The sequence below is a fragment of the Martes martes genome (genome assembly GCF_963455335.1).
Source record: "Martes martes genome assembly, chromosome: 1".
NCBI classification, from domain to species: Eukaryota; Metazoa; Chordata; class Mammalia; order Carnivora; family Mustelidae; genus Martes; species Martes martes.
In genome coordinates, this window is record NC_137888.1 from 185,116,903 (window position 1) to 185,188,991 (window position 72,089).

Consider the following 72,089-nt stretch of genomic DNA (forward strand, 5'->3'; position numbering starts at 1 on the left):
AAGGAATAATACCCCTCTCTCCTAGCCTCTCTCTCTCCCTCTCTCTTTTATGAAATGAGCGAGGTCCTTAATTTTAAACATCCATCTTTGTCTAAATTAGTGATTCTCAAGTGGGGGTAGTTTCATACCCGCCTCAGGGGGTATCTGGCAGGGTCTGGAGACAATTTGGGTTATGACAACTTGTGGGGGGTGTTACTGGCATCTACGGGGCAGGGGGCCAGGACTGTTGCTAAACATCGTACAACCATAGGTTAGCCTCCCATAACAAAGAATTCTCTGGTCCAAACTGTTCATAGGGCTGATGTTAAGAAACTCTGGTCTAAATTATTAGAAAATTTCCTTCCTCAATTAGAACTTCCAGTGGTGATTTGGATCATTCCTCTGATTATAATATACATACTTCCAATAATTCTAATTCCAACAGAAAAAAAAAATTCGAAATATCAGAAACCTTGATGATTCTTAGGGACCTTCCTTCTACCTTATTATCTACCACAGTGAAAACCCTTAATAAACTAGCAATTTTCTCTGGAGATTCCAACTGTCATAATAAACTTAACTAACCAATACCTAAAATGTCCGACATTAATTACTTTGGAAATTTGCTTGCCGGTAACACAGTGTATGTTGAGTTTTATCTGATTAGCATGGCTGATGTTTTCCGTGAAACTTCCAGCTTAGAGAAGGTATTGCCAAGCATTTGAAGAGGCAGTGGGGTCAAATGGGAAGAGCCTTGTGTGGTTTCCCTGAGCTTGGTCCTAGGTCTAGCTCTGTCACCAGTGAGCGTGGCCATTCACGTCACTTCTCTTAAGCTTGACTGCCTTACCAGCAAAATCAGTAGGAATGGGATTAAATTCATGGTAAGGTCTCTTCTGGTTCACTCTAAACACTGATTGAGAGCCTCCGCCTCCGTGAGAAATAGTGCCTTTCAGTTGACCTTTGAAGACCATTCAGTAAAGTTCAGCTCAGCCTGAAGCTCGAGGAAGTGCCTGCTATTTCGAAAAAAAATAAGGCAAGGAAGGAGGAGTCTATGGCAAGTTGCCACCGTTTAAGTGAATTTATCTAAATGGAAATTTAGCATTTGCCCCTACCAAGAAAAATCTGGATCCAAATAGAATGTGAAAAATAGTAAAAACTACATTCCCACAGAAGAAAACAATGAATCAAAACTAACATCTGTTGATCTTCTTCTTCTTCTTTTTTTTTTTTTTTTTCCCAGTCAGGCCAACACTGACTAGTTCACTCCCCTTATTCTCCCCCTTCCAAAAACAAGTAAAATAACACATTTTTTTTTCTAAAAAACAACATAAAAACAATTTGCATTGAGTTCATTGTAACAGAATGTAAACCAAAACACATCTTTGAAGTTCCCAGCACAGATGGCGGGTCCGGCTCTCCCATGGTAGATGCAGAGCAAAAAAAGTGACTGAGCCACAGGAAGTTGAGGAGACCACAAATATCTAGCAGCACAGACACGGCCCAGAACTGCCCCTGTCCAACAGGAGATGCATTAAGCCTATACATCTCTCTGAAGCAGTCTGTTGCTGGGCTTGTGAGGGAAGTCCTTCTTTCAACTTGAACTTGTCAGTAGAGTCTTACGTAATAGCAACAGGACATGCTCCCTTGAACCCCGTGTTTCAGTGGGAGAGATGGATTTGTGCTGCTTTGTTAATGTCTACCACCTGGTTCCTATGGTGACTCAGAGCAGGCCTTTTTAAGAGAGCTTCCAGAAGCCTGGAGTCATGTTGAGGAAACTTTTTTGACCCCAACACATAGTTAGAAATAACTGTTACGCCGTTACCTGGTATATAAGTGTATGCTCTTCTCAAACGTGTGCACACACAAACATACACAGAGTTCCCCCAGAGGACCATATTTGCTTGGATCTTGCTTGTTTTGGGACCTATATACCAGTTCCTTCTGCCCAGATCACTTTTCTTACCCCATTCTCTCATTGCCTTATCTGTCTAGATGATGTTTACTCATCACATACATTCCTTCCATATCACTGAAGGCCACAATCTGTCTCTAAGTGCTGTGGTTCAATATTAGAGAAGTCCCAGGGGAAAACTGTCCACTCATTTGTAGTAAGACTGAATGAGCAAGCAAAATCATCAGGTTTTTTAAGTATCATTTTGATAAGAAAAAATAGGAACACCATTATTACTTCAATTAGCGCTATTTGCTCTTTTTTTTTAAGTATCTCAAATCATGGGAGAATTAATTTTTAAAGTTTCTTGGTGGTATAAAAGAAATTTTTTTTTTTAAGATTTGTTTATTTACTTTAGAAAGAGACAGAGAGAACATGTGTGAGCAGGGGAGAGGCAGAGGGAGAAAGAATCCCCAGCCACTCCCACATGGGACTTCATCTAAATGACTCTGAGGTCATGACCTGAGCGAAAACCAAGAGTTGGACACTTAACCTACTAAGCTATGCAGGCACCCCATGTTTAAAGAATTTTGAGAGTCTTATTGACTTAGCACAATCCGTTAAATGTTATACATCGGGATACTGAGCTCCAGACAAGGATAAGTGACCTTCTAAAGCCCATCCAGTTTATAAGGGCACAACTAGGATGAATGATCATGCCCTAAAACACAGAATTCCCCTCCACAAGCACAAATAATTTATCTCATCAATATGTTATGAAGGTAATGAGTCACCCACAATCTCTATTAACAGTTGAATGTAACAATTCTACAAACATAAATAAAGATTGTTGGTATTCAAAACTGTGCAAGACTCATAAGAAACTACAAAGATGAATTCTATACAGTCCTTGCCTTTAATATCTTAATTTAATTGTACCCACATTCTTCCTTTTTGTTCCATAGAGCACCGTCTCTGTTGGATGTCAGCCGGGGTTCAACAGTGTTCTATGGTCAAATAGGTTTGGAAAATGCTGGATTAAAAGGTTTGACAGGCAGTTTACCACAGTACTGCCCAGAGCCCTGAACAGGTTGATGTGCTTTATGAGGGAATAAAACTCAAAGCATTTCTCAGATTTATTTGACCAGAGAACATCCATTTATTTTTTCCTTTCTTAAAAAGCAGTTGACAGACTAATGTTCCATAGGCCACACTTAAGAGAAATAATGCTGTTTGCTGTGGGAAATATTAACAGAGATGAACGTTTAGGAAAATTGGCTTGATAATGGTGGGAAAGGTTTCCTTAGAAGGAGGTGAGCGGCAGACATGAAGGGCAGATAGAAGGTCAGGGTAGGCATGTTGGCGAGGGGTCATGATGACCTAAAGATGAGTTCTGGAAGTGGGAATAAAAACTCACAAATCATTGTGCCCTGTAAAAGAAAAAAAAAAAAAATTGGGGCGCCTGGGTGGCTCAGTGGGTTAAAGCCTCTGCTTTCAGCTCAGGTCATGATCCCAGGATCCTGGGATCGAGCCCCACATTGGGCTCTCTGCTCCGTGGAGAGCCTGCTTCCTCCTCTCTCTCCCTGCCTGGCTCTCTTGCCTACTTGTAATCTGTCTGTCAAATAAATAAATTAAAAAAAAAAAAAAGAAAAAAAATTGGAAACAATAGCGAAATACTGGACACAGACTGGGTTTTAGATGGTTTTGAGAAATTATTTTATATGTTAATTTTATATCATAATAGCATTGTGGTTTTAGAAAAATCTCCATTGTGATTTTAGAAAAATCTTCATCTGTTAGATACTTACTGAAATATTTATGGGTAAAATGTTTTACTTTAAAAGAATACAGTTCTTAAAAAAGGAGTAGGTGAAGCAAGATGTTGATAAGGCTAATGAGTTAGATTATTTCCTTGACTTTTGTGTATGCTCGCATATTTCCATAATAACAAGTTAAAAATAAAATCAAGGGGAGATTGGGAAGGAATATTCTTCACTATCTTAGGTTGGGCTCCCTAGGAAACTGGCTCCAAGGTAGAGATTTGCATGCAATGCTCACAAGGTGAAACCCCATGGGGGAATGCAGAAATAGAACTGGGCCCCAGAAGATGCTGAAATCACAGCAAGGCATCAGTCGCTCCAGGCTGGGATGGCCCTCAGGTCACCTGATGTCAGAGAGCCAGCCCTTCATGTCCCTCTCCCTTCCCTCCCATCCACATACACATATTGACCAGTCATTGGATTGTGAGCCATCCCTAGAGAATCCCTTAGGACAGGACACTATTTGGCTAACACTTCCCAGAGAGGGACTCCAGGGTCAAGAATCTGAGCTTACAGCAACTGAGGTAATAAGAACCTCATTCCTGGATGAGGAATCTGGACGGCATACATGCCACCCAACACACTCTCCATTTCTTCATCTTTAAACATTCATAACAATGACATTTTTCTTCCATGTCGCACGCCGTTGATGATTATGCGTGTGTGTGTGTTGTTTTGTTGGCTGTTATAAAAGAGTGGCATATTTGCATAAAAGGGGCATGTGTTGACAAGAAATAGATCCATTGCTTTAAATTCATCTTGCAAGTGGTTTTCATTGAAAGAGCAGGAAACTAATGTCCTTTTAAAACTTTATTAAAATCATCTGGATATACTCAACCTAATAAAACCAGAGTACACGGCTGCTGAACTTCCTGTAGCTTTAGATATAGAGCAAAGAGAGGCTTATGTGATATCCTACATTTGAAATTGTGTAGAAAGATATGTTAGTGGCCTAAGTAAATATGTATTTTATAAAGCAGATTCACAAATAGCCTTCCTGCTCTGTTTCTGTTGGTGTGACTTTCTGTATGTCTTTGGCATTCTGTCTCATTTGGTGTCTTCATTCTCTGTGCATCTGTATACATTGGTGCTATTTTACTGGGGCTGCTGTCTTCTCTGTTTAGTCAAAGACATTTCCCTTCTCCACTCAAGAAAGGTCAATTCTGAAGTGAAACTTTACGAAGAGCTGAATCTCCCCCCGCTTAAGAGGCATTTCAGTTCTCTCACCTAAAGAGGCAAGTTGTGCCTTCATCATAATTGGATTCTGCTTAATCTAGCCATTTTAATGATTAATTATAAACGGAAGCTCGAAGAGGGATGGGGCGGCCATATTTAATGAGGTCACTCAGGTAGCCGAGGCTCTTGTTTGGGCATTGTGATCTTGTACTGACTTTTTGCAAAAAAGGGTCAAATAATCTGCACCTTGTTGTTGAGTTACTTTAGAGAAAATGCCACTACTGGTAATTAGGGATGTAAATGCATGTAAGTTCGCACAAACCCATGCCTCTACCAAAATCCAGCATGCAATTTCAATTACATTTGATTCCGGGGCTCTGAAATGCAAAGGAAAACACAGAACACCGTTGGATAAAACTCCTGTGCAATAGGGAACTAGGAGGAAGTCTTGAATAGCATTACTCCAGCCAACATACACAAGCTTAACATTACTTTTTGAACCTATGGCCATGTGCATTAAAGATGAATATTTTGCCTATGAAAAATTAATGTCCCAGAGCTCTGATTACCATTGTTTCTTTGTGAAATGGAGTATGCAAAATGTCCTTTAAAAATGCATCCTTTTGGTGAATAGATTGCTTTTCCTCTTTTGGCTTGTGCTACTAGTTGGAAAGGCCCCTGAAGGAGTGTTAAGCAAATGAGCAAATAGTTATAAAAGTGCCAACTAGATTCACGGGAGCATGGAGATGGATGGAATCAGTGAGTGAGACCAATTTTCATCCTGTGTGAAACAAACAAAATGTTCTTTCTCCTTTTTTTTTTTTTTTTTTTGCTTGATCCTTTAAAAAGGTATATGCTTATCACTCTTGGTTAACAGATACATTTTTAAACAAAGAAGACTCTTTTTGAAGGCCAGTATAAAAAGAACCCAGCTAAAGAACATGGAGCTGGCCTGGGGGCTCTGTAAGTTATCAGGTAAATGTCGTGTCTGGAGTACAGACCGAGATAACCAAGCCTCAGGGGGGCCTTGGATCAATCTAATTCTGATGAATGACCAGTTTGGTAAATATTATTTACATTACTACACAAGTCGGCTCTGTTCCATTCACATTTGAACAGCCCACAGAGTCTGCTGTGGTGTGGCCTCTCGAGTAATCCCCACGGACTAGCTTTCCCCACTGTTAACTCACAATTAGAAGGATAATTAGTAACGAGGGCGCTTTGCTTTTTGAACTAAAAATGAAAACATGAGTGAATCGCTCAATAATCTAGAAGTGCAGCCATTCATGAGCCACAGACCTTAAAACTCTATTCTCCAGTGATCCACAAAGATGGTAGAATTACATTTAAAAATTTGCTTCTCTTTTTGTTTTAAAGAATGCCATTGTTAAACAGGACAGGATTTCGAAAGAAAAAAATGTCAAGCATAATTTTATCCCTCTTATACACGTTTTTCTTTATCTGTGTTTTCTTCCTCTCTTTATTTACGTGTATTCATTTATTCACTCATTCATTCTGTAAGTTTTATTAGGCACTAATATGTGTCAGTCAGTGGTTTAGGCCAGAGATCAGCAAACATTTTCCATGATGGGCCACATAGTAAAAGATTGAGATTTGGGGGGCCAGTTACAACTGCTCAGGTAAGCCATTGCAGGGCAAAGGCAGCCCCAGGCAATAAGGAAACATGTTTGGTGGTGTTCCAGTAAAACTTTATTTATAAAACAGGCAGTGTGCCAGATTTGGCCAGTTGGCCACAGTTGCCCAAACCCTGCCACAAGGCCATGGAATTATTGAGACCAAAAAAATAGACAAAATCTCACTGAACATACATTGCAGTTGTAGGAGGCAGATAATAACAAACAAAAAGTTTCAGAGAGTAACAAGTACAATAACAAGCAACAAGTACAATGAATTAGAATCACAGTATACCTGTGATTTGGTGCTCTACTTTACTGAATATTAATTTGTGACTGTTTTCTACATAGCTATACTATCTTCATATTTATTGGCCTCACCCTATATTGCCTAGTTGCTTATCCCGTATTTTTCTTAATCTTTCCTCTATATGTATATTTAGCTAAACCTAATTTGTAAGCATCCAAATGAAGGGAACAAATAAATGCAGGCGTTCATCTTACAAGAAACTTTTTCTAATTCTTTGTTTCTGCTTTAGCCATATAAGTCCAGTAATTCTAAATTAGGAGAAAAGCAGACATGAGGAAGGTAAATGTAAGTGTTTTCCCTATGCAAAAAAAAAAAAAAAAAAAAAAAGAATTTGTCCATGTCAGATATCCTACAGTTTCAGGGTGGTCCTGAGAATCAGGCTCCAGAAGCCTGGATAGTTTTGAAGAAAGGGAGCAAACAAGTGGGAACTCACACTTCCTGTTGAGGTCCTGTATTTTGCCACTGGGCATTAGCCTTTCACAGTTTACCATATCAGAAACAATAATATGGGGCGCCTGGGTGGCTCAGTGGGTGAAAGCCTCTGCCTTCAGCTCGGGTGATGATCCCGGGGTCCTGGGATCGAGCCCCGCATCAGGCTCTTTGCTCAGTAGGGAGCCTGCTTCCTCCTCTCTCTCTGCTTCCCTCTCTGCCTGCTTGTGATCTCTATCTGCCAAATAAATGAATAAAATCTTAAAAAAAACAAAACTCTCAGAGGAAGATGCTCTTATTCAAACCCATCATGCATTGAGTGCTGACTGGATGTAAAGCACAGTTCGTGGAACTCTATGTTATGGGAAGGGTCTGTGATGCATCTGATAAAGCCCCTTCTCTCCAGGTGGCAACAGGGACCTACAGGGATGGGACAGATTCAAACCCAGCAGTGTCTAGTGATGGGATATATGGGAGGTAAACCTTATACCCTTCTGCTTAGGGTTCGACATGCATGGGATCACTTCTCTTTCAGAAGTATTTTCTCCTCATTTGCTCTCCTCCTTGGGAGGAAGGTAACCTCTTTGGTAGGAGTGACTGGAAAAACTTAGGGGTGCCAGGCTTTCTGTATTCTGTATTCTTTTTTCAGGTACTGACAGTGACAAACATTTATTACTAGAGTTTCTCTGTGCCGGACAGCAATCTTCATCTGTTCAATCCTCGTGACAGTCCTGGGAGGTGCTACTATTACCATCCCCTTCTGACAGATGAGGAGACTGTTAGAGGAACATGGAGAGATGGGGTTTGGTAATGCTTGGTAATGAATGGCATGGGCAGCTGCACTCACACATCTAACGCCACCATCCATGATCTCAACTCCTCTGCTCTACGCCTAACCTGAGACCTGAGAGTGTTCTGTTCTATTCTGCCATGATGGAAGCATCCCTGGGACAGGGACAGGATCCATGCTTTGCTCATACCCTCTCTGTCGCTGATGGAGCAAAACAAGCAATTTCTATGTGCAGCTACAGGCTTTCTTTGGGTGAGCCATACCGGTTGCGAGATTTGGCAGGGATGGATGGAAAAGCCAATCCATCTTCTTGAAATGAGCAATATCGGTAATAAAACAAGTATTTTCATCTCTCTTGGCTTCACTCCTGTATCTATTTTCTTTAATTTTGGTTCTCAATTTAGAGGGAAAAGGATGTGATTCGTTCTTCCCCTAAAGCTCTAACATATGCATGACTAGCAGCGGTAGTAAAGAGACTCTAACAATAATCCCGGCACAGCAGCACGGTGCTAAACGCTTCCGTTATGTATTGTCTCTCTGAATTCTCACCACAAGCCCAAATGAGTCAGTACTACATTTCCCGGAAGGGATCAAATTTTAGGCTGTCAGATAGGCTTCTGGTAAATAAAAGGGGAATGACTGTTTTATTGGCTACATGGCATACTAACAGGCAAGCCCAACACTTGACTGCAATGGTCTTTGATGTCAACATCAAATAATTTTGCTTCTCACAGCGTCACTCATAAGAGCTGATATTTCACTCAGAAGTCAAAATACTTCGGTGGTACTGGTTAGCAAAAGCAGGATGAAATTAGGTGAAGGTACTTCATTTGAAAATCTCTTTGATCTGTCGACTTCTTCTCATCTTCTCTGGCATTACCCTAGACAAGCCACCATCATTTCTCACTTGTGTTACTGAAACAGCCCCCATACTGTCAACCATATGTATGCTTGTCCGTGTCAAATGTCTTCTCTATAATAAGGAAGCACGATTTTGTTAAAGGTCACTCTTCCACACAGAACACCTGTCTTCCAATATTTCTTAAGATGAAGATCAAAATTCTCAACACACCCATCAAAGCTCTGTAAGGTCTGTTTGCTGTCTGCAGCTCTAGCCGCATCTCCTCCCCCTCCCCTTTCTGTGCCCCATCTGTACTGGTCTAGTTCCATTCCTGGGCTATCTCGTACTCTCTCCTGATCTGCTCATTGTTCCCTCTCCCCGAAATATCCTTCCCTATCTCAGTTTTCACGTCCACAAACATACTTGCCTTTCAGGTTTCAGCTGAAATGTTGCTTCCTCAGAATTTCTTACCCCCCAGCCTAGGTCTCCCTGTTCCTATCCTATTCCTATAGTCCATAGGACTTATCTCAACTTGTATTTATTGGGTGTTTTTCAGTACTTGTTTTTGTCTGACTTTATCTAAATAAGGATCCATGAGGGCAAGGTCCAACTCTGCCTGCTCACCACTTTGCTCTCAGTGCCCAGCACGGTGCCTGACACATACTCACCCTGTACATATTGCTGAATTGGGGCCACAGAATAGTTGTGCAGGCTGTGTACTGCCCAGCTCCAGGGGCAGCATCCACATAGACAATGATGTCAGTGGTGCTGCCCGGTGATGGGCAATACAGCAGCCCTGTATTGAAAGACAGAATGAGTGAATAAATGAATGAGTAAATAAAACCATTGATACAGAACTGTCTTTGTGGATAAAATGATATTTGATGTCCAGTATTTCCTAAAAACTATAATACTCCATGTAGTTATATATGTCCTGCATATTTGTCACCCAGAAGTGGTTATTCGGACATTTTATCTGTTCTGACTGAGATCCTTTTTGCTCTTATTTGAATTCCACAAACACTCTTTCATAATCCTGAACTTGGTCCACAACCCTCCAGGTGCCAGTATAAAGTCCCTCTTTGGCTTTTTAATTGTACAGGGATCTCATTTTTAACTTGCAGGTGAAAATGAGCTGAAGCTGTATTCCATTTGTGAGTCAAAGTATGTTTTTAATACAGTATTCTTATTCATTGGGGCCCTTGAGTAATATCTGCAATGTATTATAATATGCTGGTAAAATAGATACAACCCTTGCGGGAAGAAAAAAGTGACACCCCAATGAAGATTATAGATCACAGTATTGAAAGCTGGATTAGCTGGCACAGGGGACTTTAGACAACAAAGTGTCTACTGGAGATAATAAATCCTGGCCGTGATACCAATCTCAAAGTCTTGCCACACATCTCCAATCTATGTATGACCCCAGGCTTCCCTGCAGCAGAAACTGAGGCATGATTATTACTCATGCCATTTACTAATAAACTTGTAAAGGGTAGTGGCACAGAAAAGTAAAATGGGAATGCTTCTGTGTGCACTTGGGTTGGGTGAACTGTGGTTTCCTAGGACCAAGAATTGCTTGGTGAATTGTATCATTCCCCAATACTTTTACTGTTTTACCTTGTATCTGAAATTTCTGCATTCTACAGGGAGACTGTAAGCTCCCCAAGGACAAGACCCATGTCTTAAATTTGTTTTTGTACCTAACTTACATGACCTTAACAGTACCTTGAACGTAGAGAGTTTGCTGGTCTTGATACTCACCAGATGACTGAGCGAAATTACTCAACAAAATAGCTTAACCAACCCAGAGTTAAAATTCCACACTGCCCCCCAAACCTTACCATATTGATTTTTCGGACTAAGAGCACAGTATTGACTTGGGCAAGTTTCTCATCTGGAGTTAGCCCATGAGATAGTAGATGCCCTGATGCACCACTCATAGACTCCTTCGGGAGTGAAGGACTTTGCTGCTGGCAGTACAGATAGGCAGCAACCCTTGGCTGTCTGCCCTCTTTGGGAAAAGACCACTAAGGGAAGCTGCCTCTGCCAATAACAGGTTAACACGAGTTTATAAAGGCCAGGCCCTTTCTCTCCAACTCAGGATGATGTTGTGGGACCTCCCCATCTCCAGAGCTTCCAATGGGGTCCACGGAGGCCTTTGCTGAGAACACAGTACAGTCCACTTGTCTCTGCGTCCCATCTAGCTTTTGTCCCACCCCTATCCACAGGTGTTGATCCCAAGAGCACTTCCTAATAAACGTCCTAAATGCTCATAATTGACCCTGAGTTAGCTTCCTCCAGAGCCCAACCTATAACCCCTGCCTCTATGTTTCAGTGGAATTAAACACAAAGCAATCAATTCAAGGACTTCTCTCCCCCCGTTTGAACAACCTAGTAACAAATGATGCTATTATCAGAGAGAGTTACAAGGTCTGGGGAGCAGCTGCAGCAAGAGTTGGATTCACACTCTTCGTGTAACACACAGACTCTCATAGCCGGGGGGAACCGGCAGTGTTTCCCGGCATTCCACGGGAACGCTGCTGCCCCAGCCACACGAGGAATTCAGGGAAGTGCGGTAGCAACACAAGGGCACACTTAATAATGAGCAGTACCAAGAGTCCTTGCCTCTTTACTTGACCTTGAATTGAATGCTTGAATTGACCTTGAATTGACCTTTTCTTGAATGCTTGGTGGTTGTTTGTTGACATCGCATTCCTCAGACTCTGCACTAACATGACATCCCTTTCGGAAATCTTCTACAGAACGGGGCACCTGGTTGGCAGGGGACTCTTGATATCCAAGTCCTGAGTTCAAGCCCCACACTGGGTTATGGAGATTACTTAAACTAAAATTAAAAATAAATTCAAAAAATCTTCTACAGGATTGGAAAGTTATCATGTTTCCTTACAAATGTGATAAAATATGATTAGTGATGACACTATAGTATAGTTACGTTTAATCATCTATTCTAAGGAGTCAGCAAACTCTGGGCTGGGGGAGAAATCCAGCTCACAGGGCACAGAGTCCAGCCACATTCATTTAATACAGGCACACAATCGTCTCTGGTGGCTTTCATGCCACCACGACAGAATCAAATAGTTGTGACGGAGATGCCATGGCCCCCAAAGTCTGACATATTTCCTATCTGGCCCTTTTCAGAAAGAGGTTGCTGACCTCTGTTTCAGTATAGTAACAAATGCTGTATGTGTATACCCACATATGGGCACTCACAGAAAAGAAAAACTATGTCTGGTCATTGCAATTAGAGGGGAGTTTTTTTATATTCTTCTTTTTGTGTTTCCCGTGTATTTTTCGCAAGAAACATTTCCTAGTAAGAAAGCCAATGAGGGCTATTTACCATTTGTGCTTTTTCTATTCTAAACCATTTAGAATTTTTTTAAATGTTATTTATTTATTTGACAGAGAGAGATCACAAGTAGGCAGAGAGGCAGGTGGCGGGGGTGGAGGGGGTGGAAGCAGGCTCCCCGCCGAGCAGAGAGCCTGAAGCGGGGCTCGATCCCAGGACCCTGAGATCATGATCTGAGCCGAAGGCAGAGGCTCAACCCACTGAGCCACCCAGGTGCCCCATAAACCATTTAGAATTTTGTCACTAGCTAGCTGCCTATGAAAAATACATTGATCAGAAGTTAGAAACCACCTCTGAGTGTGTGCGCACTGAAAGATTTGTTTCATAAGACTTCTCATGTCTGAGGAAAATATGTAAAAAATGCAGTGTAAAGAAGATTGTCCAGCTACTGGACTCAGCATCTAGTTGGCCATAAGAAGTTTAAGAATTAAAACAACAACAACAACAACAACAACAACCACCCTGCATTGTTTTGTGACAACTGGCTCCATTTGGTAAGCTTATACACATTATTGTAAGAAATAGGGCTTATTCAGCCTCTCATTTGTAATGCTTTTTAAATTCTCCTTGGTGCAGGAAAACAGCCTCCATTTTCCAAAAACGGGCCATTTCTGGGCTGTAAAAATAACACCGTGGCCCTTATAATAATACAGTTAGTCATTCTGAGCAATTTTCTTAATAAATAGCAAGTTCCCTGATCGTTGCTTTTTTTTTTTTTTAAGATTTATTTATTTATTTATTTATTTATTTGACGGAGATCACAAGTAGGGGAAGAGCAGGCAGAGAGAGAGGGGGAAGCAGACTCCCTGCTGAGCAGAGAGCCCGAAGCGGGGCTCGATCCCAGGACCCTGAGATCATGACCTAAGCTGAAGGCAGTGGCTTAACCCACTGAGCCACCCAGGTGCCCCACCTACTCAGTGCTTTTTACCAGCATTTCTTTTTTCAACAAAATGCGGAGAAAAACCTCTCTCAGCCTATTTATGAGATGACAAAACTGATCCTCCAGTAAGCTGAAGAGGTGGCTGAAGAGTCACCAGCGAAAACATGGCTTATTCCGAAGTCAAGCCACCTCTCTTTGACTCTAGAATGTAGAGTCGTCGCTCACCGTGCTGGGCTATCTCCTGACCGTTTGCGTGTTCCAAAACGTGGTATATCCCCAGCACCCATCCCAGGAGACACACGTAATGAGCACTCAGTAAATATCTACAGAATGACCAAAAGAGCATTCTCTTTGGTCTATTACGTAAGAACTAGTCCAAGGAAGTGGGTGTTGTGGCTTTAAGATGTCTCGGAAGGTCATGATTTTCACCTATCAGGTTATCTGGAGACAGTATTTTCAGTTGACATAAAGCATTAGCACACTATTTCTATGGAATACCAAAACACTTCTGATTTTAAATAACAGTTTAAGGAAAGTTTTTGTGTAAACATGTTAGAAGTCCAAATTGATTACCGTATTCAAATAAATATTACATTTTTTATAGCGGTCATATTTACTTACCCTGATATTACATATTAGTATCACACAGAGTATATGATTTATAGTTCCATTTTCTTCTACTCTCTTAAGCATTTTGAAAATGCTCTTTCTTTGCCCATTCGAAACCTGGTTTTGTTTTGTTTTGTTTTTTAACTTTTTGAATTAAAGCAAGTATTACTAGATTTCTGACTTGGATCCGTGTAGAGGCTGGAAAACATATCTATTCATAATTGATTTTTTCCTGTTAGTGAATCAAAAAAGAACGGATCTTTAACATTACTTAGCCACACCAAATGAAAAGTCAATTATTGCCAAATCTTTCTATTTTATAGATGGAATTGTGTATTTTGAATCCTTCCATTATGCCTTAATTTAAGAGAAAATAAAATTTGGATTTGGAAATGAAATCTAAAAGTTAAGGTTTCCCCACAAATTATGGCAATTTGTATTGTCATTTAATATACATTGAGGGGCGCCTGGGTGGCTCAGTGGGTTAAGTCTCTGCCTTCGGTTTAGGTCATGATCCCAGGGTCCTTGGGATCAAGTTGGGCTCTCTGCTCAGCAGGGACCCTGCTTTCTCCTCTCTCTCTCTGTCTGCCTCTCTGCCTACTTGTGATCTCTGTCAAATAAATAAATAAAATCTTAAATAATAATAATAATAATAATAGGGGTGCCTGGGTGGCTCAGTGGGTTAAGCCTCTGCCTTCGGCTCAGGTCATGATCCCAGGGTCCTGGGATCTAGCCCCGCATCAGGCTCTCTGCTCCACAGGAAGCCTGGTCCCCCCTCTCTCTCTGTGCCTGCCTCTCTGCCTACTTGTGATCTCTGTCAAATAAATAGATAAAATCTTTTAAAATAAAAAAATAATAATAAAATAAAATAAAAATAAATAAATAAATAAATAAAATACATTGAGAGAGGGGGCACCTGGCTGGCTCAGTTGGTAGAGCAAACATGCCATTCTTGATCTTGGGATCATGAGTTCAAGCCCCACACTGGGTGTACAGCTTACTTAAAATTAAAAAAAAAAAAGAAAGAAAGAAAGAAATGTATGTGATTGTTCCTACCACAGTCATGCAAAAAATAAAAATACATTAGGGGCGCCTGGATAGCTTAGTCAGTTAAGTGTCTTGTCACTTCGTTTCAGCTCAGGTGGTGTGTGATCTCAGGTCAGGATACCGAGCCCCCACTGGGCTCCATGCTTAGTGTGGAGTTGGCTTGGGATTCTCTCTCTCTCTCTCTCTCCCTCTGCCCCACCTCCCCCTGCTCTCTTTCTTCTGAGGAAAAAAAATATATATATACAGTCATGGAGAAATAAAAATAGAATATATTTTCAAACCCTCGTCTATGCCAGGTTTGACAGAATGCCAACCGAAAGAGTACTTTATCATGATTACCATCTGACAGAAGAGAAACCTCTGAGGCTCAGAGAGGTCAGGAAATTTGCCCAGTGGTCCTACAGCCATAAAAGAGCAAAGCTGGGGTGTGAACTCAGTTTTAGACTCTAGGGCAAAAGTTCTCAAGCTCAGACACTTTGGACCGGCGAATCCTTTGCTGGGGGTGCTGGCCTGGGCCTTGGAGGACTTAGCATTGGCCTTGGACTCTGCTCATTAGATGCCATAAGCACAACCCCCAACCACCGCCAAGTTGTAACCACCAGAAATATCTCCAGATTTTGTCACATTTGTCCTGGGACTGGGGTGCAAAATCACCTCTTGTTTACAACCACTGCCCTAGAGCTCCTGTCTTAACTGTGATGCTTTTCTGCCTGCCTTTCAATGTCGGTCAAGTTCACCTTTGTGGACTGGGCCCCCAGCAAGCTTGTCACAGTTTATGCACATCTGGGCCTTGGCCAGCTTAGTTTCTCCCTCATTTTACCTAGGAAGGAAATGCCTGCCACCCATAGTCTGGGGTGGTTTGGGATATGTACCCCAAGCTAAAATTAATAAAAAAGAATAATGAATTGCCCTGCTCTCATTACCAGAAATCTGAGCCACAACTGGATCCATGTGCCCTGGGATAAGATTGTTAAAAAGAAAGGGTAGTGGGGAGGCTTATTCAAGCTCAGAGTACTCACGATTTCACTTAGAATTAATTTGAGGAAGAAATAGAATAAGAATTGCAAAGTCATCAAAGATGATGGCTTTTCCTTTATGACCCTTGGCACCAGAACAAAGAGCCTATTTTTGTGGGTTTTTTTGGATATCCAGAATAAAGAGAATAAAAAATGTTTAGGTAATGTTTGGATGGTTTCGAGACCGTACATACATTAGTGATAGGTCAATTAATATCTGAACAGTTCAAAGAGGCAATTATTTTAATTTATAAATCACTTCAGAGGTAAGAAACTGCCATCCCTTAATGTGGTTTTTACAAATAAGAGTGCTCATTGTTATGTGTGTTTGTGTGTGTGTGTGCGTTTCTACCCATGTCATTCTATCTGGCCTGAATTTTCCGACCAGATCGCATACCTCGGTGATTATGTATTTGTCTCTAGAGCACTGCCAAATACATAAAGCATTGTATCTGCAATTTGACCCTTGGCTGAGACCACCCTATTTTTCGAGTTTTCACTATGCTGAAAGGTACCACCATGTGCAGTGTTGTTTCCAGAAACGGCCTTCTTACATTACACTCTAAATGGCAGCGTCTGGGAGCTAAGACTCCCCAGAGGGTTATAATGTCTCTTGGTAATCATTCCAACAGGGAAGAAGGCCCGGGGATTTCTGGGCACAGGGGGCTTATCAGACACTTTGACAGTTGGTGCAAAGTCTTCAAGTGGCAATTTTGAGATTCCTTTTAAAACGATGTAATAAGCATCCCTATATTTTATTTTATTTATTTTTTTTAAAGATTTTATTTATTTATTTGACAGAGAGAGATCACAAGTAGGCAGAGAGGCAGGCAGAGAGAGAAGGGGAAGCAGGCTCCCTGCTGAGCAGAAAGCCCGATGCGGGGCTTGATCCCAGGACCCTGGGATCATGACCTGAGCCAAAGGCAGAGGCTTTAACCCACTGAGCCACCCAGGTGCCCCTCAAAGATTTTATTTTTAAGTAATCTTTACACCCAGTGTAGGGTTTGAGCCCACAACCCCAAGATTAGGAGTCACGTGCTCCTCTGACTGAGCCGGCCAGGCACCCCTGTTCTACTTATTTTAAATTACTGAGTAACAACAAAGTGCCACGCATAGTGCTCAATGCTAGGGCTCTTAGAGGACACAAGACAAAAATAATCTGATGGTGAAGCTGGAAATTGTAATGTAGTCTGAGGAGTGCTATCATGGGAAAAGTATAAGCGGAGAAGCCCAGACTGAGGTTATGTTGGTTGGGGAAGCTTCCAGAAGGAAGTGATCTCCGCTTCAAAGCTGAAAGAAGAATACATATTGGTTTGGTAAAGTGGAGGTTCCAGGCAGAGGGATAGAAAATGGGAAGAGGCCCAGAGGCAAGAGAGAGCATGGTGATTTCAAGAACGTGAAGGAAACAGGGCTGGGGTCTAGAGAGGAAAAGTGAGGGACAAACTAGATATGAGCTCGGGCAGGGTTGTAAAATATTCTCCAAGTCCTGTTACAGAGTTTGACTGTATCTTAAGGGCACTTGCATGTGATGGACATGCTTTGAGCTGAGACTGATATGATCAGATTGATAGAAAACAACAGGAGGGGAGAGAAACAGCTGGGGAAGGGATGAGGGATTGGAGCTAGGAAGGCGGTACATGGCTTGCGTCCATGGGTCCAAGAGCTGGAAAGAAGGAGCTTATAGATGATATTTAATGGAAATAAGAGATTTTAGTTAAGACTAATAAAGATCTGAGTAATAATAAACTCACTGATAGCCCTCCCCATTATATATACCTCTTCCCTTTTAACTCCAAGTTCTTCTATTGCAAGCCAACAAAAAGACAATTATATAATCTATATGCCCTTGGTTTCATTAATTAAAAATCACTGAGCAGCTACTACATGCCTGGCGTGATTCTAGATAGTCAAGAACCTCCTGCAGACCAGAGACCATTCCTCTTTCCGCGAATTTCATTTTAGGGATGCAGACAGACAGTAACAGGAAATCAAAGCAGAGGTATTCACACAGCCTCCATGCTGTGAAGATGAGAAATTATGGGGTCACTTCAAATGCTGTGCCCTGGTGACATTTCAGCTGAAACCAGAACAAAGGGGAGCCAGCCCTGAGAAATCAATGGAGTAAGGCACCCAGTCCCGGAAACAGCACAGGCCTTGGGGTGGGAATGATCAAGATCGTCTGGGGACCCGGAGACACGTAGAGGCACATCATGGAAGGCATTGTGAGCTATGCGAAGACAACTGGATACTGTTCCGCTGAGTTCTTATAGTCAATGCTTCCTATGACTGGACATAATTAAATGCACTCCACTGACTAGGGTAAATAATCCTTCTTTGAACACATCCTAGTAGTTAATGATGAAACGTTTGGTTGTATGTCTACTCTCTACCTTGAGATGATATACTTTCTGGTGCCGTGCACTTTGTGGGGGAGAACAGACCAGATGGCCTGAGTAACAGCCCTTCATTAGGGCGATGACTGTTTATGCCTGAAGACCAGGCTGCCGGGCTCTGACCAGTGGTTCAGGCCTTTTCTTGAAGGAAGGGCGAAACCATGCTCCAAGGTAATCCCAGCATCTCTCCATAGAGGCATCGCACGTACCTGATCCCAATGGGACTTTTGCTCTGTGCTGGCCTGCCGCTCCATGAATAACTAATTCCCTTCTTTAATCACAAGAAGTGTTTGGGAAACTAAAGTAAGGAGGAGAGAATCATCACTGTGAATGTGTGTGTTTGAAGGGCTGTCTCGTGCATTTGCAGATTTCCCTCCTGCCTCAGCCCAGAACGACAGCCAGAGTGCGCGGTTTATAAGCAGACACAGGTGGGATCCCCCCTGGGATTCACTCCCAGCTGGATGTATGGCCTCAGTTCCCGAGTCTTATAAGACTGTGATGACAGAAACCTCAGGAAACTCTCATACTCTCCATAGAGTAGATTTTCTCACATTTACATGGCAACTTTGCTTCTTTGGGTTCTACTTTTTTAGCAAAATAGCACGCTTTCAAGCCTGCAAATAAAGGACTGATGTTTCTTCTGCCCACCACTGTCTTCTGGAAATGCAAACAGAATATTATTAACGTGGCTTCATTTTATCATCACCAAAGACTGGCAGCCAATCAAGGTGCTGCTTATAAAGAAAACCTGGAGATTCTCTTTCTGATGAAAGACTCACCTAAAGGCTATTGTTTGTTGTTGAAGCCTTATCAGAGCCTTGTAAAGTCTTAAAACTACAAAACAAGATGAGGGTCGGAGCAGGAGAAGCTTGAGAGGAAGAATTCTTAGGGACGTTCAGTTATGTTGGGCTCACCTATAACTAGTTACATCATAGTGTTATGAAAACATTATCACGGTATTACAAAACATTTGTGAACGTGCCATTAAATTTTTTTTTTTTGTATTCTAATGGCATTATTTCATCACATTAAAATGAAGAATGTTTGCGATTGTGGCAAATATGTTAATAGCTTTCGCTGCATTCATTTTGAAACTTTTCAAATAGTTATTTGGCGAGGGGAGGAGAATACATTTCAGCTTGATACTTCCCATTTCTTCCTTCTAAAGTTATATTTCATGGCAGCTTATCTCAGTAAACAGAGGCAGGGGGAGGCGGGCTTGCTTTGTGATTCACCACGAACACTTCACTTGGATGGGAAGACTGCTGCAGAGATGGTATCTTAGGCTGTGGAATTAGAAAGACTAGAGTTCAAGTCCAACTCCATCTCTCACAGCCATGTGACCTCCCTGCAGGTTACATTTTATGTCAGCCCCAGTTTACGTGTCTGTAAAATGGGGATAACACAGTAGTGTTGACCTCGTACGTTGTAATTAGATTTAAATACTATATGCCTCAAAACAACACTTAAAATGGCACCTGGTACATAGTGAGAGTTCAAAAACACCATTACCATTAACATCAATGAACTCTGCTTCTTTAAGCAGGTTGCTTTACCACCCAGACTTTCAATTTCTTACTTTCAAAATAGAAGATCTGGACTAGAACCAATATTTCTCAAACTTAATCATTCTTACACAGTCCTCAAAATTTGTGTATTTGTGGTGGGGAAATATCCCTGCAATGTAGCCTTGAAAAGAATAAAGCCATATATGCAGGTACTAAGCGTATCTGTATAAATCTGTAAATTTAAAATAAATCTGTAATTTAATATAGATGCATTGGCTTTAATTTAATTTTTTTTAAAGATTTTATTTATTTACCTGACAGACAGAGATCACAAGTAGGCAGAGAGGCAGGCAGAGAGAGAGGAGGAAGCAGGCTCCCTGCTGAGCAGAGAGCCCGATGTGGGGCTGGATCCCAGGACCCCGGAATCATGACCTAAGCCAAAGGCAGAGGCTTAACCCACTGAGCCACCCAGGTGCCCCATGGCTTTAATTTTATTAATAAGATATCATAATCGTTAATACCCATCTTTTCAGTGTGTTACTATAGAAGATCCTGACACTGGAGGTTTGACCCATTCATAGGTATCTCTGGGCACCATACCTATACCAAATGGATTGCCACTACCTTGCATAACTCGGGCTTATCTAGAGCTATAATAGCTTTTCATTTTAAATATACATTAATATAGACATGCATGAAACCAGGAGGTACAGAGTAGTCACTGAGAGAAGACCCTGAAGCTGGTGAGCCCAGGTTCCAATCCCAGCTCTGCCACTTGCTTGCTTTGTAATGATGGGCAAGTCATTTAACATAGCTCTGCCTCAGTTTTCCTCATCTGTAAAATCAAGATAATAAGAATATACTTAAGAGTGTTATTGTGAGTTAATATATGTACAGTGCTTAGATCAATGCCTGGTGTACCAGCATCTCATCAGTGAGTTATGCCTGCCGACATATGTAAATGCATCACACTTCACCAAACACTGTCCTGGATCGTCTCTATGTTGCATTTTGGCTCTGAAGTCTTTAGGGGGTTGGGAAGGAGATCTAGGTCCTGAGACTCCATTACTGGAGTAGACACTCAATGTCTCTGGCTCAGATTTTCCCCCTATAAAATTATTATAGTACCACCTCTCTCCAGGTATTTCCTGAGGATGTTAAGGTCTAGAATGGGTAGGGAGTCTATATTTGAATAACATTAATTCCCTCAAAACTTGACAGTAGAAGGTCCCATTATTAATTGGCAGCTTATGACTCTTTAGCCTGCACAGAGGATCAATGTGAGAACCAAATGTTGACCGATGACTCCACTGCTTAAGCAAAACCACGGGGGAAAAGAAAACCATTTCTCTAGCTACGGCTTTCCTGCCAACAACATTGAAGAAAATGAGACATAACATGAATTCCATATGTCCAAATATATTACTATTCCATTTGGTCATAAAAAAATAAGTCTCTCTGGCTTACCGTATCTGAAACCCAAATTGTTTATATCTCAGGCTGAAATCCTTCTTCTAAGTCCTCACACACCTGCATCACATTGACATCCAAAATAAGCAGGACTCACTGAAAGTGTGAGATTTCTGTCCAAAAAGATGCTCCATGAGGAAGAGGGAATCTGTAAGCCCAGAGATTGAACATAAAGTGTGTGGATGGTGGTGGTGTGGGCGATAGACTGTAGTCGGCGTATGTATTGGGAGAAATCCAAAGGGACAAATCAAGTGTTTCAATTCTCAAGTAGAATTATTATGTTTCACTGTTATGTCTTCGATAAGAAAGATTTTGTAAACCACAATGAACTGGTAATTACACAGTCAGATACACTACGGCTCATTTGAATAGACCACAGAGTCTCCTTGCCTTTCAGCTTGAACGTGGTCAGGTTTCACTTTGGGTAATAGACAAGTTCTTGTGTTGGAGCTGTACTCTTGGGGACAGATCTAAACCAAGGCAGCAAAGAGGGGTGATACGGAGTGAAGCCAAGTGCTAGGGAAATTGTTTTATCCAATACTGGTTTTGTTCGTTGTGAAAAGAGATGACCCAAAGTCAAGAGAACATGTACGGTTTCATTTCACTTCATCTATTACCCAGCTAACTTGGAAGGAACAATAATTCCCTCATCAGAGACTAACAAATTCTCTGGAGTCCACGCATAGGAGTCCATTTCCAAGAGGGACTAAACTTGTGGCTGTGATTGTACTCAGCCCCATTCCTGATAAGATTTGATAATTTCTTTAGATAGAAAAATCATGATGTATATTCTATGCTACCAAATTTAAACTCATCCAACAAATTTGGCATCATATTGGGTTATAGCTAGTATATGGGGTATGTAATACCCTCCTCCAGGACCTTTTTTTGGTAAACCTAATCCATTTGATAGACCTAGCTCAGATGGTTAACTAGGATGAGATTATCTCTGCCTCTCTGCATCATCTTTTCACCAATGTCCGTTCAAGGCAGGTGAGGCCAGGCCATGATGGATTCTCTACAGGCATCAGGTTCCTGACTAATTCTGGTTCTTCCGGGCTGCCCACACTACTGTCTAATAAAATTCCTATTTAGCTTAAATTAGGCAAAGCCTATTTCTGTCTCTTGCACCAAACAAGCCCATCTAATATATTACCAAAATGTCACATATATACACATATATGTAATATATATTGCTACCTAAATGATATTTTCATTATTTATTCAGAATTTACCACACTCAGCACTCTTCTACTATTAACATGTAGTAACACATTTATGCTTACAAGTTTATAAAGATACTCTTCTCTGCCCACCCTTCAGCATGTCCCTTTCTGTTCCCTGTCCCTTTTCCCTTCCGTTTTTCAATGTACTTATCTCTTTCCAACATTCCTTGTAATTTTCTTATTAGGTTTATTGTTTATGTGTCTTCCCTCACTGGAATGTAAGCTCACTGCTATTTCTCAAGTGCCCAGGACAGTCTCTGACACATGACAGGGACTCAATAAATATGTGTTTAATTAATTAACTAGTTAACTCACGAGCCACATGCTATTATTTGGTTTATTACAAGTATTCCTTTAAATCCACGATCCCCTTCCACGTACCTTGCGGGATCTGGTTAGGTAAAATGTTTGCTCTCCTCTCTAAAGCTTTTTGAGTATGAGCTAGATTTTCACATCTGTGCTCTTGCCCAGCAACAGGGGACTAGATCAAATGACCTCCTGAGAGCTGTCTGGCCCTTGACATTCTAATTCAATTCCACTTAAATGTCCTAAAAGTAATTTGTAGAGAAATTCTTTTTCGCCGCCCCCTCCCCGATTGGAGTGCACATTTATCTAATTATTTCCTTGGTAGATTGACCTAGCTTTGAAGGAGTTCCATGCCAGCTCTCATGCATTTTCTCTAAGCACTCACTTTATAAAACTAAGAGACTAAAGACTCAGCTCTCTAGGGAATTAAATTGCATTCAAATAAGATTAAGGATTTTTGAGTCACAAAAGCAAGGACAATCAGAGGCTAACTAAGAAGAGGCAATTGTTCGGCAAACTAATCCAGACATGTAATTCACAAAGGGACTCTCACAATTGGTCAAGAAAGAAAATGCCTGTGAAGGATTGGGAGGGCCGCCCTGAGTGAGGGGAGACTTCTTCCTTCCCAGGTTTAAAGCCCTGGCCCTCGCTTCCTAGAGGGCGAATATGTTTATTCTCTAAATTTAGTTGATTTTGGCCCAATACCCTTCCACTGAACGGGATTAGATAAGAGCCTTCGAGAGACCTTGGATTCAATCTTGAGAACCCTGCACTCCAGCTAGTTTCTCTAAAGAGCCATGGCTCAGTGAGGTAGTGTTGGGGTGATGTGAGATCTGTCGATGTTGATCTAAGGAGGTTCGTGTGTCACCCCTCAGCTCAGGCAGGGGCTCTTAACCTCTTGTGGGCCATGCACTTCTTCACAGAATGTTTTACAGTAGGTAAAATAGAGGACATAAGATTTCAAAACAAAGTAATTATATTGAATTTCATTTCTCAAAATATGTTTTTGTTTTTTTTTTTTTCAAAAACAGATCAGTAGTACATATGTTTATTAATACATTACATATCAACGGTTCGTGGTAGGTCTCAAAATTGCTGTCATTAGAAAGTGGTGATAAGCTTAAATGATAATTGGAAGTATTTCAACATCTGGACTGTCATGTGAAAAACAAGTACAATGTATATAAGTGATAAAGTCACAGGTACAGCTACTAATACTGTGGTATGTTGCCTACACTTAAAATCAAAGAAAATGCTAAATTTTAGTTAGATGGTAACAAAAATAATGATATCATTTCACAGATGCTGCAGCTTCTAGCCCAGGTTAAGAGTTCCATAGAGACCACAGGGCCCAGGTAGCCTCCCCACTAAGCATTGCACCATGAGATGCCTGTGGTTGCTGACATTTGTTTAAACTATTACCCCACAAGAAAATGTTCCCAGTGGCTCAGGTCCACAATGAAAAAGCTTAAAAAAAATTGGAAACATCAGTACCTGCCATGTGTGTCTTATGCTTAAAGAAATGGCCTCTTTAGGCTAGTGGGCAGAGAGCCCCAAGCTACCATAATAGAGTCAGAGCTCAGACAGTAGTGTGACCAACCCAATGTGGGGCTCAATCCCACGACCCTGAGGTAATGACCTGAGCTGAAATCAAGTCAGCTACTTAACCACCTGAGACATCCAGGCACCCCCTATCTTAACCATTGGGCTCTGCACTGAGCATGGAGCCTCCTTGGGATTCTCTCTCTCTCTCTCTCCCTTTGCCCCTCCCCCCACTCCTGTGCTCACTCTCTCTCTTGCTCTCAAAATAAAATTTTAAAACTGTCAGAGAAACTAAATAAGAAATTTATATCACTAAGTTTGGGGGCTCATAGTACATCATTAAAGAGAAAACCCCCAACTAAATCTCCAGGGCCGAACTGTCCAGTGTAGCAACCCTAGCCTCATGGGCTCATTGAGCACTTGAAATGTGGTTTGGCCAGATTAAGATATTTCCCCAGTATAAAATACACACTAGATTTCGAAGACATAGTAATACATAAAGGCTATAAAATGTCTTATGAATAAGTTCATAGGGTTCGTATGTTGAAAAGTTTATAGGAATACATTGAGTTAAATCAAAATATTAAGATTAATGTCACCTGTTCCTTTCAATTTTTTTTAATGTGGCTACTAGAACATTTCAAAATTCATATGTGAGACAACCCAGATGTCCCTCAATAGATGAATGGATAAACAAATTGTGGTAAATACATAAAGTGGAATACTAGTCAGTCTTTAAAAAGAATGATATTCTGATACCTGCTACCTGGATGAGCCTTGAAAATATTATCCTAAGAAAAATAAGTCAGATGCAAATAGGCAAATATTATATGATTCTACTTATATGAGGTACCTAGAGAAGGCAAACTCAGAGAGAAAGTAGAATAGAAGCAACCAGGCATGGGAGGGAGTTATGTTTAATGGGTACAGAATTTCTATACGGGATGATGAGAAAGTTCTGGAAAGTGTTAGCAGTGATGGTAGCACAACCTGTAAATGACGTTGAATTAATTACACACTTAAAAACAGTGACAGTGGTAAATTTTATGGTATGTGTATTTTACCACAATTAAAAAAAATCCGTTGTGGCTCACATCATATTTCTTTTGGATAGAGCTTCTCTAGAAAAGCTTAATAAAGGGCCAAACAGAAATACTCTTCCATCTGTACACCTGTGGGTGTTTCCGCGTTCAGCGGAAGTGGAGTCAGAAGCTAGGATTCACATTCTGGCTCTGCGTCTGACAGCTGAAGAACAGCTCTAGAAGGTCTGACCCCTCAGTAGCCTCATCTACAAAATGGGCCTTATAAAATGCACCACCTAGTACTGTTGTAAGTCTAAGAGAGAACATAGGCACAGTGAGTAGTATCAGCCCAAGAGGTGATACTGAATGAATGGTCCCATCACCACTATAGTTGGAAGCCGGGGCTTCCGTTTTCTACAGTACTTTTCTACTTTGCTGAGGCCTGAGGAATAACCCAGAAGGCTCAACAGCAGTTCACTTACCAGGTAGAATCCTGTTCCAGAAATGTTATCCCCTTCCTGGAGACCATGAGAAAAGAGCTCAGTCCTACTCTATCAAAATAGCATTCACTGGAGAACCTCCCTTCCTCTAGTATTCACGGGGTGGGGGTGGGGGGGGTCACCTCATCATGCGCTATATGCAGTCTTAAAAAAAAAAAAAAATCTATTGGGCAAAATTGCACTGAAAATAACCAAGGTTCTGGAGCACATCAGATTAGGGTCAGACCACTCAAAACCTACATCCCTTTGCAACCAGAGCACTAGCAAAAACCACCGGTCCATGGGGAAAGAAGTTGGCCAGCTGAGGTGGATAGCTCAGCTTGGCTAAAGTTTACCACAGTGGATCTTAAACACACCCACCCACACACACATAAAGGGTAAGTGGTGGCAGTGCCTTAGCTGGAGCAGGGCTTGCAGGTACTGAGACAATGTGGACGGCAGTGGGGTTCTGAATTGCGGGCAGCCATTAAAGTGGGCATGGGAGGAAGGGCAGCCTGCCCCGGGCACAGAGCTGAGCGAGGCTGCGGGTGCTCATGCGCTGAGAAGGAGCCATGGGTGCAGGGGCTAAAATATTCTTTACGCGCACCTAAAAGGACTCCTGCTGCCAGTGCAGCAGGTCAAGTTGAGGACCCTTCCCGTGCTTGCTGAAGCTTTTAATTGGACTCCTGCTAATCCAGTTGCCCCCCGCCTACGGAAAGAGAAAATCGCATATGAACCAATATGTCTTCTGCATACCACAGACATCAGTCCCCTCTTACAATAACAAATGACCTAATTCACACTACAGAACCATACCCGTCTGCATTTTCTTTGTGCCAGAGGCAGGACTACATACATTATCCTATTTAATATTCACAATCCCTCCACACATCTGGGGCTATTATGCCAATTTTAAAGTTATTACCTTGTTGAAAGGCCTCACAGCAAGGAAGTAGCATTGGGAGTCACGTTAAGTCTGCTTCTCTCAAATTGCGTCCTCTTAACCGCTGTACTATATACTGCCTGGTCATTTGAGCCTGCCTGTCATTTGGGTTATTACAAATGGGACCAAATCCTGGAACAGAATTTAGGTTCAGCTTTGCCTAAGCTCACCCCTCCATGAACTTCCCCGCCCTTTCTGAATCTACTCCATATAACATTGGTGAAGGTGGATGAAATGCTTCTAGGCATCTTTCTTCTTTCAAGTACTTTGGACCAATGGAAGGTATAATGGCACCATCTATGATCTCTAGCTCTTGAGACTATTATGGTGAGTTTACCTCCTGTCAGGTATGCAAATGAAAGCCATTAGGCTGGAAGTTTTCTGTGTTCTCTAAGGTTTCCCATGGTGATGTAAATGGAAGAGTGTCCAAGGAGCAGTGGGTATGCCCAGATTATACCAGATCAGTTACTGTTAGGGTGTATGCAAATGAATCTTGAAGGCTAGCAAAAAAGTCTGATGGGACAGATTCTTGGATGAAATTCAGAACTGGATTCCCATCCTGGGACAGTCAGTTAATATGTACCGCAATAGCCAAATTGGCTATGAAGGAGTTAAATATTTCAGTAGTGTTAGGTAAGTGGTCATTGCTTGAGCCCTCCACCTGTCTACCCCTACCACCTTAGTCTCCACGGCCTCTCCCTTAGGTCCCTCCAAACATCCTCACATTTGAGGAACTAGATGCCTCACTTCCTAAGGAGCCCCTGGGTTTTTAGCTGACAGCCATTCTCACTGGCCAACATCTCTGCCCTACTGTTTGTTAAATATTTCCAATATCACCCCTGCCTGCCTCTCAGTGTATAGCTAAAGAATTAGTTTACCTCCTGAGATTTCAGTTCTTTATATTGATGGGCTAGGGAGTACAGACGGAAATGAAGAACTAGACATCAACGAGACCTTGCCTGATGATTCATCCAGCATTAGAATATAGGAAATTTTTAAAAAAGAGTTTAAATTCATTTATAGAAACTATCTAAATAAGGATTACAATTTCCTGTAGATTGGTCAAATTTGGCCTGCAGATGATTTTGTTTTTTTGTTTTTGTTTGTTTGTTTGTTTGTTTGTTTTGAATGGCCAGGAGCATATAAAAATACTGAATTCAAAGATGAAGCCCAGAAAACGTTCATGATAGCTGCCTCCCATTCCTTCATCTTGTCCTACTGCTCAGTTGCACATTTGAAAACCCGGCCCGTTCCCCGAAGGCATCCAAATTTGGAACCCCTATCCAAAAGGCATCTAACACCATCTCGTTTCTATTAGCACTTACTCATCAGCATAGGCCAACACCCATCATATCGTCTGTGACTTGAGCCATGCCATTCCTATTTTTCTTGAGAAACGGAGGCAAAGCTACAGTCAGAGATAGCCAATTAAGAGTAATTAAACATTTCACCCATCTTAATAGGTCTAATTAGATTTGATTCATCTCTGATTTTATTACCAATGAACATATTTGGATGATGATTTTATATCTTAACTTCACGGGAGACAAATGCTAATCTCTTCCCCTTGGGCTTTTTTCCTCCCCTTAAGGGATGTGACGGTGAGTCATCATCCATGTTCTCCCTGACTCTTGGTACCATTAAGTAAAGCCCATCTGAGAGCTGAGAATGGAATCCGGGGTGCTGGGGCAGCTTCTGGCTTTGGGCCACCTCCCTGAATTATTCATGTGGAGCCAGGGTGGGTGAGTGTCCAGCCGTGAAGATCTGGAATCAAGGCCAAAGGGAGATGTTGGTCTGGAATAACTGGGGAAACCACCACTGGCGCCAGTAACTTGGAAGCTCCAAGTAGAACCGCATGACTTCAGCTCAGGTCCAGGCGCCCCTTGACCCATGCTATTTTGTGTTAACTGCAAAGGGAACTCTGAGGAGCCAAGATGTCGCTTGGACCTAGTGCAAACCTGGTCCTTTAAGTTGTTCCTTTCTGCAACCCTGCAAGAAGTTTCAGAAAGCCTGGGGATTTTGAGAATGAACAGCAATCCCCAGCCTCTAATTTTCCCCTTGTGGCACTCTTGTAATTATCTCATTGGTGTTAAGTTGATAGTATGTTTTTAGTTTATTTACTGAGTACCTACGATGCACAAAGTGCTGTTAGAGTCCTGGGCGGGGGTTACAGAGGTGAGCAGGACACAGATCATGATCTTTGAGCATTATATGTAAGTTTCATTTGGAGTCTACTTGGTAGTGGCAGAGTGGATGTGAAGTTGGAAGAGAGGTCTCCAGAAGAATTCTAGGGCTCCAGTGAGAACCAGTGGAGAGGGAGGCCCAGATCAAGTCATGGCATGAACTCTGGTACAGTGCAGAAGGGTGGCAAAGTTTCATTCCTGACCAGCAGTCTGACAAAGAAGATAACACTCTAGTCTATCACTTGTTCATCTAAATGATATATAGAACAGAAAAAAAAATCACTAAAATTTACTCCATATCGAATACACGTAAGACATTAGGTAGGCTCTTAATAGACATTTACTCTTATTTCATTTTATTTTTATTTATTTGAGAAGGAGAGAGAGGGAGAGAGAGAGTGCGAGCAGGGCGGGTGGGGCAGAGGGAGTGGGAGAGAGAGAGAATCTCAAGCAGACTCCTCACTAAGTGCAAAGCCCAATGCAGGGCTGGATTCCACGACCCTGAGATCACAAAACCAAGAGTCAGTTGCCCGATAGACTGAACCAGCCAGGTGTCCTTATTCTTATCTTTTAAGAACAGGTGGCATCGTTTCATCTGGATCACTTATGACTATGTTTAGAACTGGGATTTGACTTACAAGGTCTGCATGGTGACCCCAACTCTAGATGCAAAGATACGATTCTTACATTTCTGTGCTGTGGCATACGAAGAGTGCCCTAGCAGTTGGACGATGCAGATGGCTAGCAAGCCATTTCACATTAATAGCCTTCAGTTTCCAAAATGTAAAATGCTGGGGGCAGCTTGATGATTTCTCAAGTCCCTTCTGGCTCTACCCATCCTAAGGATGCCTAGTTCACTCCCCTCATGTGTGGATGGAAACAAAAATAGCTGACAAAAAAATGACCAAACTGTATGCATTTCCCTTCTCCATAAACATCCAAGAGACCTGATTGTCTGCTGTCATCCCAAGAGAGAAAAACGATGCTGCTGGAAGAATTCCATGCAATCCATCTGGGCAGTTTTGGGAGTCTGTGAGGTTTGAGGATGATACAGTCAAGGAAGTGGCCTGGGGTACAATGACCTTAGTACATAAAATAAAACAAGAGAGTTATTTGTCTCTAGTAGTTGTGACCATGTTCCTGGAGCTATGTAGGGAGAATATGTTCTAAGAAAGACTAGTCAACTGTTAACCCTTTTGATTTTGTTTGGGGACACCCTGCAGTACTGAACCAGCTGAGTTGACATTATTGAAAACCTTGTCAGTTGCCATTCAGGGGCTCTGTGAGCCAAGGAAGCTCTTGGGAACGTTTGCTCATTCCTTTATTTAGGTTATTGGTCCATTCATGTAATTTCAGGAGTGTTCTTTTGAAGAATCCAACAGCTGTTAATACTAACAAACAAGAGCTTTTTAATTCCAGACTGTCCTTCCTCACATAATAGGTAAGGTAGAGGATAGTGGGGACTCGTCCAGCTATGTTTTTCATCCTTTCCAGAATACAGTTTTGAGGAAGCACAGCAGCATTTGACATAGGAAAGCAGGAAGATATATTCAGTTTTCAGATGAATAGCCTAAGTATTAGACATTAGTTCCCAACTGTGTTGGAAAACACATTAAAACTTAAAGACCTAGAGGACATTATCTTATTTTATTTTACTGCATATTTGTTTTTGAATTTAAACAGAAATCGCTCGTGAACTAAAAAAGGTCTTCAAGGGACGCCTGGGTGGCTCAGTTGGTTAAGCCGCTGCCTTCGGCTCAGGTCATGATCCCAGGGTCGTGGGATCGAGTCCCACATTGGGCTCCTTGCTCAGCAGGGAGCCTGCTTCTCTCGCTGCCTCTGCCTGCCTCTCTGCCTGTTGTGTGTACTCTCTCTCTGACAAATAAATAAATAAAATCTTTAAAAAAAAATAAAAAATAAAAATAAAAAAAATAAAGGTCTTCAAACATTCTAGGCTTACTATTAAATTTCGTAGTGAATGGAAAGGACTTTGTATCACCGAGCGGGTAACTGCTTGCATTCTCATTGAAGAGGGAGAGAAAACCCCCCAAACTTTCTTTGGTAAAGCCACACATTGATATTTGTGCCTGGGATGGATAGCAGGTCACATTTCAGAGCCTCGAGCATAAGTAGAGGCTGGGCTATGACGAAATGGTTCATTGCGGACCGCAGGACCCGGAGGCATTCTGTGGAAAGACAACCCCTCGTTCTAATGTGTGAATCAAACCGAAGGTTCGGCGCCTTCCAGCCGCCTTCCAAAGAAATAGTGCCTGAGCTAGGGAAGCAGGTTTTATTTATCTACTATTAACATTCTGCTCAGCAACCCAGCCAAACAGAATCCAGCACAACCATCCAAAGAGCAAAATGGGGAAGAGAAAGCTCCAAGAAAACAAAAACTTGTGTCCTGTTTTCATACAATCCTCTCTCTTCCTGCCTTCATGCATTTGCCCTGCTGTCACATCCCTCAGCCCCTCGCAGGCTCTACAGAACAGTTCACTGCAGGAATACTGGGTAGATAATCAGTGGTCCCCGGACTTGTCGGTCTCCACCCAGGCAGAAAGACATGTCCAGGCATCTCCTGCTGCTTCCAAAACTGAAGACAGGACAGTTTGCTCCTGATTTGGGGTCAGCTGAGTAATTCTTCTGTAGGTGGCAGCCAGCATCATGCGTGAAAGTGCGGCCATCTGGTATCCCCACAGGGGCCGGAGGCTCTGAGATGGCCTGTCTCTCATTTGTGGCACTTGGCGCTGGCTGTAGCTCACGTGCCTCCAGAAAGACAGACTGAGCTTCTGCGTATGCTATTAGCATGCTGACAGACAAGCCCCAATGCACGAGGGGTTTTCAAGCATCGGAGTGCAGAATATCTTCTGATGTCCCTTGGCCAAAATTAGTCAAATAGCCAAGCCCCGTCAGTATGGGATGGGACTGCGCAAGGCCATGGATGCAGGAAGGCGTGACTCACTGCAGACCGGACTGTCATAACCTACTCCAGTAGGCAAGGGTAAATGGTAGGGAAAATTTAAAAAGCTTGTTTTGGCTGACTTAAGTAGCATCGGTAAAGGAATAAGGGAAACGGGCTTTAAGACTTGGGATGTTGCCTCCGCTTTGGCTTCAGAAAATACAAGGCAAAATGATGCAGATAATTTTTCCACACACAATGAGGTCCTCAGCCCCACTGCTGAAAACTGACTTGCTCAAAACAAATTGGGTCTTTTCAAAGCACTCGCATCTCTAAGCTGATCTAAGGACAAAGTGAATCGAGGTTCTGTTTTCCTTGATTACTCCTTTCTAATGATCTGAATTGGTTATCAGGTATTTGCAGAAGTACCTGTTCTACACAGTAAAAGACAAGCAAGCAAGTGTGCATGCGCGTGCACATATAGCACACACACACACACACACACCCTTCTTTTTTTTTCCTTAAGTGAAGTCACGAGTACACTTGCTGTGAACCGAAAGACGTAAATGTTTTAGGAGTCAGTAGTCTAGAAAGCATACAGTGGCATCAGTGACCTGCTCCTATAACCTCCTTTCCCTTGATATCCCACTTGCTCTAACAGCCCTGCCAAGTAATGGACATTCTGAAATGTACTTGCTTTTCAGAGATATGTCCAGTGAACCCATCTGTAAGATCAGAGAATCACAAAGTTGGAAAGAATCTCAGCAGTTTCCCTTTTGCTAGTCAACTTGTGGTCTAAATTATTCAAGACAGATGGACCATCATCCTCTTTTATACTGATGTTTGCCTCATGCCAAATTCCTCTCCCCTGCACACATCCTTTTTTTTTATTATTATATAAAAGAAATTGTAATCTCTGGCTCACTTGATCCCTTTATAAACCTACATAAGATAAATGGACCCTGGAAGTGTTTCAGGATTTGACTAAATCCATACAGGTCTCCGTCTTGAGAGAGAGCAAGAAAGCAAAAGCCAGAGAGAGAGAGGGAGAGAAAGAGAGAGAGCTATCCATTCATATGCAATATACATTCCATGATCGACTTAGTTATTTAATTTGTTCTCATGGTTATGAGATAATTTGTTTTCATGGATATAATAGTATCAGCTACAAGTAACGTTGATTGAGTGCTTATTGTATCAAGCAACAGGCTGAGCATCTTGGAATGTCAGGGTAGAGACTGTATATCAGGCTGGCTTCATGCTGAACAGTCAGCTCACCCACAGATGAGAGAGATATTCAAAGAGAAATCAGAGCCCATAGAGAAGTCCTCAGGGGCCAGGGAAATGCCAGTCCTATCATTTCAGGGCAAAATGGAAAGCCATGGAGCATGAAGGGGATTTGCCATCCAGTTTATACTTGTGGAGGTTTTCCCACGAAAAAAATATCTGGACATACAGAATTTGGCACACAAAATTCCAGGGGTTTTCACAGAGATCCTGCCACCTAGTAATGGGATCTATAGATTCCTGTGTTAAGAAATAGAGAAAGAGGGGCTCCTGGGTGGCTCAGTGGGTTAAGCCTCTGTCTTCAGCTCGGGTCATGGTCTCAGGGTCCTGGGATCGAGCCCCGCATCAGGCTCTCTGCTTGGCGGGGAGCCTGCTTCCCCTCTTTCTCTGCCTATTTGTGATCTCTCTTTCTCTCTCTCTGTGTCAAATAAATAAATAAATAAATAAGAATCATTTAAAAAAAAAAAGAGAGAAAGAAAAAAAGAAAGCCTGATTCTTACTAGGAACTTTCTGGGTAGCAGACATTTAACATACTTATCAATCCACCTTTCAGATTGGCCTTGGAAGACAGGGCTTGTGGTCTTCACTTGGCAAATTGGGAAAATAAGATCCCCAAGAAGTTAAGCCTCTCCAGAGATCATACTGCTAGCAAGTGAGTCGTAGGCAGGGATCCAAAACTGCATCTTCCTGTCTTCCCTGGCTTAGCCTTTGAGTTGACCACAAGAGACAAAACAGTGTGAGAGACAGGAACAGGAACAAGCATTTTGATAAGAGGCCATTTCCATTAGCAGCTACCTAAAGATCTCACAAGAGTTACCCTTAGCGATATTCTGATTCACTTACCCTGCAGAATATTGTGCAGCATTCAAAGTCCTACTTTCCTGGAGTACCTAATGGTAGGAGGAAACGTTCACAACAGCAAGACCCACGGAAGCTGGATTCGAGTGTATGTATTTCATATAGTCTCCGTATATGTAAATGTGTGTCTGTGTAGACACATATATGCATACATTGAGAAAACGGATGATGGAAAAATGTGATTTTTGTCTTTTTAATCATTCACCTTTGTACTGTAATGATCACTGATTATTTTTATAGTCAGAAACTATCACACTTTTTAAAAGTTGAAGTATAGATAGTATTTGGATGCCCAAACTGTCTTCTAAAGCACAGACTAAGGGAAGCAGAAGAGATAATCACTTTTTTTTAAAGGATGTATTTATTAATTTGTTTGAGAGAGAGAGAGAGTACATGAGAGAGAGCATGAGCTGGTGGAGGAGGGGGGAGTTGGAGGAGAAGAAGCAGGGATCCCAATGCAGGGCTCCATCCCAGATCATGACCTGAGCCAAAGACAGATGCTTAACCGACTGAGCCACCCAGGCATCCTATAATCACTTTTTAATGATGGAAAAATTAAGGCCCAGACAAATGTGACCTAAACTCTAACAAAGGCTTACATAAAATTGGTGGCAATGTTGCACAGGATAGACTTATCCCCCCCTCTCCCCCCATGGGAGAGTCTTTTATTTTTCCTTTTTTTTTTTTTTCTTCTTTATGAAGTACAACCTTTTCTGAAAAAAAAAAAAAAAAAAAAATGCCCTCAACTGTGAAGCAATGTTTTGAATCTCTGTCATTACCATGTATACATGAAAACCAAACCAGAGCTCCCATTAGATAGACAGATTGCCCAGGCCCCTGCAAACTCTGTCTCCTGTCCCTTGGTGCCTTGCACCAAGGGGACATCTAGCCTCACCCTATCCAGGATTTGGAACCAAGAGAACAGGGAATTCAGCTGCCGTTGGAAGGTTATTTGCTGTAAGCTTTCCTTTCCTTGGACTCTCCTGTCCGCATCTTCTGGAGTCCGAGCCAGATTAAAGCAAAACACCCCACTTCCTCGGCAGAACCCACCAAAGGGACTTTTGCTGGCAAAGGTTTAACATGGATGGATGTCAGCCCCTGGGGAATATTCAAATATGTGTACATTTGTTTCCCTAATCGCCATAAATATTTACATTGTGCTTATCAGTAGATTACATGATATATTTATTTAGAACTATCATTTACAGTGCTCTCCCCTAATTGGGAAATGAAACAGCTGTTTGGCACTTAAGAGAACATGTCATGTCCCCTTTGACTGATCACTTAAAGAGGACAGGGATTATAAGTATTTACTTTAGGATTTCTAAAATCATCCTCACCAGTTGTAGGCAGAATGAAAATGATTTCTCAGGCATCTTCTGCTCTACCAGATTATAGAGATATATGGGAAGAAATGACGAATGGAAGAACAGTTCCTTGGAATTAAAGGGCATATGTCACCATTTTAAATGCGACTGGGCATTTGTGTAGTTGGTGTTTCAATTCGAATTGCGTGATCCACTCACTCAGTACCCTTGCTGTTGAGTGTGTAATGGTATGTGGGTCTGTGGAGTCACTCCTTGATTTGTTCACTAATTTGCCGGGGCGCAGCTCAGAGGAAAGCTCTCCAAAACTGCTTATTCCAAATGGAAAAAAAAAAAATTAACTCTTTTAAGTTATATTTGCCAGTTATTTCAAATTATAAAAACATAAAAAATAAAGTGGCAAATTTTTCAAAGGACTGATTTGTATTATATTATGATCCTGCTTATAATGGAAAAGAAAGACTTAAAACCAAGTTTGTTTGTTTTCTTTTTAATTAAAGTGGATGTAAAGCCAACATTTCCGCTTGTAGTTACTTACAGGAAATATAAAGTACACGGGGAATGTTGGCTTTTTCTGGCTTTGCCCACATAAAATGTATTGCTTATATATGACAAAGCGACTATACTTTGGGGAAACAAATAAACTGAAAGCGAGTTCACCCTTAGTGTAGCTATGTTAACATAAGAGGAAACGGTTGTGTTTACTAATGCCGTATCTAGTTAACGGTGTGTGAAGTTTAATTTAAAAATCCTATACAAATAGTTTATTGCATACAAATCATACAAATGTGGTCAGTTAAAACAAATTTCTTAAAACATAGCAGATTTAAATAGATTTGTATCAACATAGCTTTCCAGTCCACCATCATTATCAAATTATTTCACATTATCTTCAAGGGGAAATGGTTTTGTACCCAGTGGTAAACATAGTTTAGCACTCTACTTTGAAGGGTGGGGGTGGGGGTTGTGTGTGGAGTGCGGAAATAACTCACCACTTTAGTTCATGGTATTAGACATTTTTGAATAATAGCCAAAGGGTTCTTGTCCGTTTCAGGAATTTACCAAGTACACACTTTCACTTTTCAGAAGTGGGCCTGGAATCAAACTCTGAATAAAATGCGATAGCGAGTCTGTGTCATAGACTTCAGAAATGGCTTGAGGGTTCTTTTTAGAATTTCCACATACTAGGAATGTTCAATCAAGTCAATAAAACTGAACTTTGGAGCCAAGCAGTCATGGTGGGAAAAGGACCACTTACAGATTGCCAACAGAAAAGACAAGCATGTTATGTCTAACAGGGATCGAGAAATCAGGCATGGGGCAAGGCATAGCAGAGTGGTTACCAATGGGGAATCCAAGTCAGCAGCCCCAAATCAAAAGCCACTTAGGCTATTTTTCTCACTTCAGCTGTGACCTGGGACAAATCAGGCGATTTTTCTCAAAAGTGATTCCTCTCTGCAAAGAGTCTGATAGCACCATATACCTCCATGGGTAGCCCGTAATGCAGCTGTAAATGTTACATTTATTCTGTAATTCTTTGCTTAATATTTGTCTCCTCTTTTAGACTTGTTACTTTATTTTTTTTAAAGATTTTATTTATTTATTTGAGAGAGAGAGAGAGAATACAAGCAGGGGGAGTGGGGACAGAAGCAGGCTTCCCGCTGAGCAGGGAGCCCCATGTGGGGCTCGATCCCAGGACTCTGGGATCATGACCTGAGCCGAAGGCAGATGCTTAACGACTGAGCCGCCCAGGTGCCCCTAGACTTAAGTTACTTTAAATCCAAGGTCCTTCTCATCCCTATATCTCTAGCATCAATCCTATGCCTGGCACATAGCCGGTATCCAACGATGATTTGTTGATTACGATCTTAGTACACTGGAAAATTATAGACAGCACATGATACAATTCATGACGTGTGTTTAGCCCTGTGCCCACATAGAGTGAGTCTTCAATGCATGCGCAATAATGTTCTTACTGTTGTTATTATTTGCCTTAGATCAGTGAACATTGAATAAAACAATAAATGCCAGGCTTCTATAGGATAAAGCTCACTAGGTAACTCAAATTGGAGGCACTAGGGAGCTACATTTTATTTGTTCAATGTGTAGTGGTCAGGCCCAAGGAAATCATCAATTTATAATATGAGATATATATTTTTCTAGGGGTCAAGACTTCCTGAAATCAAGGTACTTGAAACATAGCATTAATAGTCAGAAATTTGCTTGTGAGCTTTGAATCAGAACAAAGGGCATTGTCTCTGTGGTCTTGTGGGAGGTGTGATACACAGAGGCTTACCCTGATTCCACCATTCTGGTACATTTCTGGTGGCTGAGAAGTGAGTATCCAACTAACACCCCAAATATAAGCTTGGTCTCTCTCTCTCTCTTTCTCTTTTTCTCTTTCTCTCTGTCTCTGCCTCTCTACCTACCCTTTGACAACGAAATATAAATACTGACAGATCTGTCTTATCTATGCCTAATATAATTCTGAAGCTCAAAGGGACCTTAGAGAACATCTCTTCCCCTAAACTTACTCCAATATCAAAGATGACAAAAGCATCTCAAAGAAGTGGCTTGCCCAAAGACTGTGACAAAGCAAGGGCCTGACCCCAGGATTCTAACTTCTAGTCCTTCCTGTCCGTAGTCAGCTCAGCGACAACTCCTTGCTTCGGTAGTCTGAAAAACTCCCCCTCCCAAACTTGATTCATGCCCTAATCCCTGGAGTCTGTAGCTGTTGCCTCGTATGGAGAAAATGTCTTTTCAGTGTGATTACACAGTTCAGGATCTTGAGATAGGGAGATTATCCTGGATCATCTGGGTGGATTCTACATGAAATCACGTATATCCTTATAAGAACTAGGCAAGGGGGAATCAGAAACACACTGAGGCAAAGGTGATGGGAAGATGAAGCAGAGAGCGATGTGAAGACGCTGGCCTGGAAGACTGGAGGGACGCCTGCATAAATCAGAGGATGCTGGTAGCCATCAGCTGGTAGCTGGAAGAAGTAACAAATGAGTTTCCCCCTATTTGTTCTGGAAGGATCTCTGGTCTACCAACACCTTGATTTCAGCCCAGTGATATTGATTCCAGACTTCTGGCCTGCAGAACTGTAACAGAATAAATCTCTACAGCTTTAAGCTACCAACTTTGAAGACATTTGTTACAGCAGCCACAGGAAAGTAATACACCTATGAAACCAGAAGTCACATTTTCCTTTTTAGACAATTTGTAGGCAATATGATATGGCAATGGGGTAAAATATTTTATACGCAGACTGTTGTGGTAATTACATACAACTCTTGGTCCAAAAATAACCTTTTATAACATACCAGGACTATAATTGTATTTTACATATATTTAGGAGAGATTTTTTTTCCTTAGTTTTTCCTTTTGATACCTTTAAAGACACGGTGTCTTGTCTTAAGAACACACATAGTTTGACATTTGGTATGTTATTTTTTCAAAGAACTAATTTTATGACATTTTGTTGATTTTGTTAGCTGTAGTTTCAGAGGATGGCTTTATTTTTAACTTTCTCCAAAAGCTAGACATACTCCATTTGAGACAACTACAACCCCCAGGCAATCCCTGTAGCAATGATGCCTCCTCATTCTTCCCAGGAGAGGATTTATTCAGTGCAAAATCCTGGCTTGGGTGTAATTGACTGGTACTTTCTGACCTTAAATAAAACACCTCTTTTTAAGTTTATATCTTGAAACGACACAAATCATCATTGGAAAGGATGCATTGGTATTGGTTAAAGATTAGTAGGCCACCCCTTCATTTTTTGAGGATGTATAGTTATTTAAAGTAGATGGCAGAATAAAATGGTGTTTATTGGTAAGACTAGATGTTTTTCTAAATACATTTTACCTGAGAGTAGAATTTTTTAATATCCAAAAAGTAATGACCCATAGGCTTCTGTGATCATTAATAGGTTATATATTTCCAGCCATTGTTTCTAGTGAGAGTTGAGTTTTTACTTTCTGGAATTGTCTTGATTTTGTTTGAACGTATTTATCAGCAATCCCAATTGGTAAATATAGGGAACAAAGTCACTGCAACTTATATATTTACTAATAAAAATTAAATAGTATAACAAAGTTTTTATGCCCATCTGTCAGATATTTTAACAAAGGAACCAAAAATCTGGCATTCACCACCAAAGTGAGGAGAAAATTCTACCAAGAAACAGGGAAGCAAATAAAGGTCATTTATTTTAAAATGAAAAGCAAGAGTCATCTGTTAGTTGAACCAAAGGAAATTGTCATTTTGTAGGTCAGAAAATGGTAGGATGACAGCAATGCTCTATGATTCAACTTAGTAGTTTGCTTAGAATTCATTGGTTTCGATGGTATTGGTGGTCCAATTTTGCTGGTGTTTGAATTGGCATACCAGTTCAAAGATATGCCGTGGACACTGACTCCATATGGTCTGTTTCCCTACTTTGTCCCTTTGAAACAATTTGCCTTTCGCAGCCAAACAGAGTTGTTCTTAGAAGATCTGGTGTCAATATCTAAAGAGAAGAGTGGAGTTTTGCAGACTTCAAAATGGCTGACACTCTACAGGGAACAACTCGAGACCCCAAAACCATCAAAAACCCATTAGAACAGGAAATGAATAGGACTTAGGTATTACCTCTCCCATCTTCCCATTCAACCCAGGAGGTAATGAATCTTGTGCTATTTCTTTTTTTCAAAAGATTTTATTTATTTATTTGTCAGGGAGAGAGAGAGAGAGAGCTCATGAGCAGGGGCAAGGGGCAGAGGGAGAGGAGGAGAGACAGAATCTCAAGCAAACTACTCATTGAGCGTGGAGCCTGACACAGGGCTTGATCTCATGACCCTGAAATCATGACCTGAGTCTAAATCAGGAGTTCAGAACCCAAATGACTGAGCCACCCGGTCCCCCCAAATGGTAGTTTTTTAAAACATTAACTGCATTTAAACAAAATGCCTCCATTCAGCCTGGAGAGTTTTCCCCCTACTTATGGAAGTAAGAACTTATCTTGGTTGTTTTTTAGAAGGACTCATATCAAATTAGAGTAATGATGTCATCAAGTTTTTCCCTGATGTCAGGGCAAGACAGAGTCCCAAGAGGAAAACAATAATATAGTCACACTGGGTAATTTCAGGAGAGATTAATAAAAGAGTAATTAACAAAGGCATGGGCGGGATATAATGATACCACAAGAGATTATGCCATAGCATGGGGCTAGTGCTACAGATTGAATATTTGTTTCATATGTTGAAATTCATATGTTGAAAACCTAGTGCTCGGGGCACCTGGGTGGCTCAGTTGGTTAAGCAACTGCCTTCGGCCCAGGTCACGATCCTTGAGTCCCGGGATCAAGTCCCACATCAGGCTCCCAGCTCCACGGGGAGTCTGCTTCCCCCTCTGACCTTCTCCCCTCTCATGCTCTCTCTCACTCTCTCTCCCTCAAATAAATAAAGAAAATCTTTAAAAACAAAACAAAACAAAAAATCCTAGTGCTCAATGTGATAATACTTTGAGGTGGGGCCCTTGGGAAGTGACTAAGTCATGAGAGCCAAGCTTTCGTGTATGGGATTAGTGCCCTTCTTCTACCACACTTGAGAGAGATTCCTTGCCCCTTCTGCCATGTAAGGACACAGCAAAAAGATGACCATCTATGAGCCAGGAAGCCCTCACAAAGCACCAGATCTGCCGGTGCCTTGATCTCAGGCTTCCCAGTGTGCAGAACTCTGAGAAATAAGTTTCATTTAGAAGCCACCCAGTCTATGGTTTGTAGTTATAACAGCCCTAATGGACAAAGACATCTAGTACAGGTCGCAGCACTGTGTATATTTCTAGGTCTGATGTAAAACACGGGGCGAGGGGTGGGGGACAGAGAGAGGGAGAGAGGATGGTAGATGGGTGGAGAAGCCTGTCTGAAAAGAACCATGAAAACTTTATAGGAGAGGAATCTGGAGAATAAAAGCTCCAAGCTAATCTATTCTTTCCTACCTGCATGTGCTAGGGTCTATTTTGCTGAGCCTACCATTAGCCAGAGGGCATGAGAAGCTGTTAATACATTCGCTGAAGGCCGGTATCTTGAGATACCAGGCAGACTGGACAAAGGTAGAGAGTGGATCTGTGAGAGCAAAAGGAATTTTTTTTTCTTTTCAATCCCCAGTATTTATGCACAGCCCAGTCCGAAGCAAATCAATTTCATGTTCTTAGAAGGAACAGTGTGAGTGTCTACATGGAGAATGGGAAGAGGGAATAACTAGTATTTATTATCTGTTATAGCCCAGATGCCATTTGGGGTAGTTTGTGTAAGCCATCTCAGTTACTTTCGTTTTTGTTTTCAGAAAGGCAATACACCATAGACACATCACGATCCTACAGATAGAAATGCTCAAGTTAAACAACTTCGGTTATTTCTCCAGAGTCATACAGCTAGTAGGTGGCTGAGGCAGGATTCATACCAAATCTGACTAAAGTCACGGTCCCTGCTGATTTCATCCTTGCACATAACATGTCCGTGCTTGTCTATAATTTGAGACCTGAAGCCTTAAACATGTGAATCTTCAGTAAATACACTTATACACTGATGCCAGTCCTCAAAGGTCAGAAATGTTGTATTTGTATTAACCTGTGTGCTCTCAATACACACTGGTAATATCTTCCAAAATGTATCGCCCCTTAGACATCTCACAGTGTCTTTATATACTGCTCTCTCTGCCTACAATGCCGCCCTCTCCCCTGTCACCCACCATTTTGACCTGTTTGCATCTTCATATCCTTCCAGGCCCATCACAAATGTTACCTTTTCTGAAAAAAAAAAAACAAAAAAAACAAAAAAAAAAACAAAAAACAAAAACAAACAAACAAAAAACCCACTCCCGAATTTCTCAGAATGAATGGCTTCTCACCTTTGTTCTCCAAATATGTCATTTAGTGCACCTATTACCATTAGGTATTAATGACTGTAACTTGTATGTTTTTCCATCTTCCTTGGCCTAAATAGGGGACATTTGTGGGGTTTGCCTTCACAGCGTCTATTCCTCCATTCTTTGGGTGTCAGCATCCCGAGTTTCCTTCGGGGAACAATCTCTCCCCCACCGTCAATCCCTGTAAGTTAGGTTGGCGTCCTCTCTATTCCTACTCCAGGATTGCTCTCGTGACCCAGCTTGGCCCATCAAAGTACCACCTCCTCTGGACTGAGTGACTAGCTTGAGAACAGGTCCATGACTGATCACGGCCAATCAAGGCTAAGCCTTGGACTTTTGCTGAAATGAACAAGAAAAAGGAGCTGGAGAGGGAGGAGGGACGGAGGAGTGGAAACTCTTTTTCTTTTCTCTAAGATTTGAATCAGATGGTTTAAAATCTAGAGTCACCAAGTAGAAAAGACTGTGTTGTAGTAAAGTAGACACAGAAGAAATTGGAGTAAAAATATTCAAAGAGGCCAAATCCTCATGACATTTGCTTTGCCTACTTGGTTTTGTCAGTGCTACTCCAAGTTTTTCAACTATGTAAGCTTAATACTTACATACTTAAGTTTTCAGATTCTCGCAACCCAAAAGTCCTAACGATAACTGCCTAACAGTGCATCTGACAGGCAGGGAAAATTGCTCAGAAAATATTCTTTGAACGAATTAAATGGAATCCTTGCAAACTGATATTTGTCCATGTGTCAAAGTCCTAAAACAGGAGGACCATCGGGTTTCCCACTTCCTTTTGGTTTTAAGACTTACAAGTACTTGAAATGTGTTTGCTAAAGACTTTATGTTCTCCCCTAGCACATGACACCGTCAGAGGAAAGATGCATTGTGGTTGAAATCAGGTAGCAAAAGGCAAGGCTTAGTATGAACCTGATTTTTCAACCCATCTGCTTCGTCGCTCCTGAGGATCATTTGACAGTTTCTGGGGGGGGTGGGGTGGGGGGTGAGATGTTTGGAATACCATTTCCTACACTGTAGGAAAAATGAGATTAGAATATTCCTTTCTAGTGTCCTGGTATTTTTCTTTATCCAAATTCATCTGTCCCCAGGCATTTTCCTACAATAATAGTAGACATGTTTTAGAGTTTCTGAACTGCTCACAAACATTCCCTGAGGTTAAGGAACTGACAGAAGCCACACTTGGAAATTTCACAGATAACTGAACCAGGGGTGGAAGCCTGAAGCATGGTGGGTCAATTTTCCCCAGAAATCTGGAATTAGAGCTGAGAGATAGAGAATGGAATCGATCCAGTCATTTCATGTGCCTGGAACTACAACACATGGCCTGGGGAGCTGTGGGTGGGCATCTCTTCCCCACCATGTGGAATAAGGAGCAGAGAGGATAAGTCTGCTGGGACAAAAGAAAATGAAACAGGTGTGCAGATACAAGCAGAGATGGATTGTGTATACTCTCTGGTCCCTGCCGTCCCTACAGCTCACTATTCTAGAATTTTCTGAGGCCTCACTGCATTCCTGCTCACAATTCCATTACAGCACCTCTGCATCTTTGTACTAAATCCTCATTTTTTCGTGAAGCTAACCCAACTTGATGTCTGGTGCAACCAACCATAAAAAGAAAAAGAAAAGAAAAACCTCATATATTAGGCAAAAAAAAAAAATCTTAAGATGAGGAAAACGTGAGAAGAAATATCCCAGTTGAGAGAGAGAAACAAAACAAAAATTATCCAGAGAGTTGGCAATCGTCATTCCAAAATCATTCAAGAGATGTCTCTCAGCTCTGAGAAGAGAAAGAGAAAGCTCCTCGGTCAGCCAGCTGTGCAGAACTGAAATTGAATGGACCTACTCCGTGGATTCACCAAGTGGCCGGAAGTAAATTCCTTCCCGCAGTCTTCAGCCTGCAGCTGAGCCATGAAATAAATGTATCCCCAGCAAAACAATTCTTTTCCAAGTCCTGTCCCATGGCTTCGTAAAGTTGTCAGCACACAAGAGCGAGCAACTCGCAAGCCAAGAGATGTCACGTTTGCATCATTGTTGACATGTAGACTAATACTCAGATGGCCCGTTAAGTAGATGGACCTATATGTGCTGCACAAAAACGGAACCCAACTGGTGGCTGGACAGCCCTGCCCTGGCTCTGTATGGCTGGAAACCCCACTTGGATCAGGAAGAAGAAACAGACATGAGAATCGTGTCAAAACACATTAGTGTATTTTATTCAGCCATTGCATTCCCTTATTGGGATCTAATAAAGCTAAGGAGATTTTAGGTTACGAAATCTGCATTTTTTGCTCATCTTTGTTTTGAAAACACGTGTGGCACAAATGGACTGGCATCCTCAGAAAAATAAAGATCTATCCCTGCTCTTTTTTTTCTTATCTGTTTTCAAAGCACTGGAGCTATTAAAAGCAACAGAAAGCATGTCCCTTTATATCCTCAAAAAAAAAAAACAAAAAAAACCCTAACCTTTCCCTTACTTTAATTGTAAGATGATTACTCACGTTATTGGACATCTTTTAGAAATATCTGGATAAAAATACCAAAGGCACATTGATGCAATCTGCAGATGATACTAAATTGGGAAATGCTGTTTTTATTATTAATGACCACGGATCAGGCAGCCAGACTCAAGAACAGCATGGGTGAGAAGGGAAGGGTGCAGTCGAGCAAGTTACGTTTCTGAGAAAGGCAAAAGGAGCTATGAAAAATTAAAATAAATCTAAAAACCAGACGCAGTGTGAGTAGTGAACAGGTGAGCCTCGGAAATTCACTCTTCCAGCCAACGGGGACACGCATGGATGGCCAATTAGAGATCTCCATACACAGGGGAGTGAGAGCTGAGCTAATTCTAGTTCCACAAGTGGAGGCATTGTGTCTCAAAACAGATCATCTTTTCTTCCAAAACATTAATAAGACCGCACCTGGCGTCGAGTGTGAAGTTCTGGAACTGTACTAGAATGACATTAAAAAACATACGCACGTGGGCGCGCACACACACACACACACACACGCACCCTTCTTTGAAATTTTTCAGGCTTTTCTTTTTTTTTTCCCCAACAAAGAAATATACAACCACCTTCATCTTCATTTTCTTAGCAATTCCCTAACAATGTATCAGCCACTTCTGACTGGGATCCTCCTTGAGCCTATCTGAAAGAAATGTGGATGCCTAGTAAGCATTCCCAGATTCACGTCCTGGACCCCAAGCTCTGTTCTTCTCATGGCTCCCACCAAAGCTGCTGCTTTCCCCAGTTTTCCTTGTTTCCGTTCTTGGCACTGTACTCTTCCATGCACTCAGGCTTTACAGTGATCCTGGACTCCCTTCTTTCTCCCTAACCACATGTCCCATTCATTCGCAGCTCCTGTTGGCTCTAATTTCACAATGGATCTGGCATCTGCCCACATCACCACCTCCATTGCAGCCACATGGACTCACACTGTCAGGATCTCTTGTCATGTTTGTTGCATTAAATATCCAAGTGGGGGAGGGAGTGGTGCTGGGTGGCTCAGACAGTTAAGCAACAGACTCCTGGTTTTGGCTTAGGTCATGATCTCAGAATCCTGAGATCGATCCCCACGTTGGGCCCCACATTGGGCTCCACATTGGGCGCAGAGTCTGCTGGAAATTCTCTCTCTCCTTCTCCCTCTGTCCCGCCCTTCTCTCATGCTCCCATGCGCTCTCTTTAAATAAGTAAATTCCTTAAAAAACCATCCTAGTCGGAGTCTTCTTCTCTTAACAAGGTCAGCTCCTATCATTTCCCTTCTCAGAAGTCTCCATTGGTTTCCCAAATTAGCGTGTAGAAGTCAACAAGGCCCTCTGTGATCTGCCACCACTCACTACCATGACCCCACCTTCTACTCCTGCCTCAACCACTCAACTCCAGCCACACAGGCCTCCTCGTTATCCTCACAACACGCCAGGAAGATTCCTGTTTTGTCTTTGCACATGGTTTCCCTGTGCCTGGAATTCTTTTACCCAGATATGAACGTGCTTCCCTCCCTCAGGTCTTTATTCCAGAATCTGCAGCGCGGCCTTTCCCAATGCCCTGATGATACATGCAATCCACATTCACAGCACATGTCCTTTCCCCTCTACCTGCTTTATCTTTCTTCCTTGTACCTATCATCAGTGACCATGGTCTGTGTGTTTCTTATTTATTATCTGTCTCTCCCCTGATAGACACACCCAGAATATACATTCCTGCCATTGTTTGCTTTGCTCTGTTTTATTCCCACACCTAGAACAGTGCTTATCACGCAGGAGGAGCTCCATAAATATTTGCAGGAAAACAGAATGCAACTTGATGTTTGTTGGCATGTTCACGGTGCTCACTTTCATAATCAACACCCTTGATCAGAATCAGCATAGTCCAAAAACTATCTAAGTTCAAATCCGGAGAGCAGGTCTGAGTTGCTTTTCAAGTAACTTTGTCGACACAGTGCATGTATCCTCCACTCGGAGGCTAAACAGCACTGTTTTCTAAGCTAGCACCATTGCTAGTTAGAATGCTGTAGTACTGTATTTTTAATCTATAGGGAATATATTTTCAGGAGATGTAATAGCCAAGCTAGAAAGACATCTTTTTGTTTTTTTTAAGATTTTATTTATTTATTTTACAGATAGAGATCACAAGTAGACAGAGAGGCAGGCAGAGACAGAGGAGGAAGCAGGCTCCCCGAGGAGCAGAGAGCCCAATGCGGGGCTCGATCCCAGGACCCTGGGATCATGACCTGAGCCAAAAGCAGAGGCTTTAACCCCCTGAGCCACCCAGGTGCCCCTAGAGAGGCATCTTTTAAAAAAAAAAATCTCAGAAATAAGGAAATTAATGCTCAAAAAATGGAATCTAGTGCAAAGAACACTGACTCCGCAATCAGACAAGAACTAACACTGTCAGGCAGTGTTCTCAGAACTTACCTGTATTAACTTGTTCAGCATTCACTACAACCCCAGGAGATAGGAATTATTGTCTTTACACCCAGTATATGGATGGGAAAAAGAAGGCAGAGGGAGTGGCAATCATTTACCCAATGCTAGATAACCCTTGGGAGATGGTGTTGAGAATTTGAACCCAGGGCGCAGAGGTGCAGATTCCACGTTTTTTTTTTGTTTTTTGTTTTTTGTTTTTTTTTAAGATTTTATGTATTTGACAGAAAGAAAGCATAAGCAGGGAGAGCAGGAGAGGGAGAAGTAGGCTCCCCACCGAGCAGGGAGCTGTATGTGGGACTCGATCCCAAGACCCTGTGATCATGACCTGAGCCGAAGGCAGAGGCTTAACCCACTGAGCCACCCAGGCGCCCCCAGAGTCCATGTTCTTAAGTGCCTCACACTTTTTTTTTTTTAAAATCTCAGGAGCCCCTAACACTCCTAAAAAGTACCGAGGACCCAAAAGAGCTTTGTTTATGTGCCTTATACCTGTCAATAGTTACTGCATTTAAAATGAAACTCAGTTAAAAAATACTTCCTCATGAACTCATTTAAAAACAACAATCGTACGCTAACTATATGTTATCATAAATAACATGTTAAGATAAATAATTATGTTTCCCCAAACGAAAAAACATTTGGCTAAGAGTAGCATTGTTTTACATTTAATGTCTGACTTAGTGGAAGCTAGCTTGACGAGCTCATCTGCTTCTGCCTTCAACCTGTTATTTTATGCTGTTTTGATTGAAGGATACGAAGAAAATCCCACTTCATACAGATACACAATTGGAAAAGAATAGTTTAATAGCTTTTCAGATAATTGTAGGTGTTCTTCTTTGACAGTATGCAAAAGTGCTACTTTTGATAGTATGACAACTGCTGTTTTCATAAAGGTTAGTTGTAGCATGGAATCCAAAATCACATCAAGAAATTTTTCATACTTTGTTATAGTCAACTCCATGAGTCATTTTATATTTTCGATGGCTCTTTAAGCCATGAATTTTTTTTTTTTTTAACACTAGGCATTGGACATTTGGAAAATACCAGTTCAGTGAGTTTTGCAAATCTTTAAAAAAAAATTTTTTTTTAAACAGGCTCATTACTGTCACCGCTTTCATTGTAAAAAGGCCTTATGAAATGGAAAGCTGACAAGCTAATGGTGGCAGAGACACGTTTTCCAAAATTCTGATTTTTTGCTTGAAAGTCTGAACTGTATTACTGGGCTATCGTCCCGGGGTCCTCTGCTCATTGATTTAGCATAGATTTCTAGGTGTTAGCTTCCAGTTATGTTTGTATCTTCCAAAACTTTATTGATTTACGTGAGCATGTTTGTCAGAAGTCCTCATGTAATATGGCTAGGGGAAAAGTGACTTCAACTTATATAATTAACGTCACTATAAAAAGAATTAAAATTTTTGCCAAGGCAGCAATAGCTTTGCTGAGCAAGGCTTTTGAGCCATCAGGGCACATGTTAACACACACACACACACACACACACACACACACACACACACACAGTTAAACAATGTCCTGGCATTTTTAAGCTAATCGTTGTGACCACACAGCCCTCTTAAAAAAACCTTTGGCCAGTTGAAGAAATCTTCGGACCACACAGAACTGCCTCACTGTACTGGCCTCTCACATCCAAACCTGCCCCATTACAAAGTGTGCCCCTCCAGCTTCTCCAAGTTTCTTCAGTTTCCTCACCTGTAAAATGCAGCTATTAAAACATAATTTGGGTCTCATAAAATGAACTTGAAAACTTGAGCTAATCGTACGTTAAGCTCCTGGAGAAGTTTCCAGCACACAGAAGGTGCTGGAAATGTGGTCGCTTTGAAGATCTTTGCTGAAATGCATAGCAAGTTATTGGCAAAGCATACCTTTAGCTCCTGCCTGGAGTTTTCCTGGGTCTTTCATAGAAACCCAGTTTCTCTAAGGTTGTTGTGACAACAAGGAGCAAAGAAGCCATTTCAGCTGATTCAGTGGGGTGAGTGGTCGTCCTCATTCATGTCCTCACTCAGACGTGGAAGCACTTGGGGGTGTCATTAAGAATATGTATGGCCAGCACTTAGATCATGAATTTGCTGTGTCCTCACTCTGTGACCTCCTGCGAGTTTTCTAAGCTCAGCTCTCTCTTCTGTAAAACTGGATAACAGCACCTACCTTATGCAGACACTGTGATAACTGAATGAGACAATGCACAGAAACAGTAGGGTACCAGGCCTGTGTAAATATTCAGGAATGGTGAGCTGCTTGCTACCACCATAGTAAGGACTATTGGGGTTACCTGCGGAGCTCAGCTCACCTTCACATCCTCAGGGAAGCCTTTTCTGACCCTTTCATGAAAGCACCTGATTTTATAATCTCATTGCTCCTATACCTTTCCTTCACCAGACTTGGTATAGTTACATTTCCATAGGGGATCATCCGATTGCTGTTTATCATGCACACTAGGCTCTAAGCTCAAAAATGTCAGGGACGGGGTCTGTGATGCTCACCACTTTATTCCAACATCTGGCTCTGTGCCCAGCACTAAGCAGGCTTCAGTAAATATTTATTGAAGGGATGAATGAAATAGTTAATTTAGTAGCTTGGCAAAGCATAGCTTTCCCCCAGTATATAATTTATCTGAACCATCCTCTAGCACTTATAACACTCTAGCAAGTGTTACTAGCACTTGTTACTCAAAGAATGATCTGCAGACCAGGAATAGCCACCTAACCTGGGAGCTTGCTGGAAATGCAACGGGTCTCACTCCAGAACTACAGAATCTAAATGTGCGTTTTTTAAAAAGATTTTATTTATTTATTTGACAGAGAGAGAGAGAGAGAGATCACAAGTAGGCAGAGGCAGGCAGAGAGAGAGGAGGAAGCAGGCTCCCCGCTGAGCAGAGAGCCCGATGAGGGGCTCGATCCCAGGACTCTGGGATCATGACCTGAGCCGAAGGCAGAGGCTTTAACCCACTGAGCCACCCAGGCGCCCCCTAAATGTGCATTTTAATAAAATCCCCAAGTGATTCATATTCTTATCAAAGTTTTAGAAGTATGGACTGTTGCCTACTCTTCACTAGTCCCAGGGTGGGGGGACAGAGAAAGGGGTGGGGGGAGAAAAGATAAGGGGAGATAGGGAAGGGGAGGAAGCTGAGCGAAGGGAAAAGAAGGGGAGGGAGGGAAGGGAGAGGGAGGTGGAGAGGGTGGAAGTGGAGGAGAGAAAAGGAGGGAAGGGGTGGGAAGGGGAGGAAAGACCAAACAATCACTAAATTTCCTGGATAAAACAGCACCGCCTTCCACAATTCCAGGTCTCATTACATTCCCAATACAAATATTATTACAAATATTACCATGTCTAAAAACCAGCTGCATTTAGATTTTTTTTTCAGGCTGGGCCAGGCTGCTCTTATTTCCTATTCACATATGATTTTTTCCAGAAGACTATTTTGGTCTCAGTTGAATAATTTATTTCAGAGACTTTACATCCTAAAATATTCTCTGGAGGAGACAGAAACACCATCTGTGCCCACTTCTGGAAAAACAGCCCCAAACCATGAAGTAGGGGTGTCATTTTCATTACAGAGTCGCAAAATGTGAATGCCTGCGTGTCTACCACAACCTCAGAGAGGAGAGAAAACAGACACACCAAAATCCCTGCCACCATAATCGCACCAAGCCAGCCCCACTCCGACACAGCCCGAAGAGATTATAAAAATATGCATGGCACCCAGTTGACCCCTGGAAAAATTACAGCGTGGCTTTTTAATGAAAAGGTTATTATTCTTAGAATTTATTTCCACTTCTGAATGGGGAAGCGCCTTCATCTTTGGGTAGTGATATGCAAGAACTCGAAGAGATTTCAATGAATGATTCATTTGCCTGTGTTCAATCTTACACAGTTCGTGGAGTAGGATTTCAAAATCCCCTTTGTTGCTGTGTTCTCTGCTCCCAAGGGGAAGAAATGGGCCGGGCCAGAAGCAAGGCACCTTTCACTCCTTTGTGTCCTGCCCCCACCAGTGCACTGACCTGGCAAGATCTGAATCTTCAAGCTGACGGTTATCAAATGGCATGTGAGGTTCCTGCTACATGTTTTCCTGCAGCTTCTTCCTTGCCTGGGACTGTCTTCTCTGGGACTCTCTCCCTTCCAGCTCCTACGCAGGTGCGCAGGCACAAAATGCTGCCTCGAGAGATAAAGAAGCTGCTGCATCTGTAGATCTAATGCCTGCGGTGGGTCTGCCCGTGTGTCATGGACTCCCCCCACCCTAGCTTTCCCTGTGGGTCCTGCCAGGGCCCCAGGCACGAACACGTGTTGAGAAGGGGACATTAGGACAACCAGAGAGTGAACACAAGATAGAGCTCCAAACCGAAGTAACGTAGCAGGGAGAGACTCTGGCTGTACTTGGGAATCACCTGGGAGTCCCGATGATCCCCAGGCCATATGTCGTATCAGTTCAGTCTGAGTCCACAGGAGTTAGACACAGGCATCAGGATTTTGTTTTCCGGAGCTTCCCGATGCGTTCCCGAAGCCTCCCAAGTGATTCTCATGTGAAATCAAGTTAGAGAACCAATTATTGTTTCAAGGTGGTGTGAGTGGAGGGGGGGCGTTGTGTAGACCGAAAGCAACCTCAAAATAACTCCAGGAGGATTCTTGGTACTCAGCGATCCTTGAACTGAGCCAGTTCAGTTCCTAAGCAAAGCTTAGGAAACATTTGTTGTCAAGTCAAATTTGTTTATGTTGAGTGTCAAATACCCCATCAAGTAAAGCAGATAAGTCTAGAACCCTGATCTTTTAATAATCTTCACGTGGATGCCCATAATCTCTGTACCAGGCAATTCTCTGTACCAACAATGCAAGTTACTGGTGATTTCATGATGATGCCGGTGATGATATTAATATTATTATAATTACCAGTAACAACTAACATACGCTCAGTGCCTAAGCACTATACACATCTACCTTTCTTTCTTTCTTAGAAAGAGTGTGTGAAAAAAAAAAAAAGAAAGAGTATGTGCATGAGCAGGGCAGGAACAGGGCATAGAGGAAGAGGGAGAGAGACAATCTTAAGCAGGCTCCATGCTCAGTGCAGAACCTGATGTGGGGCTCTCATGACCCTGAGATCATGACCTGGACCGAAATCAAGAGTCAGATGCTTAATCTACTGAGCCACCCAGGTGCTTCTGTTACACATATTTCTAACTTAGTCATCCTATAAACGCTAAGGTACATCCTATTAGCATTTTTCTTCCCTATTAATGAGATTTGAAGAGTAACTTGCCCAACTTGACACAGCTAGCACATGCCAGGGGTTTGAAATCTCATCTCACATGCCATAATGAATTAGGCAAATGAGGTAGTATTCCACTTTTTAATTAATACTTTAATTATTTTATTTTGGTGTCCCCAGAGCTACGCCCATGATATTTTTTTTTAAAGATTTATTTATTTATTTGACAGATGGAGATCACAAGGAGGCAGAGGCAGGCAGAGAGAGAAGAGGAAGCAGACTCCCTGCTGAGCAGAGAGCCCGATGCGGGGCTCAATCCCAGGACCCCAGGATCATGACCTGAGCCAAAGGCAGAGGCTTTAACCCATTGAGCCACCCAGGCGCCCCGCCCAGGATATTTTGTGTAAAGCATTTGCGGAATTAGATATTTTCCTGCCCTCACAGCCAGGTGTGGAAAACAGATACATGATGATTATAATATAATATATTAGTGGCTACCTGAAGTATTGTTAGAAAGCAAATCAGGGGCAATTAATTCTGTTTAGATAGACGGAATGGTGTCAGGGGAGGTTTACTAATAGGAGGGTATCTTTTAGAGGGCTTTAAAGAGTGAATAGGAGTCCTCCAAGCAGAAAAGAAAGACGCACGCTAAAGGGGCTGAACAGAAGGAGCAAACACACAGGCATAAAATTTTAACGATTTCTAGAGAACTGATCAGCTCTGGTAAGGGTCCTCAAAAAAAGGTGTGCATTGGGAATTACCCAGAGGCTTGTTAAAACACACATTGCTGGACCCAAATCCCAGAGCTTTTGACTCAATAGTACCGTGTGAGACCACAAATTTGCATTTTTAATGAGTTCTCAGGTGTTGCTTATCCTTCTCGTCCAGGGACAACACCGTGTTGAGAGTGTGGTCTACTTAGAAGGATCACCTGGAAACCCCCACAGCTTGTATGCGTGTGAGACACAGGCCAAAGGCAGCAAGACTCACACCGAAACAAAATTCTCTGAAGAGATGAGGATTTCTTCTTTTCCTGCAAGGAGTGGTGGCTAAATCTGACTGCTGGTTTTGGGAGCGACTCATCCTGAAGCCGTCCAGTGGGAGGAAGCAGAGAAACCATAGCTCGGGACTGAAACGAGGGAACCTGGGCTTTTCCTGCATCTGTGCCCCACCAGTGCCCCTATTCACGTGCTCGTGAAGGCCTGAGGCTAGAGGAGACCAAGCACACTAGATCTTTTGTTGTGCGAGCAAGCATTTGTCTCCAGTTCAGAGGGAGGATGGCATTTTTTACATCTCTTCCTGCAGTTTTGGCCCTGTGTCTGCTGACCACGGGTGAGTTCCTGTGTTTATCACCAATATGATCTATTGACTGCAAAGGGCCACAAGGCGGGGGGGGTGGGGGGGGAGGACAAGTTGGGACTGCTCTCACACGCAAAGAACGGAGAGGGTGCTGGAATGCCAGGCTCATGGGGGAAGGCCTGGCAGAGATGACCTCCTTGTGAAATCATTCCTTTTCCTCCACCTCTAATTCAATTATCACACTTTGCTTCTCTCATTCTCCAGGATGGAAAAATCTAGACTGCCTCTGCCATTGCTCCTCATCGCCCCTTCTACAGGGGTGTGCAACCCTTCCAGGCCTGCCTCCAATTTTAGGGTCTTCCTCTTTCAATACCCACCCTATGTAGGACAGATCCCAGCTAGATCTGGACATCCTCTTTGCCCAATAATTGGGGAACTTGAGGCATCTAGTTCCAATGCCCGATTTTGTCACGAGGCTGGTTTCCCAGCTGATAGCCAATAGGTGTGTGTACATTCCTGGCAGGGGCCCTCCCAGACCCCACCACTACTCCCAGGATTTGAGAGAGAGGAGTAGGAATCGCCTACCAGAGAAAGGAAACAAAACCGTGTTGTTTGGATCCGTGTTCCATGTTTGTTTTCATTTGGAATGCAATTCCCCATTACTCTCTTGTAATCTTCTAGAAAATTTCTAGAAGCCTACTGAGTAGTCCACTTCGTTACTGGCCAAAAGCGATGGAAACCCTGTCTTCCAGTTTGGGATTTCCATTTTCTTGCTGTTTGGCCAGGAAGGAGGAGAAAGCATTTGACGGTCTAAAAAGCAAATAGTACCTGAGGCCAGACAAGCCTGGTGCCATGGGCTGCACCAGAAGCCTGTGCTCCATTTCTTTCAGGGAACGGGAGCTTTATCATCAGTATTATTGATGACTCTGGCTTCCTTTCCAGAGATTAAGTATTTTTGTCATCATGTCTATTATTCTTCACAAGAACCCAATTAGGGAAGATTGCCTCAACAGAGGAGGCTGATTAAATTCACAGATTTATTGCAAAACCACTTTGGGACTTGTGGAAAATGAGTTTCACTGCTGAGCTTCCTTGCTTTAAAGAAAAAAAAAAAATCAAGCTGTAAGACTGCATCCTGGATTATCCATCTATAACAGATCATAAAATATCCATAACATGCACACAGTTTATCTTTCTCCAGAGAGGCTTGAGATGCTTCTTCTAGGCTCATAGTACCTCCCCAAGGGGTAGGTGATGCCTTCTGCGTTCCTGGGACACAAGAGGGAATTCTGACCCAGAGCAGGATGAGGTAGACAGAGGCCAAAGAGAAGATTTTGCTTTGCAAAGCGTACAGCCCATTGGCTCAGGCAGACCCTTGTTATCTGGGTCCCAGAAAGGCTGCTGTAAGTAGGAATGATGTAAACGAAATCTGATTTTTCCATAGAAACGAGGACAGCATTGAGGATTCCTGACCCCAAACCCAATGCCCCGAATATTAATGAAACAACCACAAGCATTATTTTAAAACTTGTAACTTGCTAGTGAGGATATCCAAGACAAAGCCCATACTCCCACCACAAAAGTCTCAGGTTTTGTTTATTTAAGGCAGCCTTTCCCCAATTGTTTTCTGTAGAACATTAACCTCAGAGGATGCCCTGGAAGGAAAGGTTTATGGTGATAAAACTGGGGCATTGCTGCCTATTGGGTGCTCCTTGATTGGCAATCCTCATTAACACAATCAAAATAACAGCTAAGTCTTACTCAAAGTCTGCTGGAGCCAAGCACCTGACGTATTTTAACTCACCCAGTCTGAGGTAGATACTGATTTACGCCATTTTGCACATGAGGCAAGGGGGGCATGGAATAGTGAAATGGGTTGCCTGGCTAAAAGGTTCAAGGTCTAGGGGCACCTGGGTGGCTCAGTGGGTTAAGCCTCTGCCTTCGGCTCAGGTCATGATCCCAAAGTCCTGGGATCGAGGCCCGCATCGGGCTCTCTGCTCGGCAGGGAGCCTGCTTCCTCCTCTCTCTCTCTGCCTGCCTCTCTGCCTACTTGTGATCTCTGTCTGTCAAATAAATAAATAAAATCTTAAAAAAAAAAAAAAAAAACGTTCAAGGTCTAGCCAGGTTTCAAATCTGTTCTCATCCTAAAATGCATGCTCTGAACCTCTGAGCTTCATCATGTCCTCACTGTGTAGCGACCTGGTCACATGGTTGTGTCTGTGGGGTTTTGTTTTGTTTCTTTTCATTATTGCTTCTTTATACAATTGAGTCCATTCCTAACTGTCACGGTAGGTCATCTTTTGTTGGCATCCTTAATGTGTATGCGTGTCTTCACACATAGCCAGGTTGGGATCATCGCAGGTGATACCGTCCCCTCACATCAAACTGTCATGCTTCCATCTCACATGGCCTCGGTATAAGTGCTTGAAGCATGCTTTAGTGGATTTTCATCAGTATCCCTGACAGTTTATGGATAAACAAAGATGTAAGGGAGACAGGATGTGTCTGAGTTTATTTACCCTGTCTTTGGCAAGAGAGTCTTCGTCTACAACATGAAAGTGAGTAAAAAGCAAAAGTGGGATAAAAAATGACACCCAGGGTCCAACGTTAGCTCTTGTGTTTGTGGGATTGGGTTTTCTTGCACCATTGGCATCTTAGTGACTATGAGCTGATCGTGTATTTTATCGGAGCGATGTCAGGGGAAGGAGGAGGAGAGACAGAGAATATTCTGTACCATCAGTTTCACCCTGAAGAAATCCTTCATTAAATTTAGGAACCAGGTTGTCTGCTAATCATTTTACCAAAGGGTGTTTGCTCAGGAAATGGACTTTTCAAGGGTGGGGAAGAGAAGAATGTGAATTATCAGTAGCAGACCATCCCAGCAGGGGCAGAGTCTAGAGGTACGAGAAGTGGTGGGGTGGGTTGTGTCCGATTGCACGGGGTACCTAATGTCCGCCATCATTCTTGACCCCAATTAAGTCTGCTGCTTTCTATAAATGCCTGTGTTCTCTGAGAGCCCACACGTTAAAGGATTTGCCCTTGCTTTGCCTCCTTGATCAGTCAGAAATAATTTAATGAGAACCTATGCTACACTCAGTGTTTCCTTTACACACAGGCCTGTTCCCTGATATGGTCTGGTTGAGGCTCAAGGACGTTTTTCGCTGCTGAAACTGTGCTCCGTGCTTTCCACGGATTATCTCTTAAATCCACACCAGCCTTAATGGAGCCCTCTTATGAGCTGTGGGTTATGGAAGAGTAAACTGAGGCTAGAAGAGGAGAAATGGCTTGTTGAAAGACATACAGCAAAAAGGGACAGAGCCAGGAAATTAACTGTACAACCATGAATTTGAAAGCCTATACCGTTTACGGCTGTGAGATGCCAGATAAGTGAGTGGGAACTCCTCCACCACTGTTTGCATGGACTAGATGTTTAGGAAGTATAAAGAGAAAAAGGAAATGCTTGATTTGTGTCTTAAAAATCAATATTATTACTAATTGGGTACGTGGGACCTCTGATGTTGCTGGAACTAAAAAAAAATAAATAAATAAGGAGATCATTTATTTTAGGGAAAACACTAACTATATGGATATAAATTCTTCTGGGGAAAAAAATGCAAAGAACGCCGGTGCTGCTGGCAGCCAAAACAGATCACCTCTATTGTGGCTGTGATTGAGATATTAGAATTTGCTCTTTCTTCAGCTGTATAGAAGGTACTTGAAACCATCCTGAAATGGAATTTAATTCTCTCACATAACGCACGCAGTAAGCCCACTTTTTAAAATTTAGGTGATGACCAGTAATCTCATGAATGTGAAAATGCCAGTGGGGGTGGGGCAACCATTCTGGTCTCGAATGAGCATTTTTTTTTAAAGATTTTATTTATTTATTTGATAGAGAGAGAGATCCCAAGTAGGCAGAGAGATAAGCAGAGAGAGAAAGAGGGAAGCAGGCTCCCTGCAGAGCAGAGAGCCTGATGCAGAACTCGAACCCAGGACCCTGAGATCATGACCTGAGCCGAAGGCAGAGGCTTAACCCGCTGAGCCACCCAGGTGCCCCTCAAACGAGCTTTAAATATTAAGCAGAAGCTCTTCAGCAGTAAAAAGAAATGAGCTATCCACTCACAAGAAGACTTGGGGGAGCCTTCAATGCATATTGCTAAGGAAAGACATCAATCTGAAAAGGAAACTACATACTGTATGAGTCCCACTGTAGGACATTCTGGAAACGGTAAACCTATGGAGATAGTAAAAAGATTAATGGTTGCCCCAGTTGCCGGGAGAGAGGGATACATAGGTTGAGCACAGAGGATTTTTAGGGCAAGGAAGCCATTGTGTGTGACACTATAATGGTGGATACATGTCACTAGACATTTGTGACAACTCATAGATTGTGCCATACAAAGAGTAACGTAATACAAACTCTGGATTTCAGTTAATAACAATGTATTCATATAGGCTCATCAATGACAACAAATGGACCACACTAATGCAAGATGTTAATAATGGGGGAAACTGCAGAAGAGGGCAAAGTGAAGAAGTAGATGGGAACTCCATACTTTCTGTTCAACTTCTCTATAAACCTAAAACTGTTCCAAAAAAAAAGGAAATAATAGACTTTTTTTTTTTTTAAGCAAGAAGAGAATCACACTGTTTTTCAGCATCCTAGCATCTCTGTAGATGATAGTGCCCTTGTAGGAAAAAAAAATTGATAATCCTCTCAATGTATAATATCAACTCAGTGCTCAGGTTGTGACAACCAAGGACTATATGAAAGGTCAATTTAAACGTCTCAGTGGGTTGGAAAGACAAAGCAGACTTTGTGCCACAGTAGAACTCATCCCATGGAACCACGGAGATGGCAGGAGATAAAACAATACTCTTTATCGCCAGCAGATTAACTAGCAAGGACATGTTCTTTCTATTTATCCTATAGGCTCCTAAGGACAATGGGCCTTTTGTCCTTACACCTGTTGAAAGGGGAAGGAGCCCCTAACAGAGACCTAGTGGGGTTTATGTGAGGCCATGCAGTTCGGATTTCTTACCTTCGTCTCTGATGGTACACCCCGTTTCATAATATGCCTTCCAGCAGGGGAACTTGGAGACGGAGCCTTCAGCATTCAAAGGGAAAAAGCAGGTCCAAGTTTTATTTGAGAAGAATGATGGAATATCGAAATCCATGTAGGAAGGCAGGATAACAAAGTAGTGGCATGTTCTGGCTCTCAGCCAGACACCAGACACGAGTTCCGGGAGGGTCCTGCTCCTTCCCTCTCCTCAGCTTCTAGCACCAGGCACAGGGTCAAGGCTCAATAGAGGTGAAGACTGCTGGATCAACGAACCTCCAGGACTTTGCTAGGGAAAAGGAAACAGCAAAATAATTCATCAAGATTGACAGCTGATTTTTCCAGCAGTTTCACGAAGTTTCCAGATAAACGTGTCTGTGAGCACATGTGTGCCGATGAATTTTTTCATTCTAAATTCTTGCTTGTAATGGGATCTGTTGGTTTTACTGCCTTCTTGGGGGCAGGGGGGAACACTCCAATTTTCTTTTGGGCAACCAAACTTCCTCTTAATTCTGGTGTGTGAAGTTTGATTTTAATACTTCCTTTTGGCTCGAAGGGATGGTCTGAGGCCCGAGCCCAGCCAGTTAGCGTTATTTCCCCTTGGCCTCGGTGAAATTCAGAGAAAGATATATAACTCAAGCTGAACCCATGAGAATCCCACCTGGGATTTTGCTGCTTGATTTGGAAACAAGTGTTGTTTTGTTTTTGTTTTCTTTTGGTTTGGTTTTTTGCTATACTTGAGAAATGGATAAAATGCAAGTCTTGAGTTGCTAGTCAACTTCTTAGCCACCACTTGGGAAAAATATTCTTGGAAAGAAAAGCCAAAATAGAAGAGAACTGAACTGAAAGACAGAGAAAGAAGAAGTCCTGGTAAAAATATTTGAGCAACTTGAACCAGCCAAGCCTAAACTCAACCCATTTCCTGGACCCTTCAATGAGATGGGCCACTAAATTCCCAGGATTTCAACCACCTTATAACCAATTCTATGGATAGATAGACGATAGATAGATAGATAATCTCCAAATATATGACCACTGAATTCGTTTTTCATACTTAATGAAAAGTTCTGAGCCACTTCCATTCATATGTCCATATCCTTCATATTAAAATCTATTAGGAAAATTCTAACTGGGTTGTGTTCTGTCCAGAGCCACCCCACATCTTTGAGGCTCTTCACCCCTCCAGATGGACAAGGATAACATCTGAAATGAAGAGACCTTGAATTTCTATTTCCCAATTCCAACAAAAGGCAGAATTCTCCTTTGTTGAACATCTCACTTCACCACAAACTTTAAACCTTTTTGTGGCTTAGGAAAAGTTGGCACGTGGCAGAGCCCTGCTGAACAGATTGAGACATCAGAGAATGGGCCCTTGGCCATGCCTGGCACACGTTCTGAAGACATGGCCCCATGCCACCTTCCCCCTCACATTCAATGTGCCATTAACACTAGGAGTGGGCTCAAGAGCTAGGGCAACTTGGACTTGAAACATAACCTTGAAATTCATGGATGGATTTGAAGGATGAAAAAGAGGGCTCTGTAGCTCTTCAGCTGACTCTAGCCATTAGAATAAGAACTCCCATCAATTGAGTAAGCTGTAGCACACATAGTGCTACATACTCTTCTTGCATTATCCCTTTGAACCCTCATCACAACCCTATGTTGGAGATCCTATTGTAATCCTCATTTTAACAGTTGAAGAAATTTGACCTAGAAAACAGTGAACCTTCTCTGGATCACTGAGCAGGATTCAGACCTAAGTAGTAGGCAGGCTCTCCATCATAGCACAGTGTTGCTTGCTAAGAATGAAAAGAGCACCTGGATCATGGCTATAGAATTGTGGCAATGGCTGTTGTGATGGAAGGAGGCTTAAGCATCATTTAGCCTGATGGAAAACCTGAGGCTGAGGGAGATAAGTGACTTCCCCAAAGCCACAGAGCAAAGATAAAGAACCAGACACTGAAATCTAGCCTTGAAGCCCCAATGCTTTTTCACTGCGTGCCTTGTTATTTTCAGATACGTATACAATGCCACACACATCAACTTATTCAACATGCATGGCTATTATAGATACACAAGTTATTCTAAAATATGTGCATACCACTCGGCAAATGACAACCATCCTGAGACTATCTGTATCTTTGCTTAGGACTCCTGGATCTCCCCAAAACTAAGAAATTAAAGGGCTGTCCCCTGTGGCCAATTTCCAATCTGATTAGTCGATCCCTTCCCTCAGTTAAATGTTTTTAGTATGAACCCTCCTTAACACAAAAGCCTGCACATATACTCTTCTCCCTCTAGATAATGGGAAATTAATGAATGGATTGCCGGCTGCATCTCAGTCATTTGGGATAACAATGTTGTCTCAAGTATAAGAGGTAGATGAAAGCTAAATAGGCCAACTGTACACAGGACAGCAGAGGAGAAAGTTCTGCCTCAGCATTCAGGGACTCTGAGGAAGTCTTGCCATCTCCTTCTAGGTGTGGGTTAAAATGTTCTCTCCCTACAAAGAGGAAGTTCAGAGCATCTGAATTGTCAGAGGCAAGAAGGGTCTTGCCTCCACCTCTCTTACCTTTCTTCTTTCTTTCTAAAAGGGCAGAGCCATTCCTCAAGTCATGAGAACCCTATGGACAACAAGTGGAAATACAAGGAAAGCTTGCCTGCTGCAGAGACAGCTACCCCAGTGCCTTTTGAAGACAACGGGAGGTAAACCATTCTTTTCTGACTTTTCTCAGCTGCAGAAATGGAGAAACGAATTGCTAGTGGAAGGGAAACCCTGATGCATGGAATACCCAGCATGAGTCAACCAACCCTGTGCTACTAGCCCATCTGAAAACCATCTAGACAATGACCTGTTTTCCTGAGATGAGGGTTTGCAGAGAACTGACTCAAGCTATTTGAATATCTGTTCTCCTGTTATGCCTCACCAGGATTTACATAGCACCAAAGAATCCTTAATTATGAATTATGAGGCATATTCATCAAGAACATTCTTTTATGGACCAGAAGTCTGTTTCATGGCATGAGGTCTGAAGTAAGAGTTGAACCCTGGTCAAAAGCAAATATAGGAAAGACCTGAAAATGCCTTTGCCCCCTTTCCTTCACCTTATTCTCTGGAATTTGGCTTACTTATTCCAGGGCTCTCCTCTGGACTACGTTCAACAGCACCTTATGATTTCCTTTTTGTAGCAGTTATTGCATTTATAATTATTTTCTTAAAGCTTGTGTTCCCCTCTGCTTGCCCTAATACCCATGAGAAATTCGTGTGCATTACTCTTATTAACATTTCCCCAATACGTAGAAGGGTGTGTTGTTCGACAGTGGATATTCACTGATGGAAGAACATTGCACGACATTGACATGAAACCCTAGCTATTTACGGAGTGGGCCCTTTAACCCTTATTTGAATATATGGGAAAGGCACTTAAAAAGACCTAAAGTTTTCCATGAATACATCAAGTTCTTTAGCTTCACCAATTCACAAAACACTTTCCAGTTCATCTTCTCTTCCTGTTTATTTAAGTGCATTCTCTCTTACACTGTGATTTAAGGAAACTTCCATTCCATGTTATTGCAATTGGTGCATAACTGAATTTTTCTCAGACTACAGTCCACAGACCAGTAAGAGTTGGCTTTCTATTCCTTGGGGTTCTGTGAATTCCCTATGCGATTTGTAAAGAGATGTAAGCATATGCTGATTCATGCAGATGAGCATTTAAAAACTGAATGGGGGGTGGGGAACCTGGGTGGCTCAGTGGTTAAATCCTCTGCCTTCAGCTCAGGTCATGATCTCAGGGTCCTGGGATCAAGCCCCACATCGGGCTCTCTGCTCAGCGGGGAGCCTGCTCCCCCCGCCCTTCTCTGCCTGCCTCTCTGCCTAGTTGTGATCTCTCTCTGTCAAAGAAATAAAATCTGAAAAAAAAAAAAAAAACTGAATGGGGCCATATTATTTCAATATCTGCAGGCTTTAAAATATATTTTAAATTCTCTAACACCCCTCCCTTCAGCAAATGGAGTCTCAATTTCCCTTCCCTTAAAATGCAGGCAGGACTTAGTCACTTGCTTCTAGTGAATGACATGAGACAAAGTTCCCTTGCATAACTTCAGGGGCTAAATGAGAAATGGTGATACTGCGTCCGCCTGGCTCTCTGTCTTGGGGCATGCATATGGGAGGCTCATATAAGAAATCTGGCTTCTGTGACACTGCCACCCTGTAGTGACCAAATGGAGAGACTTTCTAGAGATAGCTAGTGGAGCCCCAACTATTCAAGTCCTCCTAGTCCCACTAGCAGCCAGGTGAGTGACAAAGACTTGGAGAGGACCCCAGCCTCAGCCACCAGCTGACTATGACCTCATGAAAGGCCCCGAGCCAGAACTACCCAGCTGAGCCACTCCTGGGTTCCTGGCCCAAAGAAAGCAGCAGAGACAGGTGATTATTGCTGTCTTAAGTCACCCAGTTTGGGGTGTCTGTCACAAAGCAGTAGACAAGGACTCTGCTGTCCTGACTTGCAGCTGAGTTTGTGACCGCATTGCAACCACATATTTATTAAAGGCCAATGAGAAGAGAATACAGGCAGACTTAATAAATGCATGTCAAGTGAGGGATAAAGTTTTGCAGGAGTTCGAATAGAGAACAGTGACAAGTAAATGGCTCATCACAACCAGCTTGGTGTTTCTGGCAAGCTGAACTCAAAGAAATCTTTGTTCCATCAATACCCTCCTCAAATTGCAAGCAGTTAGTGGGTTTCAGCAAAACAACTTCAAGGACATTTAACAAATGCAGTCAGTTTTCATTGTTTTGGCTTTGTTTGGCTTTTTTTTCTTTTTCTTTTTCTTTTTTTATTCTCTTGGACATTATAATTCCTTATATCTAATTTTATATGTAAACATTTAAGTAACATTATAATAAAACACTTAAGTCAGCACGAGAGAAACACAATTATTTTTTCTTTAATAGGAATCTTAAGTTTGAGAATCAGGGAGGAACTTCAGATAGGCCTCTGTAACTATAACACACGACAACCTCATTTACTGTTAAATGAAGGACTACCTACTACTCTTGCCCCTAGAGCATTTTTCTTAATTCTCCATATATAAAGCAATTCAATTGTAAGCCTCAGTGTATCTGCCTTTAGGTCTCCCAGTTGTTGAAGGCTTGCATTCGAAACCCCTATTGATGACAATGATGGTTTCAGTCTATGTATTCTTAGTACACATGGCCTGACTTTTCGATTAGCAATCATGTATTGCTCCCGCTCATTCGTTTCAGCGAGATGACAGCCATCTGTCTTTGCATTGCCCTTGACCACCCCTACTTAACCTTAACCTTAAATTACATTTTCAGTCAGACCATTATAAATGTAACTTTCAGATCGGGTGAACATTCATTTGTTTTCAGATTATGCTTAAACCAAACTATAGGAGCTTAACTTAGAGCTTGTGTTAATACATGTAAATGTGTATTTCTGTTTTATGTGGGTGAGTAGTAGCTATAATGCATGGCTTTCTGTTACATGCTGTGAAAAATGTCCAGAAGTAGTTTGACTTCTTAAATAGAAAGGTAGATCATTAATGATCATAATAACAATATATCAATCATTTATTGCACTCTTGCAGTACTTACATGGTATGGTATTAAACACTTCGTATATATTATTTTGTTTAATCCACAGAATTGGCTTAATGGTTTAGTAAAACTGTCATTTTACAGAGGCTCAGAAGGATGATCATTTGTTCTTAGATAACATCACTGGAAATAGAGGAGCTAAGATTTGAATCCACTAGGCTGGCCTTTCTCAACTCAGAGTTCTCTTGAGTTCTAAATTCTCTTGACTCATCATACTTTCTTGTTTGCTATATTTCGGTAAAGCTAAGTTGTCATCAGTTGTAAGGGGTTCCATTATCTGTATGCCAGGACAAGAAAGACAGTTAACGCTATGGCATGAAGCTTTAATACCAGAAATTTTACTTCATATTGACTTGAAAATGCTCTATGTAATAAACAGACCTAGTTAGACATACATTGTTCCCTAACATTACTGTTTTACATAGAGAGAACAGAAAGCGAGAACAAATAAATGGAAGGAGGTATTTTTCTAAAGTTGAGCTCTTCTGTACAGTTTTGTAGATGAAGGTCATCAGTGTTTGTATTTTTCTGCATTGTCATATTGCATGTCGATGAGAAGACTGATGATGTCGCATTTCTTAAAAGAATGCTCTGGGATGCCTGGGTGGCTCAGTGGGTTAAAGCCGCTGCCTTCGGCTCAGGTCATGATCCCAGCGTCCTGGGATCGAGCCCCGCATCAGACTCTCTGCTCAGTGGGGAGCCTGCTTCCTCCCTTCTCTCTCTGCCTGCCTCTCTGCCTACTTGTGATCTGTCTGTCAAATAAATAAATAAAATCTTTTAAAAGAATGCTCCATTATTGGATCTGGATTTTTCTTCCAAACTACTCTCATCTTTTTTCCTGAACTTTGATATGTATATGCAGGCAAAGCTAATGCCCCTCATTTAAATATTTAAAAATGCACATCTTAGAGTCAATGGAATATGATATTATGTTTCCTGCAGACCATGTTAAAAAATCAACCATCCACAAATTCAAGTATTTTATAATATTCTAGTTATCCTAGGCATCTAGGTCTAATCTCAGATGTTAGCTTGCTATGGATCATTAGTATATATTATGTTGCTTTACTCACATTTCTCCATTTATTGAATGCTTATGATACATCAAGTACTGATCTAGGTTCTTTGCATGTGTTAATTCACCAAGGAAGCAGCATATTGTCCCATTGTATCAATAAGGAAACTGAGATTTAGAGTTTTAATAATTTTTTCAGTCCCATTGCTTCCTAATTGGCAAAGGCAAGATTTGACTTCAATCTCTTAGACACCAACATCCATTCTGCCAACTACTTTGCTGTATTACCATCCACATAAACACACACATTGGCAGTGTTAGAATTGGTAACTGTTATTAATGATCCTTATTATATGCTATGTACACTATTTTTACTTCTCTTAGCCTTCCCTCTGCCTGCACTGTGTATATAAAGTACCACGAACATGGATTTTTATTGACTCCTCTCCCCAAAGCCAAATATTAACAGTAACCCTTCAGGGACTGATCTGGATGTAATGGGCCAATATTTCTTGCAGCCTGACAATGCATCATTCCTATGGCTGTCTTGCTTTAAAGGTTTCTGGGGGAATTGTCTATAAAAATGACCACAGAATTGGCCATATCACAGGACTCTTACAAGCCATAGGTCCAGGCATGCCTATTTTACCACTGATCAGAAAATTTCATCCTGGAAACCATTCTGTAGGAAATTAATGCTGCTGCCTTCCCATGTTTATGGCCCACCATATGAAAGGAAAGAATATGTATCATTGTTGTATGTTGTGCCTGAAGCTAAAGGTTTTCTCATTTAGCTGCTGCCCGGTAGAGCCATGCTTAGGTAATTACATTGCTTTTAAAAAGAAGGAAAATAATCTCAGAGGCACTCTGATCTCATTTTATAAGCTGGAGGTCAGTGGCACAAATATTGAGCAATACTCCTAAACTTTATGCCGTGCAAGTAACTAATCTAAGAATTACTTACAAAATAAAGTGAAGCAGCTTTTATTAAATATCAGGTCATGGATTTATGGAACATTCATTTAAAGATTCCTCCGGGGGTACCCTGAGACAGTGCCTTTTAACAAATCAGTCCAGGTGTTTGGAAACAAGAGGATCCCTGTAATTTCTAGAACTCAAGAGCCATGCTTTGTTGGAGAAAAGTCAGTTTCCTCTGAAAAGGTTTGCAAGACACCATGAACTAATGCACTGGGCAAGATGTTCGTGTCCTTTTTCCCACCTTCTCAGGTCTCAGAATCTGGTGCCACCATCTTCCCAGCTCCCCACCATCTTCTCAGCTCCCAGCTCTTGACTTGCCTAAACAACTCTTACTTGGTGCCTACCTGCCCCAGACAACTCTTATTTGGTCCCTATCTGAAGTCCAACCTTGAGTTCTACTTCTTCCTGCTCAGTAAATCCTTAATCTGCCCACTTCCTTCTAACCCAACTGTCATTCCTTCCAGTCACCACCACGCCCCACCTGCGGCTGCCTCAACCTCAGCTTCATCTCTCTCAATGAGCCTGTCTGCCTCTAGTCCTGCTGTTGATGAAGCGCACAGTCTAACCTCTTCACTCCCTGGGTTAAACTCTTTGATGGCTTCCTGTGGCTCTTGAGATGAAGCTCCTAGTTTGTCATATCGCTTACAAGGCCCCTCATAATGAGGTCCCCGTGGACTTCTCTCTCCTCCCCTCCCATCCCCCCTCCATTTCTCTACTTTGGACAAATGGAACAACTTTCAACAACCCGGTTGTCCCACCTGCCGCCCCTCACACATGTGATTTCTCTGCCTTGAAATATCCTGTGCTTTCAAGTCCAAAGTTAGAGTTTACACCCTCTTAGGGTGACTTTGTCTATGTGCAGGCTAGTTTCATGCCCTCCGCCCTCTGCTCTCGTACCTCATGATTATCTTCTCCTTGAGTTAATTCTATAATTACCCCCTTACTTTCCTTTTTCACCAACTGTGACTTCCTTGAGAGCAGAAACAGTTTCTTGTTCATCATCCTACATCAGGGCAGGGGTGAAAACCACTGCTGTACTGTGTATAGCCGTCATGGTACAAAGGACAATGGGAAGCAGTGTACAGATGCTCCTTTTAAAACTTAAATATTGTTCCACATTTTTAATGTTTATCCTCTCTTTATAACAAATGGTGTTTGTTTTCTCTGTTATGGACATTGGATGCACAGAAGTGGATTAACTGTGATCCTTGTTCCATGACACAGTCATCAGGAGCCCATGCATGGACCCACTTATATTTATTTTGCTCCTTTATATCAAAACAAGCATCTCCAAATTCACTATGCAAAGCAAAAGTCACAGTAGCTGACATTTACCCAAATGGTAAACTCATTCTGTTCCATATCCTTCCACCTGACCCGGCATGCTATCATTACCATTCTCTCGCTTTCTATTTGAATAGTTTAATTGGCTCTGTGTTTCCTAAACTTTACTAATGCTGGTTGTTTTTAACTTTACAAAAAGGATACCATGCATACACTCTATTTGGGGACTTTTTTCCACTTAATGTCATGTTGCTGAGAGTCATGTTTATTGTACTGCTGTATCTTGCCACAGTTCATTTGGCTTGACTGCTCTGTTACGTTCCTTCGATGAATCTGCCACAATGTAAGCATCCATTCGCCCAATGACAGGCATCTGGGTTGTCTCCCCGTTTTTGTCATCCTGCACAGCCGTGCTCTGAGTACCTGAGTGCCTGTCCCCTATTGGACATTGCAAGCATTTCACTGGAGTGGAACTTCTGGGGCATAGAGTATGGGAATCTTTAGGAGATAAGGCTGAACTAGAATACAGTGAGATAGCACCAATTTACAGTCCTATCAGTGTGTATGAAACCCAATGCACCCGAATCCTCTCCAGTACTTGGTATTATCAACCTTTTTCATCTTGGTCACTCAAATACCAGTAAAATGCTATCTCATATAATCTTGATTTGCATTTCCTTGGTTATTAATAATATTGAGCATTTCTTCATGCACCTATTATGCATATGTATTTTCTCTGAAAATGCTTATTCTTCTTTTTTGCCCATTTTTCTGTTGGATTGTTTGTGTTATTTTATTGATTTCTGGGCATTTTAACATATCTGATACCAATTCTTTGTAGATTTTGTTCGCTTACTGCAGAATATCTTATTGAAGTGGGTAACTTCTCTTTATAGTATCTTTAAGGTTTCCTGATGAATAAAGGTTGATAATGTAGCATACACATGACATTTAACAGCACCAAAGTAGATTTCTGGATAACATGAAAATTACCTACTCTCTTACCTGATAAAATAGGCTGTGGTGGAGGTTTTACTGTGTAGTTGAGCTCTCTGGGAACTAGAACCTACTATTATCTACATTTCCATAAGGGCCTAGGCACTCAGCCAGCAGTTGCTGGAATGAACTGAAATACTTTGTGGCAACAGGTACATTAATAAGAACATTTACCCTCTGAGTTGTTTAAACAGATGGCTTGTTTTTGAAGACCAAAAAAAAACAAAAATGTAAAAGAAAATAAGAGGGGCGCCTGGGTGGCTCAGTGGGTTAAAGCCTCTGCCTTCAGCTCAGGTCATGATCTCAGAGTCCTGGGATCGAGCCCCGCATCGGGCTCTCTGCTCAGCAGGGAACCTGCTTCCCCCCCTCTCTCTGCCTGCCTCTCTGCCTACTGTGATCTCTGTCTGTCAAATAAATAAATAAAATCTATTTAAAAAAAAAAAAGAAAATAAGAATGGGATCGATCTCCAGTTGATCCTCATGGTTGTGGGGAATCGGCATTTTTGGCAGGCTGTCTCAGGTGGTCACATTCCTCCTTTTCTAAGACTGTATTTTGGGATGCCTTGGTATATTGGGTATAGGTAATTTTTACTGACTCATCTGAAGGAGAGTTTTTCATATATTGCAAAAATTCTCTTTGAAGCTAAAGGAAGGAAAGAAAGAAAAATTAAAAGCTCCTTCTTCTTAAAAAGCCCTTTATGACTTAAAAATCTCCCCACCCCCATAAACAGATCTACCTATCTCTTTTTCTTTTTCATTCCTTAGCTCTCACACAGGCACAAAGCAAGGCATATCAATGTGGCCACCTTGATATGAAAGCATAATGTAAAATGTTAATTTTTTAAAAGATTTTATTTATTTATTTGACAGAGATCACAAGTAGGCAGAGAGGCAGGCAGAGAGGGGGCGTGGGGAAGCAGGCTCCCGGCTGAACAGAGAGCCCAATGCGGGGCTTGATCCCAGGACTCTGAGATCATGACCTGAGCCAAAGGCAGAGGCTTAACCCACTGAGCCACTCAGGCGCCCCTAAAATGTTAATTTTTAAACTGCTTCTTTTTACCTAAGATATGGAGTCAACCAACCTAAGGCTCTTCCTGTGCCTCCTACCCACCCTATACCTATCACTCCCATCCACCTCCCATGAGGGCTAAGGCAGTGGTAGAAATAATTAGGACCTGCGTGACTCAGAGAATAGGTCTGTTTTATACCTTACCTGCCAATGTTTCTCAATATGAAAATTCAGTAGCATATTTTTTAAATTTTAAAATATTTTATAGTATATTTCATAAGCCAGAAGAGTACATATTCACATACACATAGGATGGGGAGTACCATGACACACACCTCTATGTACCCATCATCCAGGCTGAGTAACAGAACTTTGCCAGTCCTACTGCAACTCCCCATGTCTTTCCTCTCTCTCCTCATGGATTTATGTATGGAAAATATTTTTTGCATGACTATTATGTGTCAAACAGTGTTCTAGTCATTGAAAAACACTAAAATTAAAAAAAAAAAACTAACAAAAAGCCCTGGCTTACAGAGCTTATATTTTATAAAAGGAAAGTACTGTTTTGAATTTTGCATTCATCATTCCCTTTTCCCTCCTTGTAGTTTTACTATATGTATGTGAATCTCTAAAAAATATATTAGTTACTTTTTTATCTTCTAAACTTTGCTTTTTTTTATTTAACATTTTTGTTCATGAAATGCTAGTTCATTCATTTTCACTATTTGTGGATTTTTATTATGTGATTATACTTCACATTTTCCTGTTTGTGGATATTTGGATTGTCTTTAGATTTTTGCTTTTGCAAACAAAGCTCCTTAGAAATGGTATCCTAGGGGCGCCTGGGTGGCTCAGTGGGTTAAGCCGCTGCCTTCGGCTCAGGTCATGATCTCAGGGTCCTGGGATCGAGTCCCGCATCGGGCTCTCTGCTCAGCAGGGAGCCTGCTTCCCTCTCTCTCTCTCTGCCTGCCTCTCTGCCTACTTGTGATCTCTCTCTGTCAAATAAATAAATAAAATCTTTAAAAAAAAAAAAAAAAGAAATGGTATCCTACAACACATGTTTTTGTGTCTGGATTCTTTTGCTTAAAATTATGTTTGTGAGATTAATTTCCATCATGTGTAGCAATAATTCATTACTGTTCATTGCTGTATAGTTTTCTACTGTGTCTACCCAATTTATTTATAATTCTATATTTTAACATTTAAGTTATTTCTAGTATTTGTTTAGTGACACGTTTGCATGTTTTTAAAAGCATGTATTTGTGTTGAGTATAGCTGAACCCTAAGATATGCATATGCCCAGTTTTAGTAGATTCTGCCAAATGATTATATCCAAGGTTGGCCTACAACTTGCATTCCCACCAGTAACCATTCTGGTGACTGTGTATCACACTCTATTTTTAATTTCCATTTACCTGATGATGAGTGAAGGTGAACGCTTTTACAGAAGTTTGTGGGTTGGTTAATATATTTTATCAAGTAGCAGTTTAACACTTTTGCTCAATTTGTCTATTTCTCATTGATTTGAAAAAAGTGTATACACAAATCATCCCAAACATATAAAAGATAGGACCACTGATATATCATTAAACAGAAGTGGCAATAATAGCCAAAATTGTTTCACTCCCAATCTTAGAGATAAAAATTCAACATTTTGCTTAAATATGACACTATAGGTTTCAAAAAGTGATTTATCATATTTTTAAAAATCTATTCTCATGGGGAAGATTGACTTGTAGTTTTGCTTTCCTATAATACCCTTGTCAGTTTTTGGTATTAAGATTATGCTGGCCTCAAAAATACCTTGGAAAATGATACTCTCTATTCTGGATATTTTCTTCTACCCCATCTGCCCCTTTACTAATTCTCTCTTCTAACCTTAAGTATCTAATCTTCTATTAAACCCATTGACTTGGGTTCTTAAATTCAGTTACTGTACTTTAAAATTCTTCAAATTACAATTGATCCCTTTGTATAATATCGAGTTTTCCACCAAAATTCTCCACCTCATTATTTAATACTTTAATATGTTAGTCTTGGTTACTTTAGTATCCATGTCTGATAGTAAAAATACCTGGATATCTTATGGGTCTGTTTCTACTATTTGTTATTTTCTATTAATTATTGGTCTGTTCTTGTCTTTGTGTCTCATTATTTTTGTTTGAGTGCTAAACACTGATACTGAAAACTGGAAATTTCTGGAGGCTCTCATCTGTCCCTTTAATAGTAGCAAATTCCTTAAGGAGACAACCAGTTCAGGTTTTAGGCCCACCTTTTGGGGATTCCACCCTCCCTCCAATCCTAGAATTTCAAGTTCTTACTGTATCGGTATTGTCTTCTTAATGCTTTCAAAGAAATTTTGTCAAGGAGTGCCTCAGTGGCTCAGTCTGTTAAACATCTGCCTTTGGTTCAGGTCATGGTCCTGGGACTCTGGAACTGAGCTCTGCAGTGGCCTCCCTGCTCAGTGGGGAGCTTTTTCTCCCTCTGCCTCTGTCTTTCACCTCCACTTATGCTCATTCTCACTTTC